Raw genomic sequence first — 72,089 nt, 5'->3', positions numbered from 1 at the left:
CAAGTTTCTATTGCCCAAGTCCCTGACCAACACAATAATTGAGAGTATGTGGGTATACCAAATATAGGAGAAGGATCAAAGCTATTTGGTTGGCACTTTACAGATGCATGACTTATGAAACGTTCTTCCTACAATCACACTGAGCAGAGCAAAAAATGCCATAAGCTGAACATCATAGAAATATAGAGCAAGTCCTTGATAAAACCATGGAGAGAAGCCAGCAAGCATCACCACACCCAGAATCATGACATTAAAATAACTCAAGCACACCCCAGAGCTTTCTGATTTATTGTTTTGTTCTTAGTATTTTCTCTCGGTTTCAAGAATTTTTTTGTTCTTCTTTTTCTTTTGATGTTTTATTTTTTCAGCTTTATTGAGGTATGATTGACAGAATTGTAAGATATTTAAAGTGTACACCATGGTGGTTTGATATATTTATACATCGTGAAAGATTTCCCACCATCTAGTTAATTAACACACCCACCACCTCACATATTTATTTTTTGTGGGAGGGGGTGAGAACATCTAAGTTCTACTCTCTTAGAAAATTTCCATTACATTATGTTATCTACATAAGTCACCACCTTTTACGTTAGTCCTTCAAATCTTATTCATCTTATAGCTCAAAGTTGTACCTTTTTACCAACTTCACCTATTTCCCTCACCACCAGGCCCTGGCAACCACATTTCTACCCTCTGCATCTATGAGTTTGACTTTTTTCTAGATTCTGCTTATAAGTGATACCATGCAGTATTTGTTTTTCGCTCTCTGGCTTATTTCGCTTAGTATAATGCCCTCAGGGTCCATCCATATTGCTGCAAATAGCAGAATTTCCTTCTTGCTGATGGCTGAAAAATGATATATATCATGTCTTTTTTATCCATTCATCTCTTGTTGGACAGTTAGGTGGTTTCCATATCTTGGCTATTGTAAAATTTAAAAAAAAAATCTTGATTTCAGTAGTTAACCAAGCCAGTAGATACATACTAACTGCTAACCTAGAAAAAATAAAGTAAATATTGTTTATACTCCAAAATGTAACACATTAGCTGCTATTTGTTGTGATAGTTGTTCCCAAACCAAAACTGCAAAATTGCCCACATCACGGTGAAACAAAATAATAGTAATTGTGTCACAGAATATCTGAATCTAGTATCTTTGGCTACCTTAGGCCACCAAGAATGTGACCTTGTACGGACTTTTGATCTCTAGGCCAATTAAGCCATAATTTCTTCATATTTTACTGAAACAAATATGTAATACAATTAGTGTTTTATCCTGGAAACAAGTATAATAAAAGATCCACGCAAATCCACTTTTTAGACACTGCTTCAGTGTTTTCCTCATGAGACTTTCTCAATCACTATAATCATGACTAATTGGCTGATTGTCACAGAATAATTAAATTCTTACCAAACATTCAGTGTAAGAATATGTTTGCATACATCTTTATTCTTGTGTACATTCAGTAGATTTTAACTTAAAATTTTAAAATGCGTGTGTGCGTGTGTGTGTGTTCAGGATTGGGTGGGAACAGCACTGTACTCCAAACAAAATGTGTAAAACTTGATACCACACATTTTAACAGACATCATCTGTCTCTTCCCTTGGCATCCTGGTTGAATTTGTCCATACAGGCTGGACTTTTTCCCAAGGTCCAAGAAACAAGCTGATGTAATGTTCATTTTCAATTCAAACTTGGCATTGGGAAGATAACAAAGTGAAAGCCAGTTTCTTCCAAAGACTAATAAAAACGTGAGTTGTGCCAAATACCCCTAAAATATACTGGGCAGCCCATGAACACTGTCACTTAGCACTGTAAACATAGGACAGATTTTCACCCCTGCTGCTCAGTAAAACTCTGTATTTACATAAAATGCATTTTACATGAAACCCACAAGTTCCGACTACATGAAGTATAGCCCACCCAAGTGATGCTAATGCCTACTTTCCTTGGTCCATAAATGAAGATGGAGACACTCTAAAGTTCAGAGTTTAAGCCATCATGGTACAGGGATGCTTTTGTAAATTAATCCAGTTCTGTATTGTTTCCTCTGATAAGTTACTGGTTATGCCCTGGGGTGTTTCCATCTCATTTACTTTCTGTGACTCTCCCACCCCCAAATATGTTTAAATAAAAACTGTTAGATGGAAACCTTGAAATGACACTTTTTGGGGGAGACATGCCTTGGAATCAAGATTTTAAGAATTTGAGGAAAATAGATTTTGGGGGAGATCTTAACCAATTCTTTGGTATTTGTACAATCAGAGATTTAGAAATAATGTTTTAGAGCTCAAAGTCACAAAAGTAAAATAATTGGCAGTTATACCATTGAAATCTATTTTGGTTTTAACAATATTGAGGAAGCTATAAATGCTCAGAAGGAGAAAGTATAGTCTACGTAAAGGAGTGTTGAACTAGCTTTGCAAACGTAGGTTTGGAGTTCAATTTTCAAAGCAAATCATGGTCATGGTTTTAGACATTGATTATAATGATCAAGTTTAAACCTATATGTAGAATTAGTAAATCACTGCCTGCATTTTCCCGTCCCCTTATAACAGTCCAAAAGTCTCCCATGCTAAAAGGAAGTGCTACTTACCTTGCCCTGGCCTGAATGAGTATTCAGGATAATTTGGAATACAAAGGCAGGCCCAGACCTAGAGCTGGACATTCCGATGGTCAGCTCTGTCAAGTATATTCCTTGTCACCATTATTTATTCCAAATTAGTGTGATGAGGAAAGTGTGCGGTGACAATATCTTATTATGTAAATGGTGAACCCAAAACTAAATGATATGTGGCAATCATCTAAGATGGCAGGTTACAGAAAGGAAGAGCAGTAATTAGTCCTCAGGAATCTTAGACAATAAGTTCATCATTTTGCACTCCATTCTTCCTCACTCTTGTACCATGAACCAGATGGTACACAAGGTCAAAGTCATGCGGACATGTAATGAATATGAGAGGATGATGAGGTTTTCATCTCCTCTACCACAGGTAGGAAAACTACTGTGGAGATTTCATAAACTGCTGTGCTTGTTTTTTGGTTTGTTTTACCTTTTTTATGTATATGTTTTTTTCCCAATCTGCAGAGTTTGTGAAAACTTTTCCATTCCATAATCTTCTGTTGTTCCATTCTAGCACCAAGAATTTAATATGACTTGTCATAAAAGTTATCTACACAGGAAGGAACTTTGAAAATGATCTGGCTATTATTATCACTGGAAGATACACCTACCGTATTGAGGGATACATTTCCTAATCTGGAGATAATGGTGTTTAATGCTTTCTAACGAGGATAGGAAGACCAAGAGGAGTGACCAAGACAATACAAATGCTTACTAAAGTTGGAGGAGAAAATAAAAATCTACAAAAGCACTGTAAAATAAGGGGGCAGACATGATACAAGAATTCTGAATCAATTTCTGCTTTTAAGTCAATGTATTGACAGCTTGCTTAATCAAAATAAAAAATTAATGAAGAAGGAATTGACTTTAAAGAACCAGCAAAACCAGAAATTGGCCTGTTAGAACTGGAAATATCAAAATTGAGGGAATTCGAAATTCATATTTTCTTAGAAATTAAATTCCATGATATATTTGAAGAATTTACCAAAATAACAAACACAACATGTTCAGAAGAGTTCATTTGTATCACCGTTATATCAATACAGAATGTATCGTGTTATAAACTTTATGGTGCTATTATTCTCTCTGAAAAGCAAATGTAATGGTTCTCCCATTTAATTCAAATTTCTGTACATGGAATTTCCCTGGCAAAGCAGGATAGGTAAACACCATACCATGAGCCACTGAGAGAGTCACAGATATTACTTTAAGTTAGTCTAAGTGCTTTCTGGCTGGTGTTTCCTATTATCTCCAGAAAAATGTTGCAAGTGAAGGAAGATATTAAGCAACTGTCACATTCTGCATCCATTAAAAAAGTTATGTTTCTGACTTTAACTTAATACTATTGCTAAATCATGTCTTTTCCACAAATATGGAAAATGGCAAATGTTGTCTTTCTTAACAGTTTATTAGACAATATTTGAGGTTGATAGATAACTTTAAAAAACGAAACCTATTGTTTTTTTTTTAAATGAACACATAAGGCATATTTAAAACAATAAATGAGAACTGAATATAAAGAACACAAACATCGAAATTTAATTGCTAGACAATAAAATATTCCTAAAAGCTGAAGTGGTAGAGTCTTAAAATCAGTTGGATGCTGGATGCAAAAATCCTAGGATATCAGCCTTCCAACAAAAATAAGAAAACCATTCCATTCTTTTAATTACTGTTTAAAAATAAGATTTCTACTGAGTCAAATTCAGGGTGATCATCTTCCCAAACATGCAGAAATTTACTGAACTGACCCCAAAACCTTGACTTATATGAAGATCTTCACAACAAACTCTCCTAACAACATTATCTTGAGGCAGTTAAACACCTTCTTTACTTCTCTATGTATGCCTTTTTCCTAGAGAAATGTGCAAGTTGGTTAACTTAAATTGTAATAATAAAACAGTATATTTCCCTGATGTATGAACACTGTTCCGGACAGAGACCTTACACACACTACCTCATTTAATCTGTAGAATGCCTTCTAAGATGGGTATTACTCATCTCTACTTTCCTGGTGAAAAAAAATAACCAAGCTTAATAGTTTTCCCAAAGGCACGGAGCTAGGAAGTAGTGGAAATAGTAATACACTGACTCAGATCCAGGTCTGTCTGATTCCAAAGCTCCGGTCTTTCCATGATGTCTTATTACCTATTAGGCAGAGTAGTAAATGAGGAAAATGCTCACGTGCTGTAATCTTCAGCCAGCCCATCCCTGATGAATTTTATCAATTTGGAGCACTGTAATTTACCAAAGCACCACTGACAAATGTTGTGTATCCAAAGAAGAATGATTGTAAGGGTTAATGAGTATCACCTGAGAATCTGTGGCTAGAATTGTAGTAAAGATGATGAAATAGTGTGAGATCACAGTGATAGCTATCATCACATATTCATATATTCATATACCTGTGATATAAAATACAGGAAAGACATTTTCTTTATGACACCAAATAGTTTAGCTAAAAATAGTTTATGACTGTAGGGAGATGGAGTTGTGTTTGAAGTCAGATTTTTTTTTCTACCTACTGTAAAAATGAAAAAATAGAATTCATTACCCTAAGGAAGTAGAGAATTACCCATCACAGAAGGTGTTAATACACAGGTTGGACAATATCTCAACAAATGGGTTAGACTATAGGAAAAGTTCAAGTGCATAGGGTTAGGAACATGGCTCTGTAGTCATTCAGCCCAAGTTCAATTCCTATCTTTGCTACTGTTTAGCTGTGTAATCTTGGGCAAGTTGCTTAACCTTTTGGAGTCTTCCTTCCTTAACGTATAATATGAAGACAATGAAAATTAACTCAGAAGAGTTTTGGGTGGGAATTAAATGAGATGACCATAGACCAGCATGAATTCTTAATAAATGTTGATTATTATAGGTAATGTAGCTAGATAAATGTTAACTCCATCCCAATCTCAAGTCCATAAATCTATGAACATGGAAAGTAAATCCATGTAGAGATTTGTGTAACCCAAGATGCCCTAGCTATATAAAAATAACACAATTTAAAAATATTTCTAGGGTGGCTCAGTTGGTTAAGTGTCTGACTCTTGATTTTGGCTCAGGTCATGATCTCAGGGTTGTGAGATCCAGCCCTGAGTTGGGCTCCATGCTGACCATGGAGCCTGCTTAAGTTTCTCTCTCTCCCTCTCCTTCTGCCCCTTCCCTCCCTCTCTAAAATAAATAAATAAATAAATAAATAAATAAATAAATAAATAAATAAATAACAAAATAAAATAAAAGAATTGATTCCTACAAGAATGCATAACTATAAATACCTGTCAGGTAAGCTTGAAAACAAAATGATGTTAAGTTTCATCAATTTTCAACTCTATAAAAATGCACTAAAATTATAGAAACCATTTGCGATAATTTATGATTTCTGAATATGCAGGAATATTTTAGGGACAATGACTTAAACCTAATGAAAGAACCTTCTGGTAGAGGTTGCTGAGTGTCTTCCATTGTCTATTCTTCCTCTTTCTTTCATGATTATAAAGACCTGATTTTTATCTGTTGCATCATCATCCAAAATATGGGAAGTAGTCTTCAAAGATAGTCCCCAACAATCCCACCCTCCATGTATATGCATATCACTCCTCTCATTGAAAGGTAGAGTCTATTTCCCACCCCCTTGAATCTGGGTTGGACTTGTGACTTACTCTGATCAAAATATATGCCAAAAGTGATGCTCTGCAGTCCTAGGTTTAGACCTTAGGAGTCCTGGCACTCCTTATGAATCCCAGCCCTTTCAGTCTCTTGGAAGTCAGCTGCCAAGCTATAAGAAGGCTGTTCTTCAGGAGAGAGAAGCCTCATGGATGAGAACTAAGGCACTGGTTAACAGCGCAAAGGCCCAGACATGTGAAAAGCTTTTTGGACCTTCTAGCAAACCCAACTGCAATCTGATAGTAACTGCAGCATTGACCAGGTTAGCATCATATGGAGCTGAAAAATGCCCAGCTGACTCATAAAAACATAAGCAGATAAATCGTTCTTATTTTAGCATATTAAGTTTTGGAGTCACTTGTTATACAGCAATGGATAAGTGAAACACGGTCTTCTTTTGGTCTTTTTTGCAGGTAAAGTTTGGCCAAAGGGATACAAATATAAATGAAGTGCTCCACCTTCTGGGGTTACCTTCCCCTTTCCATTGACTAGAATGCAGATGTTGAGATAAATTTTCTTGGACCACCCTGACAAGAGCAACTCCCTTAGGGATAACAGAGCAAAATGTTGCAGCAGCCATTTGATCCCTAGACTGTCCAGTAGTTGTCTCTTAACTAAGCTATCACTATTTTGGGTTCTGCTATAACACCCTAAATTACAACTAATGTGAATTTTGTTCCCAAAGTGAGATACTTCTGCACAGGTGAGTACTCAGGCATTGGCTTAGCAGCCAGGTAGAGGACAGAAATGACATAAGGATTGCAAGCCAGAAAGCAATTGCCTATGGAAAAACATTTGGCAAATTTTTCACTTGTGATTCCATGATGTATTTATCATATTTTAACTAGTTTTTAGGGAAAAAATTGAGAAAATTTCAACTTTCTTTCCCGATGCTAATTCTTCTCTTTTAAAGATTTTATTTATTTATTTATTTGTTTATTTATTTATTTATTTATTTTAGAGAGAGAGAAAGAGAGAGTAAACAGAGGGGAGGAGCAAAGGGAGAGGCAGAGAGAATCTCAAGCAGACTCTGCACTGAGCACAGAGTCCATCATGGGGCTCGATAAGATCATGACCTGAGCTGAAACCAAGAGTTGGATGCTTCACCAACTGAGCCACCCAGGCACCCTGAGAAAATTTCAACTTTTGATGTATACTGGTTATACCATTTTCAGCAAAGTCTTATGAGAGAGACACACTTAAGCTACACCTAGCAAATCTGTAGGCAGATTTTGCAGAGAACACAGATCTGCTAATGGAGATTCCTTTTGCTATGGCCCAAATCAGCAATCTAAGCTGAATGAGAGCTCAGGATTTGAAAACTCACCAGATTAAAAAAAAAAATCTAACTTTTCTATACATAAATGTAAGGGGATATAAGAAGGGACATTGGAAAACCAGACTTAGAAGGAGTTATTCCTAGGATGTAAAGTTTTTTTCAAGCACCTCCTGCTAAGTGTTCTCTATCACATGATGGGAACCAGCCCAGAGACCAAAATGAGATTAAGGAGGTTGCCTTCAAACTCAAGCCTATTTTTTTCTGATGACCTCAAAGTAGCCACTTAAGTGGAAAAAGAAGAGGGGTATGTGGAGCACAGAGGCAAATAAATAAAAGGCCAGTGATTTCAGGCTTAAAACACTTACCTAGAAACTCTTGTGTTTCCCTTCATATGGCATGGACCAGAAACAAAAATATAAAAGTTGGTTTGGTTTTGATGGGAGTTGCAATACCTAAAGCAACACCTAGACCTCCAACCTGTCCTAGCAGAGTGTGAGCTAGGAGAGATGCACATTTCTAAAAGCAGCATCCTCCCCATGCCCACTACTGATGTGGCCAGGAGCAGAGATGAGCAACAAGGAACTTCCCAGGGGATAAAGTCAGGGACCAGGAAGGACAATTGAAAGAGTACATCACAGACAGCAGAATCAGGGGCTGCCAGCTAGGCAAGCCAAAGAATGGAGGCTATGGCTAGAGCAGGGAGTCTTCTCAATTCCTGACCAGCAGGATTAGATACCTGCTGCAGACCAATGCTTGCTCTACATTTTTCATTTTTCCATTTTCTTATATTTATTGATTTCTTCTTAACAATGGAATATTGAGTACTTAGTGCGTGCTGAAGATAATCAGACAATTTGTCTTTTAATTTATAAGCTATTGTCTCCTGAAGTCACCCTGAACATAGTGAAAAGGATTGAGCAGCACTCAAAAATCCAGGATTCTGAAATGAATACTAAAAATGGATAGGTTTCCCTTTCTTAAAGAATAGGTATGCTCTATGTGTACAAGAAAATGATGGACATGGATATTTGTCTGACCCAAAAGGACGATCCTGCCAGAAAATGCTAGCTATCAATTTATCACAGTAATAGAATCTCTCATTTTTAGCCAAGCAGTGTCACTCAGCAAAAAAAAAGATTATGTTTCCCAGCTTCCTTTGCACCTAGGTGTGACCATGTGACTAAGTTCTGTACATTGGTTTGTAAGTGGAAGTGACATGTGTAACTTCTGGTATATTCTTTTAAAAGGAAGAAGTATGCCCTCCCTTCCCTTTCCTTCTACCCTTTGTACTACAAACAAGGTGGTAAGCCATTTTGAGCTTTACAGATAAGGTAACTGCCAAGAAACAAAGGAGCAACAAAATGTAGGAGCCTGACCTTTGACACAGGAAACTGCTGTATGAGCCCTGCGCTTCTTACAATGGGATTGTAATATGAAAGAAAAGGTAATGCCACCTGAAGTAAGCTATTATTTTGAGCCATCCTTATCAAAGTTAAATCTGCACTGTTACTAATATAGTTCCTGAGATTCATATCATCATACATTTTTTTAGGTTCATACTGGCACATTATAAAATGATCGTATTAAAAGACAGTTTTTAAAGAGTATAAAGGTTCTATGTATATTTTATAACAATGGATTGAGTAACTAATCTTGATCAATTACTTAAAGAGCTAAATGTTTCCGTTGCCCAACAACAATAAATACAAAAGCTTCTTGCAGTAATGTACAAAATAATTTAAAATAGAGTGATTGATATAACAAAACAACAATATATATCACTACTGTTTTTTAAGATTTGATTTATTTATTTGAAAGGGAGACAGAGAGAGAGCACGAGTTGGGGGAGAGGCAGAGGGACTGAGCAAGGAGCCAGATATGGGACTTGATCCCAGGATCCTGGGGTCATGACCCGAGCCAAAGGCAGATGCTTAACCAACTGAGCCACCCAGGTACCCCATATATCACTACTTTTAATAAAAATGTATACCTTACATGAGTCTATAAAACTATGAGAAGAAAATTTAAGCAGTTTAGAATGATGTATTTATAAGACATTTTTATACAATATCAAGGTGTATGAATAATCATGTATGTCACTGGCACATAGCACATTTTTATATTATAATTTAAGAACAGCCAACCTCAAATATAAGTGGAATATTTTAGCATTACTTTTAATTTTCTCTCAATTGAGATAACACAAAGTAAGTCATAATAAGGTAGAGTGGGTATACATACACACACACACACACACACACACCATAATTATTCACCTATCATAAAACAATGATTTAAAATGACACATAAAATGGGATAATTCTTCCCACTGGTATAATATTCTATAAAAAGCCCAGCTATAGACACATCCCAGGGTCGGATTTAAAGCTTACTTTCAAGTCAAATTCTGTTTCATGATGATGAGCAATTATAGCAGACAGTGGAGATACTCTTCCCACATCCTTCCAGTTCTCACCATTCTGGAGTACCCTCAGAACTTCCTAATGCAAGTGCTCGTTTCTCTCTAAGGAATTTCTCTAGTGTACATGGCCAACATTGCAGAGCAGTTCAAAAATGTTGAAGCATTGACATCTCCAGGTATAGTCTCAGTCCATGTCATGTGGGAAAAGAGACTATAACGCTTCCTCACAGGGTAGGAGGCACATGTCTGAAGTGTGCTGTATACTATCTCCCAGAGGCCCCCAATGGGAATGAGTTTCATTTGTCCATAGCAGTAATCTGCTTATTAACCTACCCTGTATTGGTCTCACTTCTCATTCTCCTATCAAAGCTTTCTGGGATCTTCTAGAAAAACTATTTCCATTAAATTCCCTTTCTAAGGATCTATTTCTGGAGAGAACCTACCTAAGAACCAGCATTTAAAAATGCTTTACATTTGACAAACCAGTTTTGCATACATTTCTAATTTGAATCTCACAAAGCCTTAGAGGAAGAAGCAGAGGGCTCCATTTCACAGATGGGTCCCAGAAAATTAAAGTGACTACAACCCTTTCTCCTAGTTTCACTGGCAAGTGCAGAATATCTCCTAAGACCAACACATTACTTTTTTGCAAATTGCTTTTATGAGGTTCTATTTGTTCCTGGCAAGAGATATCCTTGCTTGGGTCCAGTTACACCCTCCATTTCTAAAGTAATAGATTGAGCAAAGACAAAGTACGAGTCCTCCTTTCTCTGATTTTTTAAAAATCTATTTGTTTCTGCATGGGAGAGAAACCAAATGACCAACATTTGAATATCCAAAATGTAGCCTACTCACAAGTCACAAATAAAATGGGATCTTTTAGGACAAACACCTTTGAATTCATGATAAGATCACAATGGCAAGATGAAGAAGAGGTTTACCTCTTTGTTATGTTAGTCTGCTTTTGAATATCCCATTGCAATTATATAAAAGATGCTTTTGCCCCATTTCCGTGTATGCTCTCAACAAAATTTTCTGATGCTATTGCCAAATAAATCTGTATATTCCTTTAGTTACTTCATGACCATTCAAAGTCAAAAGGACTTGTAATTTGTTCTAGAACACTCTTTAAAGTAACTGCAACCCTTTATATGCCAGTTATCAGATTTTTCATGTACACAAGATTTATCCATGCTTCTCAGGGAGGATCATATTAATTCTATTGCAAATAATATCAGTATTATTAGAATACATTTTTCTATGGATATACTTTCTTTCAAAAATATCTCTTTCTTCCATTTATACCTGTTGTTTCATCTCTGGTTTGCTATCAACAAAAGTAATAGAAAAGGAAAAAGTAGGCCTTTATTGCTTAGAAATTATTCTACAATCACCATCTCATATCCTAAGAATCTCAGAATATGAAATATGCAGAAAGTTTAAGAGGAAAAAAACAAAAACAGCAGGAAACCACACTAGCATTAAATATAGTAGCCTTCTGGCAGTTCTGTCTTTTTAAATCATTTAATGTAGAGCTGAATTCATTGAATAGATCCATATAACTTTTATTCTCCTTATGAACTTACACTATGATTTTATAATATCCTTTCTTCTCTTTTCTAAACAGATAAAACACATAAAAAGATATTCATCATACACATATGCTATTGCTGCTTTTATGACAATGTAACATTTGGCATATGTAATTTCTGATTCATGAGAACGTGTTAAGGACCACCCGTGTTCAATCAAATACAATACTGCCCTTTCTGATTGGAAAACAGGAAGAAAATTTTACAGTTCCTCCACCCTGGTAATGCTCCCTGCCAAGGAAACTTTCCAATCATAGACTCATCCTAATAGGTCCTCGAAAAATCCTTATTGGAATTAATTAACTCAAAAGAGTGACTCAATTTCAATCCTCAGAACCTATTAAAAATAAGATAGAAGTTTAGTTATTGAAAGAAGAGGGTAGAGGAGATTCTACTATAAGAATTCATGAACTTTTATTGGCATTTGGCAAATATAATTTCTTTTTTTGTTATTATGTTCAGTTAGCCAGCATATAGTACATCATTAGTTCCTGATGTAGAGTTCAATGACTCATTAGTTGCATAGAACACCCGGTGGTCATCATGACATGTGCCCTCCTTAATACCCATCACCCGGTTACCCCATTCCCCCACCACCTCCCTTCTGTAACCCTCAGTTTGGTTCCCAGAGTCCAGAGTCTCTCATGATTTATCTCCCTCTCTGATTTCTTCCCATTCAGCTTCCCCTCCCTTCCCCTGTGGTCCTCTGTGCTATTCCTTAGGTTCCACATATGAGTGAAACCATATGATAATTGTCTTTCTCTGCTCGACTTATTTCACTTAACATAATCCCCTCCAGTTCCATCCATGTCAATGCAAATGGTGGGTATTCATCATTTTTGATGGCTGAGTAATATTCCATTGTATATAAGTACCACATCTTCTCTATCTATTCATCTGTTGAAGGGCATCTCAGCTCCTTCCACAGTTTGGCTATTGTGGACATTGCTGCTACAAACATTGGGTGCGTATGCCCCTTCTTTTTACTACATCTGTATCTTTGGGGTAAATATCCAGTAGTAACTGTTGGGTCATAGGTTATCTATTTTTAACTTCTTGAGGAATCTCCATACTAACAGGAGAAATCTAGCCTAGCTGATGGCCAAGGAAAGTTTCCAAGGAAGGTAAAGTATATATCTTCATATTTCAGTTTTCTGATGGACTTCCATAGTTTACCAATACACAAGGATAAATTTGTGTCAAGATGAGAAAGGGGGAAATGTCAAAAATAGGAATTGCTATGAGCCCTGGAGAGGCATATTATTGGAATAACAAAGCAGGCTATGAGTAGCATCACAATATGGGGCAGTTCAGGTCAGAGAGTTAGGCATAGTTTGCCCACATCGGAAGAAGTGGCCCAGCACTGGCAACTATCTGACCCACCCCAAACTATGTATCTGATATTATTGGCAATTTGAAATATGGCTCATAGATAGAGTTGGCAAATCTTTTAAGTGAAGAAAATGTGATTGAAAGTACTGATCACAAAGATATACTGGATCATCTCCCAAGATTTGGTATATATTCCAAAAGAAGATAAACTTCGAGGAATCCTTTAAAACATTGACAAGCCTCCATTAGTAAAAACTTTATAATAATTTCTGATCCAGGGACTGTGAGACTTAGGTAACCGAGGGGCTTTCCATGCAAAAGATGTCTACCACCCTAATATAAACACCACGCTAAATTTCATAGTGGTATTAAGTGCCTCATAATGTTAAAATATCTCACTTAGGAAAAGTATAATCTTTCTTTTGCAGCCTACTGAAAAACTATGGGAGCAATACCATGTTACATTGCATGATCTCTACATTGCCTCACATTTTATACAAACGAAGTCAGTTTATAATAAAAACCAGAGAGAAGCTTGAAGCAGAAATGAGATCACAAAAGGACTAATACAGATTTTTACCTATTCCAAGGATAAATTATGAATCTTGAAGTTTTGTTAGAAGGTGGTGGGTCCATCTTCACTTTTTTCATTGATGTCTACTGGTTGTTTCCTCTACTTCCTCCATCACACAAGCTCATTTCCTTATCCTTTCCCCTAAAGAAACTACAGAATTTTTTAATTTTCAGATCTGCATATTCTACGGAGAATTATGCAAGTTAAAGAGTTTAAATTAGGGGCACCTGGGTGGCTCAGTTGTTTACGCATCTGCCTTTGGCTCAGGCCATGATTTCAGGGGTCCTGGAATTGAGCCCTGCATCAGGCTCCCTGATCAATGGGGAGTCTGCTTCTCCCTCTGCCCCTTCCCCCAGGCCATTTTCTCTCTCTCTCTCGCTCTCTCTCTCTCTCTCTCAAATCAATAAATAAAATCTTTAAAAAAAAAAGAGTTTAAATTAAAAGTCCTTACTTAAATTGACATACTTGGAATTTCTCATTATGAGCTTGGAAGATTTAGCAACACAAGTGAGATGGAATAGTGCTGGCTACAAACTATTCCCTGAGAGAAAGAAGGCTTTCTGATAACCATTAAACTATGTGGATATGTACTGCATAGTTGTTTTTTTTACTATTGTCAAGAAAATATACAATATCATATAAAAAGTTCTGAAAAACCAGTTAATCCAAGGAGTAAATGGAAAGAGATTATAAATCCCAGAAAGTGAAGAATATATCTGTCCTGTTCTCAGAACTCAGCCCAGGCCCTTAAGTATAGCACACATGAAATACTTGGGGAAGAAATAAATGACTTTTAAATAATTGTCTTAGTCAATTCAGGTTGCTATAACAGAATACCAGAGAATGAGTGCCTTATAAACATTAGAAATTATTTATCACAGCTCTGGAGGCTGAGAAGTTTGTGGCCAAAGTGCCAACAAATCCAGTGTTTGGTGAAAGCCTGCTTCCTGGTTTATAGATGACCATCTTCTCACTTTGTCCTCACATGACAGAAAAGGAGAGAGAGAGCTCTCTGGGTCTCTTTTATAAGAACACTAAACTCATTCATGAGGACTCCACCCTCATGACCTAATCACCTTCCAAAAGCACCACCTTCTAATACTATCATATTGAGGGTTAAGATTTCAATATTTGAAGTTTGAAAGGGCACAGACATACAGTGCATAGCAATAATGTAGGATGCAGGAATAAATTTCCATATTAACCCTGAAGTAATCAGATTAATTGGCTTGAATAATAAAATAAGAAATCTGAGCTAATGTACAAATATAAGAAATCCTGCATCTTGCCCCATGCTATAGTCTGACATGGACTAAAAACGAAATAATCAAATGAATTCTTAAAAAAAAATAATATTTACTCTCAGCTGTTCATGCTTCTGGATGAAAACAGAAACTGACAGGTAGTAGGAACTGAGTAATACTTTCTTCTTTTCCAAGAACTTTTTGTACATGTAGCTCCCCCCTGCCCAACCACCCAATTCCAAAACAAAAAAAGTTTATGTGCTACCCATTTTTAGGATAAATTCTGTATACTGTATACCAGGCACTAAAGATGCTCCCAGTTTTGGTCTCTAAACTTCACACTAGCCTCTCCTAAATGAACTCTCCATTTGGTCTGCTTCCTGACTTGGGTACATCTTAAGTTTTTTCCTCCATACATAAGCTTATACCACACCCCCATGCTTTGGATGCTCTGCAATTAACTTATCAAAATTCTGATCACTTCCACGCCCTAGCTCAAATCACACATCCTCCATGAATCTATCCTGCCGTGTTGACTAGGACTGATATCTCTCTCCTTATCTAACACAGTCATTCAGCACTTAATAAATACCACCTGATGTTGCTGGTTATTTCTGATATAAGGAGAAGGAACATGTATTTAGAATCAAAGAATTTTAGGTGTGGAAATAATTTACAGATCAATTAAGTCAATTCTTTCATTATACAGGTGAATAGAGAGATGAAGCTACTGATCTAAATTAATTATTGAGAATGTAAAAATTAGACTCAGTAGTCCATCTTCAGTTCAATAAACTCAAAATACGATGCATCTTTAAAACTTAAATGAAAAATTTTAAGTATTGATTCTATTTAAATTTTTAAAAATTTACTAACATGTTATATATGTAATTGTAAAATTAATTCAAAAGTCACATTTAATTTTTTTTAATTTGTCAAAATTATATAACAGATTTAAATGTTCAACCAAGCTTTGTTTAGCCTGATGATAAAATGTGCTTTCACTTAACAAGTGAGAGCAGCAAGAAACGATGGGTCCAAGAGTGATGAGGAGGAGATCTCCTGGGAATGAAATTTTGCTGTAAATATTCTACAATCTAGAGATAATCTACACAGAGATTTGGGAATTATCCATTCTTTTAGAAGCCTAACTGTCTTCTCATCTTCTTAAAAGCAGACAATTTGGATTCACAGACAAGTGGTGCAGAATACACTGGTTTGGTTCTTGTGAGGAAGGTTTTCATCTGTTGGACTGGAATGCCCCACTATTTCTAGGAACTATGTTTGGAACAAAACACTTCCTTGTGATACATCTAAAATTAGTCATTCTTTTTAGATGAAGGGAAAATTTTGCAATGGTTTTTCCCATTCAGATGATGACTCCCCTGGCAGAGAAGGTTAAGATCCTGTGAGTGGGTTCGATTATACGCCAACTCATGGTGCCAAATCACGGGGTCTCTGCATAAAATTTATGTTTGGATGTATCCCCTGGAGCAAAATGGCTCATGGATTGAGAAAGCCAAGACATCTCTATTGAAGAACTTCCCTAGGTCTCTTTCTTTTTATTTTTTAATTTTTTGGGGGGGTTCCTTTTCCATTTGGAATCTAAAAAAAGTTCTTTCATTTTGCCTTCCTCCAGGGGAAGTTCTCTTCACTGTTGGCATCATGAAGACGTCCATCCTCAGAATATTACAAGCACCCACATGCATCTAACGCCTTTCAAGGTTAAATAGGCCTCTCTTAATCCATTGCCTTCAGCTGATTTCTTTAATACTATCACAGAGAATTGCTTGATTCTCACAAGAATTGCTGTCCATTGTATCTCTGGTGTGTTTAAGGCCAACTTCTATTTTCCGTAAGCAGCAATGTCTGCTCAACAATTTATATTGAAATTACAGACAATGCTTAATAAGCAGACAATGGCTCATACACAAAAACACTCCAGCTACATCTGGCCAGAAGTTTTGTCCAGTTAAACGACAGTTTATGAAATGTAGATGCAGTTGTGGTGGAAAAAAAAAAAACAAAAACCAAAGAATCCAAAGAGTTACATGCTATGAGGACACAAACCTATGAAACTAGTTTCAACATTCTGGCTAGAGAAAGAATATTTTGAGTGGCTAAATAAGAAAACTAATTTTGTTATTTACTCTGGGTATGTAGCTTTCATGATACCTTTCAGACTCTACCACATCAAAAATACTATCCTAACAGTTTGTACATATTTTTTTTCTGTGTTTTATTTATAAGAGTAGCTATCTCTATGTCAGCGTGGGAATCTTCTGAATACGACTTCAAGTCTAAACAGGGCAGCTGTGGCAGTTAGACTCAATGGATTTTTAAGTTCTTTGCAATCTCAAAAAACCATGGTGCCATTAAACATGTTTCACATGGCGCCCAGCAGAGTGTCTTTCACATATTTAGGTCACATGATAAGTGCTTTCAGGTAATAACAGATAGCTAAACCCAAGGGATTGTATTACATCTATAGATTGCTTTGGGCAGTATAGGCATTTTAACAATATATCTTCTTCCAATCCATGAGCATGGAATGTCTTTTCATTTCCTTGTGTCATCTTCAATTTATTTTTATTTATTTATTTGAGAGAGAGAGAGCGAGTGTGAGCAGGGGGAGCAGCAGGCAAAGGGTGAGGGAGAAGCAGACTCCCCGTTGAGCAGGGAGCCCAATGTGGGGCTCAATCCCATGACCCTAAGATCATGACCTGAGCTGAAGGCAGACGCTTAACCAACCGAGCCACCCAGTGCCCCTTCAATTTCTTTCATCAGTGCTTTATAGTTTTCAGAGTACAGGTCTTTCACCTCTTTAGTTAGGTTTATTCTTAGGTATCTTATTATTTTTGGTGCAATTGTAAATGGGATTGTTTTCCTAATTTCTCTTTTTGCTGCTTCATTATAAGTGTGTAGAAATGCGGCAGATTTCTGTGTATTGATTTTGCATCCTGCGACTTACTGTTTTACGGTGGAATCTTTTGGGTTTTCTGCATATAGTATCATGTCATCTGCAAATAGTGAAAGCTTTACTTCTTCTTTATGGATTTGGATACCTTTTACTTTTTTTCTTGTTGTCTGATTGCTGTGGCTAGGACTTCCAGTACTGTGATAAGCGAAATAAGTCAGTCAGAGAAAGACAAATACCATATGACTTCACTCATAGGTGGAACTTAAGGAACAAAACAAATGAGCAAAGGAAAAAAGAGAGAGAGAAACCAAGAAACAGACTCTTAGCTACAGAGAACAAACTGATGGTTATCAGAAGGGAGGTCAGTGAGGGGGTGGGTGAAATGGAGGGTGCGGATTAACAAGGACCTTGTCATGCTGAGTGATTTATGGAATAATTGAATCACTATATTGTATATGTGAAACTAATATAATACTGTTTGTTAACTATGCTGGAATTAAAATAAAATAAATAAATAAACAAACAAAATCCAAAAGAATGTTGACTCACAAGCTCTCTTATTCAAATACTATGAAAATTCATAGGCTTAGAGCATAGTAATTTTATAAATATTAAAACTTCACTGGTTACACTGACAAATATCATAATTAGGAAATGCAACAGTGCAATGTGATGAAAAGTTGTACAGTACTCACTTTATTATTTTCTACACAAACATTATGGAAAGGTGCACCTGACTTAAAATGGGCATGCCTCACCCGAATGTGTCCACTTCATGCACTTGCGAAACCTCCCTCTATGATTTCCTTTCTGTCTAGAACCAGAATATGCTTCTCTCTGCCAAGAAGCTTAAAAAGAAAAAAATTTAAGAGCGCTCTCCAGTCCATACAGTAAGAAATCATTTTTCAGTTTTTATATGTATAAATAGATTACTAATTGTTTTCAGGTTTTTCTTGTTTTTACAATTGCTTAAGCATGGGTTTTGCTGTCTGCACATCTTTAAGAAGTCATCTTTTATACTACACAAACAACACGGTTTTCTTTACCTGCTGTAGCTGCCAGCAAATGTAATAATGATACAGGAGGACTGAAGAACAAGGAGGCCCCTTAGTGTTCTGGTTTCAGCAAGAACCAACATGGCACGTAATCTCAAGACCTGGACTAAAATTTAGTGGGGTGGCAGCTCCAAAAATTTCTTATAGAAAGGACTTGCGGTGACAAGGTTTTTGTAAATGGAGGCTAATTGATTTGTCTTGAAGCTACATTGAAGCGTAAGCACACTTGATTTCCCTTAGATTGCTTAGATTATAAATTTATTAGGGGTGACTTGGAGGAGGTTGCTCATGGAGATTTATGATGGGGTCCAACCCCCTCTCCCCCAAGTGCTACACCTTGGCAATGCCATTGCTAAAGCTCTCAAAAGTACAGCTAGTCAAATCTGTGTTTATTTAATAAACGAGAGTCAGGTCAACTCTGTTGCCCACCCACATTGTTCTGCAATTTCATATTTCCTTATGCAATGACTTGGAGGTTTAAGCTGGATCCTGCCCTGGCTCTGATGCCAGACAATAATACTTCCTGCTCAAACCTCATACCAAGTGCACAGCAGAGCCGTTTTGCTGAACAGTTAACACATGTGATGGAGCAAGAGTGATTCTGTATTTTGTTTTGATAGACGATTGCTTTCTATTACTCTATCTCTTTGGTGAGTCATCTTTTAGAACATCATTTCCTTCTAATACAATTATTCTAATGATATCTTAGTCTTATGAATGTAAATCATATATGGTGAAATTTTTTGCTCAAACATTTATAAACCTTAGCTTGTTGCCAATTTCTGCTTGCTTCTCATGGGCCTAGTTTTCTCTGTAAATATATTTTTATTTGAACTCAATCACACTACATTCTACTTCTTCATAATGGAAAAGGGTTAGTCTGCTGTGAACTGCAACTTGTTTTGATAGCTGGTAACTTTGAACTAAAGGGACATTACCGTTATCAAAACAGCAACTAGCTTTTCTTGGAAGTAAAGACTGACATGGTCTTTTTTTCCCAGTTTTTCTGACTGAGGTCGTATCCCTTGACTACAGGCATATTCTCTGTGCTTTACTGGAGCCTTCTGTCTTTTAAATCTCACAGGCCAACTATAGAAAGATCAGAATCTCAGTCAGAGTCCTCAAAAGGGAACAGTCCAGGGCATCTGAAGTCCATAAATTCAACGATGGTAGTGGTATTTGGAAACAATCTTGATTCCTAATCTTGGAATGAAAATATCTGAATTTCAGATCCAGTACAATTTTTGAGGTTCTCTGTGTTTTAGATAGGGTAGAAACACACACACATATACTCTCAACTCAGCCATAGGGAAGAACCTTTTTTTTTTATTTTACTAGGAAAAAAAGTCTGCAAAAGTATTTTAACTGAATAAGTTACAGCAAACATAAAAAGTCAATTAAATTTTTCCTATGAAGCTTTTGGCAAGTCCATATTCTAGATTTTCCTGTAATATCCTCAAAATTAGAATTCAAAATTGGGTCAGACATTAACAGTAGTCAGTCAAGCTCTGATGCAAAAGTGACCCCATTGATCCTGACATATTCCACTTAAAAAAAAAAAAAGTATCCAGAATGGAGTTGCTATATCATCACTGATCACTGATAGTGCACTTGTTTTAGTAATGATGGAGTCCTATGCTTTAGAGCACAGTGATATTATTCACTGCCAACTCTTGACTAACTTTAACAACCTAATCATCGCGCTGTGTTTATCCTCACCTATTGAAAGAGGATGATTTGTGAGGATCACATTGTTAAATATGGTATATTGACAAGATGTATTCATCTTCTATTCCTCCTGAAGTCATTCCAAAATTGCATTAAAGAAATAAAAGTGTGTCAAGTCAAAAGGACAAAGCATATAGGAGACTTCAGTGGATGAAACATTTCAACCAAGGTTTAGATGAAAAGTACAGTAGAGGGATTGAGGGCTGATGAGGATGTTATAACCGAAAGCACAGTTATTTGCACTTTGAGTATCTGAGAGGATTAAGTTGATTCAGTCTGCAGAAATCCCAAGAAGCTTATAGGCACCAGATTTGGTAGAAGGAGAAGGGTTTGGGCCCAATGTTGAGAACAAGAGGAATAGAAGTTTATAAAACAAAACAAAACAAATATTATCCATATAGCCAGATAACTTCCATCCTCCTACAATTCCCAGGAGAATAAAACTCTGTAGATTGTTCCTGGAAAGGCTCCATGTATGCTTGGTACATCAGAGGACTTCAATGAGGTAAGAGTCACAAAACTATTGCACATCCCTGAGTCACTTCCTCAAGATGCATTGTCCCCAGGGGAGCACCAAGCATTGGCATATGTCCAATGCTCTCATTACCAAGAACTAAAGAGAGAAAATATTTATCTCTATAAAGTTTTCTTAGTGAATAAAAGGACCCTGCTTTCCACTAAGTCCCACACACTGGGGACTCCTGCAAACAAAAAAAGTTTTGATATAATAAGTAGAAAAAAAACACAACCAAATACCTATTCCTTTGGTTGCCTATTACCCATATGTTCCCTTTTTCCTATTCTTACCTTCCCCTCAAGAAGAGTTACCACTCTATTAATTCAAATACCCATTTACAATCCCAAATACATCTATTCCTCTCTAAAAGGCAACCCATAGTCTGATAAATTACTGAGTTATTCCAAGTGCAGGATTTCTAATTGTTTAAGCAGGCAGCACTTACTGGAGCTTATTATTCCATTGGAAAATCATATTCATATTCCTAAGGGAGCTGAAACCTTGGGTATCTTGAATGTATAAGGTTGTTTTAGTCCTCTATCAACTTTTACTAGAGGTGTAATAGTATGAGAAGGAGCCCCAGAGATGACATGGTTTCCATCCACACTTCTCCTTCAGGATAGCAGAAATTCTATTCACCCTTGATGAACAAATTGAATCATTCAGACCATACCCCTTCCAATTTTCCTGTTGTTCCAGTGACATGCAATCAGTGACTTTGAAAACAACTGTACAATGTAGCTAAGGTACCACTGATCCTACCTCAGAAAGGATTTGGGTGACAAATCCACTTGTTGCCAATTGCCCTACACCCTGCTCTTACCAGTGAAGTAACAGTGGTCCTCTGATAACCAAGGAATTATTATTGGCTCAGAGCCAGTGTCCAACAGGCTTGAAAACTCTGGGTATTTCCTTCTCCCTAATACATAATTATTTGGTAAATGACCACAGATTTCTTTGAGGAAGACTGGGCTGAAGATTCATAGTATGTATCCGTGGTGGTATTGATATATTCCTCCTTGAGCATACATTTATTCTAGGAACTCTGTGAATTTAGATTTGGGAATTACATTCTCAGGGCCTATCAGGTTCCCAAGCATCCCAAGGTTAAGTCACCTTCATTCCTACATACTCCCAGGCTACAACTGATGATACCTAAGGGCAAGGTCTTATCACTGCCTATCGTTGTAGCCACATCCACTTTGCCTCTGATTGTTCAATACCCCTTATATGGCTTCTGCTACACAAGGATCTTTCTACTCCATTGATATTAGGAAGCTCATTTCAGGTGCAGAACCCCCCACCAAATCTGAAATGTTACAGTACTTTCCATTGAGCTTGGCACCCGTTCATCAATATATTTATCAAGACCTTGGTGAAGAGAATATCTTCTGAACTCTTTTAGCAAATATGGTTAGGATGGGTGAATATATCACAAATAACTTAATTACAAAAAATTAAAAAAGTAAAAAATAAGTAAATAACTTAATTCCAGCAATTTCATCACTCAGAATCTTTGCAACCTTTCTCATACATTATGCCAGGGAATTTTGTACATCTCAAATTTATTGATCATAAGCCACTTTTAATCCAGGTTTTAGTCATTCAGCCAAGAAAACACCTTAATTGAATTGTTTGTTAAATTCAACCTGATCTAGTGTTTTCCTTTCTTAGTATATCAGAATATCTTTCCATATATCTTTTCCAAATTTAAAAAAAAAAAAGATTTTCCAGGTCTTCCAAATCCTTTAGGGTTGAAATCTTCTTAGTTTTACTTTGAATCTGGCCTCCATTTATATTACCTTCCCCAATTGTGGCAATAAGTTTGCAGATGTTGAGGTGTGGAGAAGTCTTTAGAAGAAATGACTTCCCTTGCAAGGAAATTTTTTCAAAAAAAAAAAAAAAAGTGACTCCACCATCTTCCATACCAAGGTGAAACAGTCTTACCAGATAGCTATAGCTGGAAGTAAGAGTTAGGGTTCAGGGTATATCAAGGCATTCAGATCCTCCCATATCATCCAATATAATCTAGTCATATTTTTTATCACTTCTCAATCTAAATTCACTTTCATAAGGAGACCCGACATTATTGTGAACTCAAATGAATGCATTTGACAATCTGCATTTTCAAATTTTGTTTTGATTTTCAACACTGCAGCTATAAAAGAAGATAAATTCTTTATGGTGATAGAAAGTTTCCAGTTTTAAGAACTTAAGAACTAAGTGTTAGTTTATAACTTGAGTCAAGAATTTTGAACTTTGACCTATTCCTTCTCTACCTTTATTCATTTCCATTAGAAGTAAACACCCTTGCCCACATCCTTGAAATTGCTTGATCTTAATTATGTTCTATTATTAAATCAAAGTGATAACCTCAGAAATTTGCCTTTAGTGGACACTGCATTAATGGTAACCACAGGTGGTAACTGGTTGTTTTGCCATTGCATGTCATAGTTTACCAGATACTGATTGGGCATTTACTGAATTTTTCATTGCCTTCAACCCCAGTTTAATCAGAGATAAGAGTCTCATTGCCCTAAGACTTTGAGGCCAATGACATACTTCCTGGAAGCAATTTCTATACAAGTTAGATCCTTGATTATAAATGCCTGAAATTAATTTTGGCTAATTGGTTACAAAATCAAACTAATTGGTAGGTTATTAGTACTTCAGAGAATCAACAGGAATGCTAGAGTATCGGGATCAGGAAACGACAGGAAGCAAGAGAAAGTTGGCAGGCAAGAAAAGAGCCAAGGTCAGAATTTAGAAACAGTCTGGTTAGGAGGCCACTGCTGGTGTCACAGCCACTGGACATCTCTTATGAAGCACTGGGTTCACTATGGTTGAGTCTAGGCTGCCTGTGAAGAAAATTCTGGAGAAGAAATATTTCTTTTTGACTCTCAAGTCCCACACAATGAGGAATTCTGTCCCAATACAAATGGTGTGTGAATCGTGGATAGCCAAAAATAATCAACGTTTACTACATTTTAATAAAAACTCTAACACTAATCATGATTATGTGTAAATGCTTTTCTTAATCCAGTCCTTTTCCTACAACTCTCTTTACTATTTCTGTTGAGTAATTGACCAACAAATTTAAAAGTTGATGATAAGTTGTATTTATACTTACAGACAGCATGTATCATTTTAAGTTTTAAATATTTTAAAAATTGAAAACACCAAAAATTCTAAATATTTGTCAATTTCTCATTTGACAAAACACCAAACTTCATTCTTCTCAGGCAACGGCTACTATTTTCACTATCCTTGATGCAATCATGTCTTGTTCTCCTGTGTAGTGGTTTTGCAATAAGTACAGATTTAGGGGAAAAGTGCCTACACACTGTATCTGTTTCTAATATTGGAGAAACAATTCACTCATATTTTGTCATATGTGTTTGTGTGTTTGTCTCTCTTCTAGTCTAGACTATAAGCTCCACCTGTGAAAGAACTATTTCACAATTATATCTATAGTTGGCATATAACAGATGATCAATGCATATTTGCTGAATCTGAGTAACTAATAACCACTTTGCTTCATAATTTAGTTGGCTAGAACACATCCCTAGAGAGAATGAATTGGATACAAATATAGCTCAGGAAAAAATTGAAGAGAAATTCAAGATTTCATCAAGGATTGTACTTAAAATACAACCATCTCAGAAAAGAGAGCCTCCTGTCACAAAGTTGGTGAACTGAAAGTGTAGATTGTCCAAAGCTGCTCAGCAGAAACTTTTAAAACTGAAAATTCAGCGTTGTTTTTGTATAATAGGGCAGTGATTTAATTTTTCTGAATTCTTTTTTCCTTATATCTGCAAGGAAGTAGGGATTGAAATCATTTGTTATATCTAGTAGCATTACAAAAATTAATTTCACCCTTTTTCAATGTGGCTATTAGGAAACTTAAAATTACATACATGGCTCTCATTATATTTCTATCAGACAGTTCTGCTCTAGAGGATCAAGCATGGTGTTTTGCATGTAGTAGAGTATTTCCAAATATAGTCCACAAATGAAAGGTTAGGCTGGATGATTATTATCTTTAGTTACATACACACTCAATGTCTGTAGCTGTATAATTTTCTGATAATCAATTTTTCCTGTTGTAGATATTTATGCATACCTATATGTATAATATACATGCACAGAGGCACATACACAACACAACATACACTCACAATTTAACCACTCCATCACCATCTATATATATTTAATAATACAATATATTGCTAAACATCAGTTGTTTAGGCTCTAAGGACATATAGATATTACCTGCCACTTAACTGATCTTTGAAAGTTATTTTATTTCTTCAAGTACACTTTAGTTCCCTCATCTGTAAGATGGGCAAAATGATTTTACTTCATCAGAGGGTTGTTAGAAGAATTAAATGAAATCATTCTCAGCACAGTAGCTTGTAAGGGAGTAGAAACTTAATGAATTTTAGCTGTCTTTGTTATAAGTAATCAAATACCAAGCATAATGTATTCTAATATTGGACTCTATTGTTCTTATTATGGGTTGTTTCAACATTGTTGCAACATTTGGAGGATAAGCATTATATAAACTAAGACATAGTATTTTACAATGTAGAAACTATTTCCACTTAATTGTGTCCTTATATGGTCCTTATATGTGAGCTGGTTGCAACAGGAAATAGTGCTATTTCAATTTTATCAAGAAAAATAAAACACAGGGACATGGAGTTGCTCATGGTTAGCTTACCATCTGTATTTCCTGTTGATACATCCTATCCTGCTCTACTACATGATCATGTCTTTTTCCTAGATAAAATGTGCTCCCTCTCAGCTTTGAAATACTTTCCCCTTTTGATATGAGGCTTTCTCATGTTTCCAAGATACATTTTAATTTTAACGTGCCATACCTTCTTTTGACCAAATCATACCCTAAGACAAGAAAATACTTTCACTCTTGATTTTCTGGACGTCTTAACATTTTTCTGGGGTCCTAAGACCTTGAATGAGTTGGCAAAGAACTTAGGGGTGTTCATTTGTAATATAGGCAGAAAGACATCTTATAAAAGCAAAGTTTCACTAAGGCAGAAATACTACCTGAACTTTAAATCCTTAGGCAGGCATGTAACAAATTAGCATTGTTTAAAGGATAGCAACTACTTGCAACTTATTTTTTTTTCTTTTTATTTGATGTGTAACTTGAAAAACAAACTCCAAGAAACTTAAAGAGGGAGAATGTTTTATGAATGACCCAGGAGAACGTAGCAAATAAATGCATAAATGTAAATGGACTTGAGTAGTTGTGTTTCAGTATATTTGATGTACAAAGTTATGCCATAGTCCCAAAAGCTGTTCCTCCCATTTCTACTTCCTCAGGGTCTTCTTCATCAATGCCATTCCCTTCATCCCTGTGACTGACTCAATTTTAAAAGCTCATCATCTCTTCCTTGAACTATTCAATTTGAAACACTTTTGTCAAATACTCAGTCTATTCATGGCTCAGGGATGGTCCCATGGGAGATACAGATAAGCATAGATGGCTACTGACCCCAAAGAATTCAGTCAATAAAGAGACATACACAGAGTCTAGTAACTAGTGACCATATAAGTCAGATTGTGTTTAGGGCTAAAATAAAGATAGAACTGAAGTGTTATGGAAGAATGGTCGAGGGAAATTGTTCTGCCTGGAGAGATTTGGGGACATTTCTCACAAGTTTAAATTAATCCTTAACTATTTTGAACTGGGGCTTAGCTATTAGAATAGTCTCCAAACTAGTTTCACTTGCCAGCGTCTATCACCTGGTCAAGTTATCCATTGAATTGCTCCCAGAAATGACTTCCTAAAACTAAGTCAATGTATGCCACCTTATCTCCTTGAAAAATTTCTAGGGCTGTCTACAGCCTGCAATGGAAAAATTAAAAGGAAACTCCTCAGCGTGGAATCGGATTTTCACTTACCATCCTAATTTCATCCGGAATTAAACTTTTGCTGACAGCATCTAGCTGAGGCCTTCACCGGGACTCATTCTTCTCTGCAGGCAACTGCCTCACCCACAGGTATACGCTTCCACGGGGTTCCCAGCTGCCAATAATTGACTGATGCCTAGATAATAAAAGCCTGGCCCAACTACCTCAATTTAGCCCAGCTCTGCGGAGTTCTTCTGGTATCAGTGCTTTCCGGAGCATTGGTCACGTCCTCCATGTAACTGCGGCACAGGTCAGTTTCTTTTTATTTTTCTTCTCTGTTTTTTTTTCAAAAGAACTACCCTGTAAATCTTTTGCATGTGACTGACTATTTCAGCACCTGTTTCTCCAGAGCTCCTTTTAAGACAAGCCGCAAGGAACTATGATATTACTGAAAGTGGGTCTTGGACTGCAGGCTCTAGAGTCAGACTGCCAATCCATGAATCCTTTCTAAATCCTTCTCTTCAGAATTACTCTCTTCTGTACACCTTGCGTGTCCTTTATTTCAGCACTATTTACACGGTTTGGAGTACCGTGTGCTGTTCATGTATTTTTCTTCCTTGTAGTCAAGCACCATTTTATATTTCTCTCTTTACCTAGTAATACTTAAGAGTATGTGGTACTTAATTTCTCAATGAAAGTTTAGGGATTCGGTGCATAAATATCAAATAAGTTTAAGCAAATCTGTGCAATGGCTGGGAGTAAGCTTTACATCGGTTTCCAGCAGTTTGCCTTAATCACTGCCTTCTGGTTCTCTCTTCCCTGAGGTATCAAATTCTTTTCCTGACTTAACACTCAACCTCAAATTTAGCCCCAGAAGACTATTCACCATGTGCTAAAAGGTCTGTACGTTTCTGTCCCACATCAATTCCTCAATCTGGCCGCCTCCTCTCCTGGAACTTGGAGTCTTTCAAGAAGAACACCACTCAAATGACAGCTCTTTCATGAAGCTATCCTTGATAACAAACAGAAATAATTTTTCTACATTCTCATTTCATCCGTAATACTCAATGTATAATAAGTCATTTACCAAGCATGTATATTAGCTGTGCTACAGAACGTCACCCATATTTATACAGCACATCATAAAACACAGAAAAGAAACTTAGGATTAGTAAATTGATGGTTGCACTTTCTCTTGGCCTCTCCTTTGTCCTTCTACACCTCTATTACTGTTCTTGTGATGCTTAGTCATTGCTTAATTTATGGTCCATCTTCTTCATTAAACTGTCAGCACCTTGGGGCAGGATCTTCTATCTCTGTTTTTAGAGTGTCTGGCCCATAGTAAAGGCTCATAATTTCTTGGTAACAATCTGCCAGCCCCACCAAATTGCGAGGCCACATTATGTGCCTGCCTTCTTCATGGCAGTATCCCCAGAATCTCACATGGTGCTCAGAACATGACAGACAAGTAAAAGGGTTTTGTCTAATAAACGAATAAATCCTAGCTCTTGTCAGATAGTACCTGTGTTTTAGGTATCATTTGTATTCAATCCTTTGCTAGATGGTAAAGCTACCTAAATGCAAGAATTGATTCCTCTTTCCTTAAATTTCCTACCCTGAATACCATTATGGGCTTTTAATGCAGAAGTGTTCATTTAAAGTTAGTTTTCTATATGAAATGTACAAAAATTATGAAGTCCTAAATAGAGCTAAATTCTGGTAATAGATTTTCAGACTTAGCAAACTAATAGTTTTGGGCAGAGAAAAAGCTCTTAAATAATATCACTTAGCCCTACATGAAACATTTGTTGGGTAACCAAAATGACCTTCTGAAATGGATTACAATGATTATTAATAGAGTTTCACAATCATACCAAACTGAACTAGCAGGGAGGGAAAAATAGAGGAGAATCACACAGCTCATGGCATAATGAAAATCATATTTTTTCCTCTAATTACTTGGTGGTTGTTTATGACTTAACTGATTTCTCATCAAACTGTGAATAAAGAAGACTTCCCATTCTAGTGGTCTTCCCCCCTCCCCCACACTTGTCACAAACCCTCTTCCTATTGAGACATCCCAAGAGCACATACTCATCACCATTTTCAGACTATGAACCATAAATATCTGTGGTTGTGTCTACACAGCATCAAAAGAACAAAACAAGCTAAAAAATGTGTTAATTTAAGAAAAAATAAATCTTTATCTTCTACAAAGTAGAGATAACCCATTGACCATAAATTCTTCTATTCAGATGCTCTTTTTTTGATCATGTGAGGAACCAATTCTTATTGGCCGCCTCATTTTGAAAGACCAGATCTAAACCTGTGTGTTTAGCTGTGCTGTAGAATGTTCTCAATATTCATGTAGCATCTAAACAAAAAGGAAAATTCAGTGACCATAAAACACTTCAAAGAATGAATATTCTCTTGACCTCTCCTAAGTTCTTTAACATCCCGTGTACCTCTGCTACTGTTACAATGCTTAGTAAATGTTTATTTCTGGTCTTTTCCATTAGATCAGTTTCTTGAAGACATGCATGGTTTTCTACATGTGTATCTGTATTTTCTGTAACTGCATCTTGAGTGCCTAGTCTGTGGCAATAACTTTGTCAATTTAATCAATGAATAAAATGATTTGGTATATAGTACTATAGATGTGACACATTTGGATCATGAGGACAGATCTTGATTAACTCAAACCATTTTAATTCTGCTGAAGCACACACAGCTGAATACTCCTAGGTCATCACTATTAAAATAGTATCTCCTTATATTCTGCGATTGCATAAACAAAAGGCAAAGAATTGTCAATAGGGTGAGGACTAGTCATGTGAAGACCCACTTATGCAGCTTTTAGCCCAAAGTGTCCTCTAAGCTCCATAAACAGCCATTTAAAAGCATCCACATTATGAAGTGAAGCAAAATTTTAAGGCCATATAAGTCTATAATATTTTTAGCTCTGATAGAGAATGTGTTATGAGTGATCCCTTGAAAGTCAGAACAATAATCTGCTTCTGACCTTCAAAGTCCATCAGATTCTGCAAACAAGAACCAGATTTTTGTGAACCTATCTTTTAATAAGGTTTGCAGTGCCTATGATCACTTTTTCATATAAACTGCTTTTTTTATCAGAATGGGTGGTCAGTCTGATGGAGGCCAAGGACCAAGACAGGAGTGGTGACCAGACAAGCCCGACGCCACTGTATTAGCATCACTTACAGAATAATCTATGGGTTCTCTATGCAATATACATGTATGCAATATTTAATCAAAACAACTCTGACATAGGGCGCTATTACTCCTATTTTGCAGATGAGAAAACTGAAGGACAAAGTTCAAGAGACACAGCCAAGGTGAGATAACTGGCCATGTAGCAGTAGCCTGGATGCAAGTGGTGACAGGCTGGAATTGCTAGTTTTCTGGGATTTTTTGTTTTTTTCTTTTCTGTATTCTGGGGAATAACAATTTCTAGCACAGAGCTGCCACTCCATGGTTGAAAGAAAGGAAGGGTAGATAGTGTTGTAGCTAGAAAGTCCTAGTCATGCTATCAGTCAATCGACAAAATAAATAGGACTTTGGACTCACAAAATATTTGGACTCACAAAATTATAAGCAGGTATTGTTTTTCTTAGCAGGGAAGGGGTCAGTGTCAAGGGGAGTAAGACCAGAGGATCAGAGTTAGAACTAGTAGATTCTAGAAATAAAAACCAAACAAAGGGCCATATGAGGAGATAAAAGTTAAAGTTCAGCTTTGAAAAAGTTGTCATCAACACAGAGGCAAAGAACCAGGTGAAAGTTCCAATAAAGACAGGGGAGGTTGATTTTTTTAAAATTTTTTTAAGCCAACAAAAAAAAATTTTTTTTTTTGAATATATCTTCTTACTAGAATCACTTTTCCTAAAGTATAGACAGGGAAGCTTTCTTGAATACAATAAAGGACCGATAGGACAAGGATATAAATGTCCACTCATATCACCTAGATTTTTAAAAGCTAGTTTTTAAGGTCCTTAAAACAAGCTTTTGAAGATTTAAAAATTGGTAAGGTTCAGGTGGACATTTGGACTGGTATGTTTTTCTATGTATGAGCTGTATATTTTATGCTTAAAAGTGGTTACAAAATTCATTTGACTTTTATTATATCCTATATGTTCAGACTTGGTCATTTACATAAAACAATCTTTTATAAAAGTTCTTGGTTTCCTTATTCATGAGAGATCTGATTGTATGAATTCTTCCAATCCATTGGGTAATTACTATGCTTGAAGTCTTGCTGTGTAGACACATCATGGTATATGGGCTTTTCACACTGGAAGGAAATTATACAAGGGGAAGACTGTGACCAAGAATTGAAAAGTTATGTGACCCAAACCAAATTCTAGAGAGCTGTATAAATTTCCAGAGTGGAAGCAGAAGATAAATGCCAGATTCCAACCACACATGGTTGTGAAAATTTTCAAAGGAAAATTCCAAGAAGCCAAAATTCTACTGTTTCCTTTGTAGTTGTTTGAAAATAAAGCAACCAGCTGGGATCCCTTTATTTGCACATCTGAAAGTATGCAGCAGTGTGGCAAATGGTTTTCTAAAATGAATAAATAATGTGCTTTTTGGAATCATTGAATCATAGATTTTGAAGAGTTCCTAGGAGGATATCCTCCTATTTTCAAGTGAAATTGCACCTTAGCCATCTTAAAGAAATTGTTTTTAAAAAACACAGTAAAGTCTAAAATACTCAGAGTATATTATTATGAATGCCTCCAGAATTACAGTGCAACTTCTTGAGTGCCAATATCAGATACTAAGCATTTAACTGTTTGAAGATCCTCACAACAATATCTCAGCAATGGTATTATCTCCATTTTATAGAATAGGACATGAGTTTCAGAGAACCTAAGCAATTTGCAGCTCAAACCTGGCAGTCACTAGGGCCCAAAATTCAGAATCTCTGGTTCTACCAAGTTGGAGCTCTTCTCACCACATTCCCACTAACCTTCATTAGATAGACCCCAAATCCATCATGTTGCATTTTAGGTAGTCAATATACCATCAGAATGGCAGGAGAATATATTTTGTCCATTTGTCAGTCTACATTATCTGCTGACATAATCTCCTTTGAGCACACATTCCCTCTAAAGTGTATGTAAATTTAGGGTATCCTTTGATTTCTATATGGTTTGTAACTCAAAATGTGAAGTGAGGTTGAAAGTTGTAACTCTGCTTTGAAAAAGATCTAACTCTTCTGTATTTTAAGATTTTTAACCTATTAAGTGTTAAATTCCAGCTAAACATAGAGGTGATATTGGTTTCAGGTGTACAGTAAAGGGACTTAACACTTCCATACATTGCCCAGTGCTCAACACAAGTGCTCTCCTTAATACCCATGACCTATTTAACCCGTCCCCTGACCCACCTCCCCTCTGGTAACTATCAGTTCTCAGTTAAAAAGGCAGACCAAGACTCTTATTTTGATTTTTGTATCATACAGTGAGTGTTTTGGTGAACTGGATTATTTCTTCACTTGCTCATGTGATCTTGCAATAGATTATAGGAAGTGAATGTCCTCCATTTCCCCCACCCCGCCCTGGCCACACACATATTAATCTTGGGCTTTGCTATATGACTTGTTTTAGCCCGTGCAGTATAAGTGGCTATGACCAAAGGCCATAAATGTGTTTGCTTTGGCTCCTTGCACTCCTATCCTCTGCTATGGAAAGAATATACCTGAGGTACTCTCCAATCCACGAAGAACATGGAGGCATGTAAAGATCCACAGCCTAAAGCAGACAAATGAGTAAGAAAATTCAATACTTGTTGTAAGCCACGGAGTTTGCAGGCTTTCATACAGTGTTATTGTAGCAATGGCTAACTAATGCAATAATGGTGTGGTCTAACTAGTTACGTAGCTCAAGGACTCTGGCACTTCTGAAGAACCCAACAGGAATCCAATTTGTGTAAAAACCCATAGACACAATTTTTTTAAAAGGTTTTATTTTAGAGAGCATGAGAGTGTGAGCATGAGTGAGTGAGTGGTGGGGGGCAGGGGAAGAGGGGGAGGGGGAAGAGGGAAAGAACCCCAAGCATACTCTGCACTGAGCACAGAGCTAGATGTGGGGCTCCATCCCTCAACCTTGAGATCACACCCCAGCCGAAACCAAGAGTCTGATGCTAAAACGACCGAGCCCCCAGTGTCCCTTGGAATACAATTTTTTAAGGATTTGGGAATAGCTGGCTTTGACTCCAGGCCACTAGGGAAATGAAAGTTTACATTGAGCTGGCAGGTGCTGGTTCAGAAGGCACCTAGAAAGCCTGGACCTCTTGAGGTAGGAATAAGTTGTCAAGGGAAAGTGGTCACAGTAGAATCCTTGAAATTAGGCAAGAGCCAGCTAGGATCCGTATAAAAAAAAAAAAAAAAAAAAGCTGGAACCACACAAGTTATAATAGGGTAGGGCACTACAAGCTACAGCTGCACTCCCTTAACCTAAAGGTTAAATTATCACTCTTTGATAATAGCGCAGCCTTTAGGTATTTTCTCTGGTTGCTGTGGCCCAGAGAAAGAAATATAAATAGAATAGAAAAAGACCTATTAAAATACAGAGAATGGTACCAGTTTTATTTTTAAATCTGAAGGAACACTAGAGATCCATATTCTAATTTCATAGTCGGTAAACAAATCCAAAGAAGGTAGAAATGTTGCCAAATGTGCACAGAATCCTAACAGTGAAGGTAAATTGAGAGCCTATTCAGCTAATCATTCCATTGAGTTTTCCTGTTGGTACTCACAAGTAACAGGTGATACTATATTTCAACCTCAAAATTATTTGTATTAAGTAACTTTGTGTTTTTGTTTAGTTAGGGATCGTGTTAGTGAATTCAATTTCTAACTGATATTAATGAAATTCAGGAAGACTGAGTGATAGTCATCTTCAAAATCATTAAATATTTTACCAACTTAATTCTTTTTTTAAGACTTGTTCTGAATAACATATTTTAGATGAGTTTAGATAACTTTATTTTGTAACATTTGATATATATGTAAGAATGTATATAACATTCATATTGTGAAGCATAATAGTAAAATACCTAAGGACTCCTTCCCAACACATCCATGTAACTACTATTCTGAATTTTGTTTAACATGCATTATTTCTTATGCTTTTATTATATGTGCATATGTATATATGAACCTATACTTAATATTGCTTGGCTTTGAACTTTATAAAAGCGATATCATATATTTATATTTTTAAATATTTATAAATTCTGTGACTACACCATAATTTCTCCTGTCCATAGATAGTTGCATTGTTTCCCTTTGTTATTACAATTTTTTTCTATAAAAAATTCTTGTATACTTGGTGAACGTAAATGAGTTTCTCAGGTTTGTATACCCAGAAGTGGATTTGGCTGGTTGCATGTGCAAAAATGTATGTCTCAAGTGGTTGTGCCAATATGCTATTCCATAGCACTATGTGAGAATTCAGAACATCTGGCATCTCCCGGCTTAAATTTTTGGCAATGTGGTTGTTAAGTTGTATCTCATGTATATTTTATTTACATTTTCCTGATCTCTAATGATGAACATCTTTTCATAAGTTTTTCTATTTTAAAATTTTCCTTTAAGATTTCCATTTAAAATATCTGTTCATATTGTTTATCACTATTGGAAATCTTGCTAACTTTTAGTAACCTATAACGTTTCTTTATAAACTTGATGCAAATTCATTTTTAGTTATTTCTTGAAGATATATTCTTCAGGTTTTGACTTGTTTTCATTCTTTATAATGTCCTTTGATGAAAAGAAATTTAAAGGATCGAAATTTATCAATCTTATGTTTAGTGATTTATGTCTTAGCTTAAAAAACCTTTCATATTCTGAACTCCTAAAGATAGTCACCCTTAGATTATCCTCTGAACATTTTAAAATTTTCCTTTTGCATTTAAAATTTTTAATCAACTTGAAAATGGTTTTGTGTGTATCATGTAATCAGTCCCCCTAAAAAGATAAATGTCTCCATACCATTGATTTGAATAGTCCTACATTTCTGTAGTGATCTATAAAGGCATTTCTATCAGATATCAAGTTATCATAAACTTATGAATCTGTGATCTCTCTGTACTATTCCATTGCTCAATGTTCCTATCCCTGTATTCACACCAGACTTTTCATATTAAAAAATCATTGCTTTCTAGTGAGTAAACCTATTTTATTGCATTTCATTAGAGACAGTTTGCCTAACTTTTGACCCTGCTCTTCCATATGTATTTTCGAGTATGTCAAGCTTTGAAAAATATTTCAAAAATTCCAAAACTGCATTGTACTTAAATTTTCAGAAAATCGACACCTTGTTGGCATTGGATCTTTCCATCCAGAAGCATGGTTTTCTCCTTTGGTTTGGACATTTTCAATTTTATAGCTATCTCTGCAAAAACCTGAAATACCAATATTTAGGTTTGTTCTTGGATACATATTTAGTTCTATAATGATATACTTTCATAAATTGTTTTCTGTTAGAAATGAACCTTTGTATATCTTACTATACGCAGTCAGGACTTCAATATTCCATTACAAATTCTAATAGATTGTCAACTTGGAAAACCCAAATGAATCTGAAGACAATAATGACCTGGGAATAAAGGTAGCTTTGTTTCCTTCTAATACCCATATTTTAAATCTATTATCTTAGTGTGCTTGCTAGGACCTTCATTAAAACACTAAAACAGGTCATGATGGATACTCTTGTCTTGCTCCTGATTTCAGTGGGAATACTAACATTTAACCATTAAGAAAACTATTCGATGTAAGTTTTGGTAAAGATGTTCTCTATTACAACTTTGATAAGAATTTTTATCATTATTGAATGCTGAATTTCATGGAATACTTACCAACGTTGAAAGGATCCTGTGGCTTTCCTCTTTAATCTGATAAATGGCTAATGAAATCTATAGGTTTATTTTTAAAGCATTTATTTTTTTCCTGGGATAAACCTAACTTCATCATAGGTTATCTTTTTTATACACACCTGGTCAGACTCACTGTTATGAGACTGGAGTATATTCTCCTTTCTCATACTGTGTTTTTCTACCGCTTTTTGGTACCAAGGTTATACTGACCCCATTAAATGACTTTGGATTTTCTTTTCTAGTCTCTGGAAAAGATTCTGGGAATTATCTCTTCATTGTAACCTTGGTAAACTGGTCTATAAAACCATTTCAATCCAGGCTTTTTCTTTGTAGGAAGATTTATAACTATAGATTCAATTAGTTACTGACTAGAGGACAATTCAAGCTTTATATATCCCTTTCACTCTGTTTTGGGATGGCTTTTCTAGGAATTCATCTAGTTTTGTTAGTTCTATCAAACATTTTCTATTAACTTGCCTGTGGAAATTTATTTTAAATTTTTACTTCAGTTAATGAGCTTTTTAAATCCAAAACATGTAACTTTTTTTTTTCCTCTTCAGAGTTTTGTTCCATTAGTCTTTAATAAGAAATCACTTTTGCCTTTGGTAATTCCTCCAGTTTTCTTTACTATAGCCATCATTCTATCCTAGGGTTTATCTTTGGGTTTATTCTATTTTTTTCTTAATTTATATATCTAATTCATTCAATGATAGCCTTTTTTCCAAGTATTACTATATTTATACTATATGCTGCTCCCAATATACTCCTTTGCCTGCATATTACAGATATTGATTGTGGTAACCTAGTCCCCATCCAGTTGTCCATATTATATTTTATTATTTTCTTAATCTATGAATTAGAAGTATGACTTAATTTCCAATTTTTGATAATTTTTAACCTAGTTGGACTAAGTATGGACTGTGTGACAATTGTATGCTATCAGGTTTTTGAGGTTTGAGACTATGTAAGCTTAATAAGTATTTTTTATTGACAGCGTTTAGTGTTGAAAGCTAGAAAACTTATTTTTTATTATAATGCTTTATTTTTTAACTTATTTTTATTTTTAATTGAAGTATAGATTATGTATGCCAGTTTCAGGTATACAACATAGTGACTTAACATTACAAAATGCTCACCATTAAGTGTAGTTATCATCTCACCATACAACTTTATTACAGTCTTACTGACTTTATTCCCTTGTATTTCTCATCAGCATGTCTTATTTTATAACTCGAAGTTTGTACGTCCTAATCCCTTTCATTTATTTCACATATGGGTCCCCCCCTCCCCCCCGGCAACCACCAGTTCTCTGTATTTGAGTGTGTTTCTGGTTTTGGTTAGTTTGTTTCTTAGATTCCACATATAAGTGACATTATATGGCATTTGTCTTTCTTTGACTTCACTTAGCATAATACTCTCTAGGTACATCTATACTGTTGAAAATGGTAAGATCTCTTTCTTTTTTATGGCTAAGTAATATTTCTCTCTCTCTCTCTCTCTCTGTGTGTGTGTGTGTGTGTGTGTGTGTACACTACGTCTTCTTTATCCATTCATCTATTGGACACTTGGATTGCTTCCATATCTTGGCTATTGTAAATACTGCTGAAATAAACATAGGGGCAAATATAACTTTCTGAATCAGTGTTTTCACTTATTTGGGGTGGGGGGTAAATACCCAGAAGTAAAATTACTGGGTTTGGTGTTATTTCTATTTTTAATTCTTTAAGGAACCTCCATACTGTTTTCCATAGCAGCTGTACCAATTTACATTCCCACCAACAGTGCATGAGGGGTCCCTTTCTCCACGCTTGCCAGAACTTATTTCTTTTCATCTTTTTGGTACTAGCCATTTTGGTGTGAATGATATCTCCTTGTGGTTTTAATCTGCATTTCCCTGATTAGTAATAGAGAGCATATTTCAGTTGGTCATTTGCATGTCTTTTTAGAAAAATGTCTATTCAAGTTATCTGCCCATTTTTAAATTAGATCATCTCTTTGGGCAAATCCTACTCTGTGCAGTTGATGGGTTGTATGGTAGTTCTATTTTTAACTTTTTTGAGGAATCTCCATACTTTTGTCCAGAGTGGCTGCACCAGTTTGCACTCCCACCAACAGTATAAGAGGGTTCCCCTTTCTCCACATCCTCACCAACCTTTGCTTCTTGTGTTCATTTTAGCCATTATGATAAGTGTGAGGTGATATCTCATTGTAGTGTAGATTTATATTTCCCTGATCAGTGATGTTAACCATCTTTTCATGTGTCTTTTGGCCATCTGCATGTCTTATTTGGAAAAATGTCTATTCATGTCTTATGCCCACTTTTAAATTATTCATTTTTGGGTGTGTCGAATTTTTTAAGTTCTACATATATTTTGGGTACTAACCCTTTATCAGATAATGTCATTTGCATGATGAGAATTAAGGAGGACACTTGTGATGAGCATCAGCTGGATTCTAGGGAAGTGTTGAATCACTATATTGTTTATATGAAACTAATATTATGTTGTATATTAACGGAATTTACATGAAAACTTAAAATCCCTTTGTTAGGTTTTTCTCGTCGCCAATGAAATCAAGACCACAAGGCAAACATGGTTTGAGGGATGAACTTTATTGCAAGCACCCTCGGGCGAGGTTCCATGACTCAGGAAAGAGCGGTGAGTCGGGGAAGTCGCTCCCACGGCAAGGCAGCGAGGGTTTTTATTGGGTACTGCTGGGGGTGGGGAAAGTCTGTCTTGGAGAGTCGCGGCAGGTTTTTATTGGGTACTGCTGGGGGGTGAGGAAAGTCGGTAGGATGGGTTTCGGTTTCCTGCCTAGGTTTTGGTTTAAATCTTGGCAGGAGAGTCGGTTATCTTGGCGGGAGAGTCGGCCATCTTGGGTGTCTTGGCCCCTTTTTCTTGGCCAGCCCAACATTCCGACCTTTTGTTTTATATAACGGTATCAGGGGCGTCGACTCCATTCTGGCTATTTCCTGCTGACGGTCGGGTGTCGTCATAGGGGTAGTCAGAAGTGGGCAGGAGAGAATGGGGCTGTAGGAGCAGTTGGTTGACTGACACCCAAATTACTTCCTGCAAGCGTTCCTGTATGTACCAAATAAGGCAGGGGGCAACCGAGATTAGCAGGAGGATTAAGCAGAGGGGTCCCGCTAAAAGGAGAAGCCATGTTACCCATGTATGGGGGTCTAGGCCCCATATGGAGGTGTCTTGGAGCCTTGCTCGGATCCGGTCCTTGAGTTCCCGGATCTTGGAGGTGACTATACCCGACTGGTTAACAAAATAACAGCACTCCTCATTTAGGTAGAGGCAGATTCCTCCCTTTTTGGCGGTCAGGAGGTCCAAGGCACATCGGTTTTGTAGGGCAATGGCAGCCAAACTGGTGACCTGGGTCTGTAAGGCAGTAAGGGAGTCAGTGATCCATTCCATGTCATCGTTGAGTGTTTGGGAGAGTTTATAGTAGAAATTTATTGACGTCCCAAGCCCAGCCGCTCCGGTCGCCACCCCGGTGGTTAAGCCCACCCCTATCAGCAGGGGAAGGAATACAGCCCTTTTTTCTCAGCGCTGGGGGAATAGTATGGACAGGAGTTGGGAATGGGAGTAGATGTTGGTAGATGGGGATAGTAGGATAAATATACAGTCTAGGGAGTCATTAGTAGTCAGGCAGCGATAGATTCCCTTGGGGCACGAGAGGAACACCTCCGAGGGAGTGCAGTAAGGAAGGGAGGAGGTGATGTTGGCGGTGCGAGGGGTGAAGGTGTCGATGGTGGAGGAAAGATTAAGGATTGGTATGGTCCCTCCAATGGGTCTGATGTGGACTGTCTTATTGTTGATGGTGGAATTGGGGAGGGGCCACCGGGTTGGAATGGGTATCCCCACAACATTACAGAGAGTAGAGAAGGGGAAACAGATCCAGCAGTCGCGGTCCTGAGAGATGTTCCGCCACAGGTTATAGCTGGAGTTTAAAAGGGCCACTGTCAGTTGCTCAGTGGTGGGAACCTTCTGGATGCTGTCGAGATTGATTCCCTTGTAGGTGGGATAGGCCTGGGCTTGTAGCTGCTCATGTAACCTCCTATTTGCTGGGTTTGGTTACGGCCGGCCTGGTCCTGGACCCCTCCTCCGTTGGAGAGTCCTATCTGGGCCAGATATGTCCAGCAGACCTTCCCCGTCTTGGGGTAAGTGTCGCAAGGGTGACTGTACCTTTCAGGTACCCAGGTTCTTCCTGGGGCGTGGACAGATGTACAAATATATGGGGACTTTCCTGCATAGCATTTACTAGGCATATAGGTGAATGACTGGAAGTACCTTGTGTGTCCGCTGCCACGCATGCATTCACGTTCTGTCGCTTGGGTCAGGGGGCTCAGGAGAACCAGAGGGAGGAGCCCGTACCAAGCGAAGTTTGGTTATCATCTGAGAGGTCCAGTCATTACCTGTAGGTGTCCGTTCGAGGTTGTTGATGTGTACCCACACCTGGTGCCCCAGCAGTTTTGCCGCAGTTGGGGTGGTAAGGATGACAGTATGAGGCCCTGTCCATCGCGTCTGCAAGGAGCCTGGGTGCAGATTTCTGAGGAGGACCTGGTCCCCTGGGAATAGCCCTTGAGGGGGGGCTTTCTTATGGTCATGTTCGTTCGGGGCAGGGATGACAGCATCAGCATGGGCCCTCAGGAGAGCCCACAGGAGGGTAAGGTAAGGCAGGTAGGACAGGAGAGGTGGGGGAATGGCTGGGAGGTTATGGCTTATAAGGAAGGGTCGGCCGTACAGCAGCTCAAATGGGCTCAACCCCGAGGGTCCGCGAGGGGTTGCCCTAAGCCTGGTGAGGGCCAGGGGCAAGAGTGTGGGCCACGAAAGACAGGTTTCCAAGGTCAGTTTAGTGAGCTGTGCCTTGAGGAACCCGTTGGCTTTTTCTACCTTACCCGATGATTGAGGGTGGTAGGGGATGTGGAGTTTCCAGGTGATGTTGAGACTCTCTTCCACCTGTTGGGTTATACTGGAGATGAAAGCAAGTTGGTTGTCTGACTGCAGAGTTGGGGTAGTCCAAATCTTGGAATGATGTGCTCAATGAGAATTGTGGCTACTGTATCCGCTGTCTCTCGGGCCGTGGGATATGCCTCGATCCAGCCTGTGAACGTATCGACCAGAGTTAACAGGTATCGGAAGGTTTTGTGGCGGGGCATATGAGTGAAGTCCAGTTGCCAGTCTTCTCCTGGCTGATGGCCACGGAGTTGATGGTTGGGCCCTGGTCTGTGGATTCCTCCCTATGCATTTACGGCTCTATGAATTGTCTCAATTACCCAAGATAGGGAAGGGTGGTGAAAAAGAGGTTGCAGGAACTGGTGGAGGGCCTTTGGGCCAATGTGGAGAGACTGGTGAATGTCTGTGATTAGGGTGTGAGCCATGTTTTCCGGCAGGGCAATTTTATTCTGGATGTAGATCCATCCCTTGTCTCCGGGTTTTCCCCCTAGGCCTTGGAGGGTTTGCACCTCCTTTTCAGAGTAAGAAGGCCGGTGGGGGTGTTGAGGAAGAGGATTGGAGCCAAAGAGGTGTTCAGGGCCATTTGCCTGGCCACTAAGTCCACCCTGTTATTGCCTTGGGAGACCGGGTCCTTGGAGGTCTGGTGGCCGTGGCAGTGGACTACTGCTACCTCGGTGGGCAAGCTAAGGGCCTCGAGTAATTTGGCAATGAGAGGCCCGTTAACTATAGGAGTGCCCTCGGTGGTCAGGAACCCCCGCTCCTGCCAAAGGACGGAGTGGGTGTGAGTTATGAGATAGGCGTACTTGGAGTCTGTATAAATAGTGACTCGCTGTCCCTTAGACAGGTGTAGCGCCCGGGTGAGAGCTATAAGCTCAGCCTTCTGGGAGGTGGTCCCGATAGGAAGGGGAGCTGTTTCTATTACCGCCTCCGAGGTGACTACAGCATAGGCGGCACGTCTTTGGCTGTCCGAGGCCAGGAGGGAGCTGCCGTCCACGAAGGGCACGCAGTCAGGGTTAGGCAACGGCTGATCAGAGAGCCCTGGGTGAGAGGGAGTGAGGTCCTCCAGGAGTTGCAGGCAGGAATGAGTGGGTTCAGGGGTGAGCGAGGGTGCAGGCAACAAAGTAGCAGGGTTTAAGCGAGGGGAGGCAGAGAGGGAAATTTGCGGATTTTCGACGAATAGCAGATGGTACAGTTGCAGGCGGGAGGGGGTTAACTGGGCCAGGGATCGGTGGCTGAGGAGATCCATGAGTCAGTGGGGAGAGTAGACTATGAGGGGCTGTCCCAGAGTAAGTTTGAGGGCCTCCTTGGTCAGAGAGGTGGCGGCTGCCAGTGCTCAGAGGCAGGGCTGCCATCCTCGGGTGGTGGTGTCTAACTGTTTAGATAGGTAGACCACGGCCCTGTATGTGGGCCCCACTGGTTGGGCTAGGAGGCCAGTGGCTGAGCCGAAGCGCTCATCGGTGAACAGGTGGAAGGGTTTAGAGTGGTCAGGTAGCGCCAGGACTGGTCCGGCGGTGAGGTAGTCCCGCAGCTTGGAGAACAAGTGCCGGACTGAAGTGGGGTCAGTGAGAGGACCCTGGGGGGGTCTCCTTGGCCGCCTGGTATAAAGGTCGGGCCAGGATTGAGAAATTTGGAATCCAATGTCTGAAAAAGCCTATAAGCCCAAGAAAGGAGAGAATTTCCTCCGCGGTTTGAGGAGGCTGGAGTTCCCGGAGGAGGTGGATGCGGTCCCCAGTAAGGGACTTAGAGGTGGGAGTCAGGAAGATACCTAGGTACGTGACTGAGGGGGTGCACAGTTGGGCCTTTGAAGGGGTGACCCAGTACCCTTTGTCCCCCAGGAAATTGAGTAGGGTAGAGGTGTCTTCCTGGGATAAGGAGAGAGAGGGGCTGCAGAGGGGGAGATCGTCCACATATTGTAGCAGGGTACTGGCCTTAAGGGCGCAATGCTGCAGGTCAGTGGCCAACGCCTGACCAAAAATATGGGGACTGTCTCGGAATCCCTGAGGCAGGACTGTCCAGGTCAGCTGCCCGGAGACATGTGTGTCCGGGTCCTCCCAGGTAAAGGCAAAGAGGAAGTAGGAGTCAGGGTGCAGGAGAATAGTAAAGAAGGCATCCTTTAAGTCTAATACAGTAAAGTGAGAAGTGTTAGACGGGACATGAGACAATAGGGTATACGGGTTGGGGACGACCGGATGAAGCAGGACTACAGCCTCATTAATGAGCTGCAGGTCCTGCACCAGTTGGTAGGCCCCCGAGGGTTTACGGACTGGCAGGATAGAGGTGTTACAGGGGGAGCTGATAGGGATCAGGAGCCCCTGCCGTCTCAGCCGGTCTATGATAGGCTTGAGACCCTGACAGTGAGTCAGGGAAATGGGAAACTGTGCTTGGGAGGGGAACTTGGAGTTATCTTTTAGCTGTATTTTAAGAGGGGTATGGTGGGATGCACTGATGGGTTTAGAGGTGTCCCAGACCTGGTGATCCACTGCAGGAAGGTTATCTGGGGTGGGGGTCGGATGGGCAGGAAGGAGGGGTAAGACGAGGCATTCTGAGTTTGAGGGGGAGGGAGAGAGATGAATGATGGCCTGCAGTTTTTGGAGGATATCCCTTCCCAGTAGAGGGACCGGACAAGAGGGAATTACGAGGAACGAGTGGGAGAAGGGGAAACCATCCAGGCTGCAAGTAAGGGGAAGGGTCACCCTGGGGGAGGAGGAGGTCCCATCGATCCCCGTGACAGTGACCGGTGAAGTTCACGTAGGTCCCAAGTAGGATGGCAGAACTGAGTAGGTAGCCCCCGTGTCCAGCAGAAAGGAGATGGACTTACCCGCTACCTGGAGCGTGACCCTGGGCTCGGCCTGGGTGAGAGGGGTGTCTGAATCTGGGCTCCGTCAGTCGTCCTCCAACCCGAGTAGCTGGAAGGCTGGACTTACCGCCTCGGGGTTGCCCCCGCATAGAGGCGCCAAGGATCCCCGGAGGTTAGGGCAGTCCGATTTCCAATGCCCCATCATGTGGCATTGAGGACACGGTCAGGTGGGCGCCTTTGGGTTGGGACATTGACGAGCCCAGTGTCCCTCGGCTCCACATTTGAAGCATGCCCCCGGTGGGGTACGGTTGGCTGCCCCCCTCTGCTGGCTCCTGGAGCCGGCCAGCCGCAGGGCCGCTACCAAGGCCTGGGTCTGTAGCTGAACCTTCTGCTGGAGCCTGGCCTGCCGTTCAAGCTCAGCCGCCTCCTCTCGGGAATTAAAGACCTTAAATGCCATTTTCACCAGGTCGGAAATGGGGGTCTGGGGGCCCTCCTCGGCCTTTTTAAAATTTTTCCAAATATCCGGTGCCGACTGGGAGATAAAGTGAGTGGCTAGGACCGTGGCCCCCACCAGAGAGGCCGGATCTAGACATGTGAATTGGGTCAAGGCCTCGGTTAGCCGGTTAAGGAATACAGCGGGGTTCTCGTCAGGGGTCTGAATGATTTCCCTGATCTTATCATAATTTACAGCTTTATTGGAGGCCGCCCTCCTCCCGGCGATGAGGCACTGGATCACGCGGTCGCGGCGTCGGCGGCCATCTTGTCCGTTCTGATAGTCCCAGCCTGGTTCTACAGCTGGGACCGCCTGAGCGCCGACCGGCATGGTGGCGTCAGCAAGATGAACCTGGTCGGCATGCTCTCGGGCGGCAGCCTGGATATGTTCCCTCTCCTCAGTGGTGAGGGTGGTGGTCTGGACAACATGTAAGTCGTGCCGGGTAAGGTCGTAGGCCTGGGCCAAATATTGGAATTCTTTGATGAAATTATCTGGGTTGGCCGAGAAAGAGCCCGGGCGCTTTTCGATTTGGGAGAGGTCCTGCAGGGAGAAGGGCTCATGGACTCGGACAACACCCTCGGCCCCGGCGACCTCCCTCAGGGGACAAACCAGGTCGGGGGAAGGATTCCGGGACCGGGTACGAGTGGAGATGGGAGGGGAAGAGAGAGAGCCGGGAGTGAGCGGGGCTCGGTGGCGGTCCCGAGGGGTGGAACTTCAGGAGCCGTTGGAGTAGCCGGAGCTGGGGACGGCTCTGGGGTCTGCGGGGAATTAGGGGATACAGGCGGCTGAGGAACGGGATGGTAAGGGGGGGTGGAGGTACGAGGGGGGTCCTTACGGGGGGCCCCGAGAGGTTCTCAGGAGGTTCAGAGAGAGGAGAGAGGGTGGATCAGGGTCCTTGGGAGCAGTAGGCGGAAGGGTTGGAGGGGGAGAGCGGGCGAGGAGCACCTGAGAGGCCGAGCAGCGGGAGCATAGTGAAGGCTGAGAGCGTAAGGCCCAGAAAGCCTGGACGTAGGGGACCTCGGACCATTTGCCTTGGCGTCTACAGAGGTTGTCAAGATCCATGAGCACCTGATAATCGAAGGTGCCTTCGGGGGGGCCATTGTGATTGGTTGTCCAATTGATATTGGGGCCAAGCGACAGTACAGTAATGTATGAGTCGTCGCCTTCGTAGGTCCTGATCCAATTTTAGGGTTCGAAGATTGGCCAGGAGATAGCCCAGGGGCATTTTGGGGTCGAATTTGGACTGGGAGGTTCCCATGGCCCCTTCGCCTATCAACCCAGGGCAAGGAGAAAGGCGTCCCTTTGTCTGTGTGCTGAGTCGCGGTTCGGAGGGGAGGGTAGTAGCTGCGGAATGGGGACGTCTCCTGATTCCTCGGAACTACGCGGGGGCCACCAGGTGGCCGGAGGGGGGCTCGCCCTGACGCCGCCGCGATTAGGACAGGGCATCCCGGAGGAGGATCAGGGACCAGGGAACACTCACCACAGCAAGTTCCGAGAGATGTTTGGAGAGGGAGAGAGGGGTCCCAGTCCGCTTGAGAGGAGGAGAGAGCCTCCGTGCCAAAGCAGGGACTCGATCTCCTCCCGGGTTTCGGCACCAAATGTTAGGTTTTTCTCGTCGCCAATGAAATCAAGACCGCAAGGCAAACATGGTTCAAGGGATGAACTTTATTGCAAGCACCCTCGGGCGAGGTTCCACGACTCAGGAAAGAGTGGTGAGTCGGGGAAGTTGCGCCCAGGGCAAGGCAGCGAGGGTTTTTATTGGGTACTGCTGGGGGGTGAGGAAAGTCGGTAGGATGGGTTTCGGTTTCTCGCCTAGGTTTCGGTTTAAACCTTAGTGGGAGAGTCAGTTATCTTGGGTGTCTTGGCCCCTTTTTCTTGGCCAGCCCAACACCCTTTTTTGGTGTTGTAAAAGTACTTTATATACTTTACATGTTGCTATCTTATTAGAGTAGTCATTTGTAAATATCTTCAGTCCGTCTGCTGCTTTTAGTTTATTGATGTTTTCCTTCACTGTGCAAAAGCTTTTTGGTTTTAATGCAGTCCCAATAGCTTATTTTTGCTTCTGTTTCCCTTGCCTGAGGAGACCAAACCTGAAAAATATTGCTAAGACTGATGTTCAAGGGTTGACAACTTGTCCAAGAGTTTACTGCTTATGTTTTCTTCTAGAAGTTATATGGTTTAAGGTCTTACATTTAGGTCTCTAATACATTTTGAGTTTATTCTTCTGTATGGTGAGAAAGTAGTCCAGCTTTATTCTTTTGCATGTAGCTGTCCAGTTTTTCAACACTTTTTATTAAAGATGGTCTTTCCCCATTGTATATTCTTGATTTCTTTGTCATAGATTAATTGACCATAATTGCAAGTGTCCATTTCTGGACTCTATTCTGTTCCATTGATCTATGGATCTATTTTTGTGCCAGAACAATATTGTTTTGATTACCATAGCTTTGTAGTAAAGCTTGAAATCTGGGATTGCAATACCTCCAGCTTTGTCATTCTTAAGATTGCTTTGGCTATTTGGGTCCTTTGTGGTTCCATACAAATTTTAGGATTATGCTTTAGTTTTGTGAAAAATAGTATTGGTATTTTGATAGTAACTGCATTGAATCTGTAGATTGCTTTGAGTAGTATAGACATTCTAACAATATTCTTCCAAACTGTGAGCATGGTATAGCTTTCCATTTTTCGTGTCCTCTTCAGTTTCTTTAATGAATAGCTTATTTTTAGAGTACAGATTTTCAACCTCCTATAGTTTACCTATATATTCTTTTCAGTGCAACTGTAAATGGAATGAATTTCCCTTTCTGTGAGCTTATTATTAGTATATATATGAACAAATTTCTGCGTATTTTTGTATCCTGCAACTTTATGGAATTAGCTCATTAGTTCTAATAATTTTCTTGTGGCATCTCCAGGTTCTCTTTTATATAGTTTCACGTCATATGAAAATAGTGACAGTTTTACTTCCTTACTGATTTGGATGCCCTTGCCTTTTAATTTTTGTTGGATTTCTATGGCTTGGACTTCCAGTACTATGTTGAATAAAAGTGTTAAGTGAATATCCTGGTCTTGTTCCTAATCCTAGAAGAAAAGCTTTCAGCTTTTCATCATTGTGTATGATGATAGCTGTGGGTTTGTTATAAATGACTTTATCATGTTGAGGTATGTTCTTTTCTATACTTACTTTAAGTTGCATTTTGTCACTTTTTTTTCCTGCATATATTGAGATATGTGATTTTTATCCTACATTTTTTTAAAAAGATTTTATTTATTTATTTGACAGAGATAGAGACAGCCAGGGAGAGAGGGAACACAAGCAGGGGGAGTGGGAGAGGAAGAAGCAGGCTCACAGCAGAGGAGCCTGATGTGGGGCTCGATCCCATAACGCCAGGATCACGCCCTGAGCCAAAGGCAGACGCTTAACCACTGTGCCACCCAGGCGCCCCTTATCCTACATTTTGTTAAAGTGTTGCATCACATTGACTTTGTAGATATCGAACTATCTTTGCATCCTCAGAATAAATTCCACTTGATTGTGGTGAATGATCATAACATTATTGAATTCAGTTTGCTAATATCTTAAGAATTTTTGTATCTATGTCCATCATGGATATTGGTCTGTAGATTTTTTTGGTATTGTCTGTCTGGTTTTTAGATAGATAACGTCTTCAACTTCTCTTTAGGACACTTTTTATCTTTCAATTCTGAATGGTAACCTTCCTTGGTAAAGTATTCTTGGTTCTAGGTTTTATCCTTTCAGCACTTTGAATATATCATGGCACTCTCTTCTGGCCTGCAAAATTTCTGCTGAAAAATCAGCTGACTGCTTTATAGGGTTTTCTTTGTGTGTAACTGATTGCTTTTCTCTTGCCCCTTTTAAAATTATTTCTTTATCTTTAATTTTTTGCCATTTTAATTATTTCATATTTTGGTGTAGAACTTTGGGTCATCTTATTTGGGGCTCTGTGTTTTCTTCCCCAGGTTAGGGAAGATTTTAGCTATTTCTTGATGTCTTCTGCCCCTTTCTCTCCTTCTGGGACCCCTATATAATACAAATGTTACCATGCTTGATGCTTTTGCACAGGTTCCTTAACCTATCTTCCTTTTTTTTTTTTTTTTTCATTCTATTCAGTTAGGTTGCTTTCTCCTACCCTGCTTTCAGATCACTGGTTCATTTTTCTGCATCTTCTATCTAATGTTGATTTCCTCCAGTGTATTTATTTCAATTGTTCAACTCTGATGTGTTACCTTTGTTGAAGTTCTCACTGAGTTCATCCATTCTTAAAATCTAGTGAGTATCTTCATGACCATTACTTTGAACACTTTATCAGGTCTCCATTTTATTTAGCTCTTTTTCTGTGGTTTTTGTCTTGATCTTTTGTTTGGATCATATTCCTATCTCCATGTTTCGTCTGTGTTACTATGTATTAGGTAGGTCAGCTATGTTTTCTGGTATTGAAAGTAGTGGCCTTATGTAGAAGATGTCCTGTGGTGCCCAATAGAGCAATTGTCCCTGTGCACTAGAGCCAGGTTCTGCGGGGTTGTCTCCTGTGTGCTTTCTTGTTTTGGCTAGACCAGAACTGCTGTGGGCATGCTGGTGGGCAGGGCTGACCCTCAGCCCAGCTATTTACAATGATTGGATGTGATGGTTACATGTGCAGTGGCAGACAGGGCTTCTTCCTTGTGTGGTGAGTGAGAGGCCCAGCTATAACTACTGTCAGCATGCTGGTGAGTGGGATTATCTCCCCTCTCACAGTCCCCCAGGAATAGCTGGGGAGAGGGAAATGCTGGTCCTGAATGAGGCTACTTACCAAGTAAGGCATGGAAGGAGCTGTTCTGAGATGGGTACCTGCCAGGGTAGGTGCTTTATGTGGGGCAAGTCTTCAGGAGAATGGTGAGGCAGGCAAGTGGTGCTAGCAAGGTAGATAGTGTCAGAACTGGCTCCTAGAAGTGTCCAGCCACTTAGGCTGAAAAAGAGCAAGAAAAATGGTATCCATCAGCATTCCCATTCCTAGAGAAAGTTTCTATAGATTTCTGTCCCTCTGGTACATGTCCTAAAATTAGTTAACAAATATCCTTCACATAGGTCCCAGGTGCTTTTAAACAGCTGTTTCTGAGCTGGATCTCAGGCCAAGTGATAAAGTATGTTAGCTCGTCGAGAGCACAGACTCCGTTTCCTACAGGTCTTTGGCTCTCCTAGAGCTAAGCCCTACTGATTTTCAAATCTTGTGTAGCTGAACCCTAAAGATTTTTTCAAATACAGACAAATGAGGTAGGGGGTTCATCTTCCTAGTTCAGGACGCCAGGATCAGGAGTGTCCAATATGGTGCTTTATCTCCTTGCTTCTCATCTGTGATACACCTCCCACTTGTGGGTAGTGACACTGGGGGTTTGATTCCTGACCTCCTCTCTATCCTTCTATCCTTATCAGTGTGTCTTATTTATGTCTCTGGCTGTGGGAGAGGTATTCTGATAGTATCAGGTTATTTTCAGAGTGAGTTATGTTACATGTAGTTGTTGCCTGAGTATGTCCATGGGAGAAGGTAAGCTCAAGATCCTCTTACTCCACCATCTTTCTCTTGCTTTCTCTCCTGACTTTCTAAATGCTTTATGTGCTTGAATATATGTTCTCTATTAACAAGTAAATGATTTCATACATATGATTTAAGTTCATCAGGTTGTTCACCTCATATTTTGTTTGACTTTGACGGAGTATTGAAGTTCTTCATAATGGTGATGTGCTTATTAATTTATCCTCCATAAAGTTCTAGCAAATATACTGATTTTTAAATTAGTTACATATAAGTTTAGAATTCTATTTTCCTGGTGAATTAAACTTTTTTAATGTTCTGTAATCACTTTTTCTATCACTACTGATGCTTTTGGTTTTTCAGTATATTTTGTCTTAATATAGTTAGATTGTCTTAAATTTTCTTCAGTTTATTTTTTTAAGTTTATTTATTTTAGTCATCTCTACACCCAACCTGAGGCTCAAACTCATGACCCTGAGATCAAGAGTCACATGCTCTTCCAACTGAGCCAGCCAGGTGCCCCTTCAGTTTATTTCTGCATTTTTGACTTGTAAACCTAATGAACTCTATTGTGTTTATTGATATGTTTGAATTGGTTTTTCACCATCTTTGTGTACTGTCACATTTTTTCCTATGCTTTTTCTTCTCTCACCTTTCTTGGACTTTTTTTTTTCTTATTTCATGTTACCTTCTACTGTTTGGAAATTGTATCATCTAATTCTATTTTTTTATGGCTACCTTTTGAAATATTACCATCAAAAGTTTAATACTGCAATCTACCACATGAACAATACAAGAACCATATAACATTTTTAACTATAGTGAAACTAATGGCAACCAACAGGTTAATGTTGCCTAGTATTTAAGTACTTTTCATTTTTAATCTGAAAGAATTAGACATTGTCATTTCATACAATGCTTGATTAATTTCTTTGCCATTCTTTTTGCATCTACATCTTTTAAAAATCATTTTCTTTTCTGAAGTATGCTTTAGATGTTCACTTAATAAAAATCTGTTGGCAGTCAGTTCTCTGCCTTAGTTTTTATGAAAAAACATTGTTGGTAGACATTTCTCTGGCTTCACCATTCTACATTGGAGCTGATTTTTCAGCACATTGAAGATCTATTCCAGTCTGACTCTTTATTGCTCTATAAGTTTCATGTCTGAATAATGGTTCCTTTGCAGGTTTTTCTCCCTCTCTGCCTGCTAAACCTAGCTTCTGTAGTTGAAGGTGTATCTCAATTAAAAGTTATATTATAAAATTTGAGATTTATCAAAGAGATACTAATTACACTTAAGAAGCATTTATCACTGAGGCCTGACTGTACAATATTGGAGGAGACTTAGATGGTGTGATTTCAAAGTCATCAACACTGTTTCTATCTTTCATATATGCTTTCCTATCTATTTGTGCCCAAAAGTCTACACCTAGGTTTAAGCTCTCTTTTCCATGAAATTTGGGTATCTTTATTTTCTTTCAGATAGTTTGCCTTTCTTCAAAAAGACCTTTCCTAACCACCACCACCCCGGTAATTGTTCATTATTTTATTTTTATTTAGTTGATTATTCATCACCATATCATCTTAATTCTCTGCACAGTACTTCCTGCTATTCAGTATCTTCTGTTTGCTGTCTTTTTTTTAAAAAAAAGACTTTATTTATTTTAGAGAGAGTGCGTGTGCATGGGGGAGGGGCAGAGGCAGAGGGATAAGCAGGCTCTCAGCTGGCAAGGAGCCCAATGCAGGGCTTCCTCCCAAGGATCTCAGGAGCTGAAGGCAAATGCTTAATCGACTGAGCCACTCAGGTGCTCCTGTTTGCTGTTTTTTCACATGAAAACATAAGATCCACAAGGCAAATACTCACACTATAATTCCACAGTTCAGAAAAACACCCGGCATACAAGAAGTTTTCGATGAATTTATCAAATTACTGAACAAAATATAAAATCTATATGTTTGTAAAGGTATATACTTATCTACTTGTCATGTTTTCATGGAAAAAGAGGATATATTGACTATAACTACAAGCCCGAAATAAACACAAAAATTTAAGGAAAACAAATACCCCTTAACCTATCATACGTTGTATTAGATGAAAAACAAGCCATCCTGAGTAAAGACTATGGGCTTTTCAAACTTATTTTAAGGGCACCTATTAGAGTTATAAAACTTCTTCCTCAAGACTAAAAGTTGAAGAACAAAAAAATTTCGAAGTGATCTAGAAACAACTGAAGAAATTTATATAAACCTGCCCTGTTTTGAATACCTAGAAATTGCAACATAAACTAAAAGTATACTTACCTCCACTTCAGTGCATCTACTCCTGTAGTACAATAAATAAAAGGAGGTCGCTGAATTGACCAGTGACCTATGAAGCCAACATCAATAGCCCACTAGGACCATCAGCATTGGGAGTGGGGAGAATATCAGTGCAGCAAATCATATCTAGCTGATCAATGTTAGAATCAGCTGAGCTGGTGATCACTAAATGTAGGAAGAAAAAGGTAGTTGTTTTCTAGACTCTCAAGACTTACCAGGAATTCATAAAACCAGCAGAGAGGGTTTTGAAAGCCATGGGATTCCACAGATTCTGTTTCCTTATGGTTATCATGACCCTATTTTCCCTTCAGGCTGGGAGGCCTCGGCAAACATCTGTTACATTCATCTTTTAAGAAAGTCTACCCTTTTTAATAATACATAACGATCCAAACAGCTGGGGTTCCTTCCTCAATAAAAGCCACAATTGTGCTGTTGTCTCTTCTTCCTTTACTAATTGCCTCATTATTGATGAGAAATGTCACCAGTAGATTGGATAAAGGCATCATCCGTCTTGCAGCTGTGTGCATGATCTCTGTTCTCATTGATGGTAGTTGACCAAGGAGCATATCACCCAAGAAGGTCGGCCAACAGAGCATGGAACTTATCCCTCTAAACTGAATAATTCAATTCATATTTTTGGAAAAGGCAGTATTTTGTTAATGCAATAGGCCTACAATTACACTTTTTTCCAGTTTTACGGAGATAGAATTGACCTATAGCACTACAGAAATTTAAGGTGTGTAGCATAATTTGCTTTATACATGTTATGAAATATCACAATAAATTAACATCCATCTCAGATATAAAAGCATTTTCCTTGTGAGAAATGAGAGCTCTTAATTTAACAACTCTTAAAAAACCATATAGCAGTGTTAACTATGGTTATCATGTTGCATGTTACTTTCCTACTACTTAATAACTGAAATTTTATCTTTTGAACACCTTCATCCAATTTCCCCTTTCTTCTTTTTCTGTAAGTGTGGATTTTTTTTAGATTCTACATATAAGTGAGTTCGTTATAGTATTTGTTTTTCTTGAACTTATTTTACTTAGCATAATGTCCTCCAGGTCCATTCATGTTGTCACAAATGACAGGATTTTCTTCTTTTATAGCTGAATAATATTCCCTCACCTATATGCTGCAGCTGGTTTATCCATTTACCTGTCAGTGGACACTTAGGTTGTTTCCATGTCTTGGATATTTTAAGAGAGCTATGAACATGGGGGTGCAGATATCTTTGAAATAGTTCTTATGTCCTTCCTTTGAATGTATTCTCAGAAGTAGAATTGCTGGGTCATATGGTAGTTATTTTTAATTGCTTGAGGAATTACCATACAGTTTTCCGTAATGGCTGCACCAATTTATAGTCCCACCGACAGTGCACTTGTGTTCCCTTTTCTTCACATTCTCACCAGTATTTGTTTCTTGTCTTTTTTGATGACATCCATTTCAACAGGCCTGAGGTGATATTTTGTCGTGGTTTTGATCTGCATTTCCCTTATGATTAGTAATGTTGAGCACCTTTTCATGTGTGTGTTGGCCATCTGTACACCTTCTTAGAGAAAATGTTCAGGTTCTTTTTTAATTCTTCTTCTTCTTCTTTTCTTTTTTTTCTTTGCTATTGAGTTGTAGGAGTTTTTTTAATATATTATGGCTATTAACGCCCTTCTCTGATACATGGTTTGCAAAACTTTTTTTCCATTATGTAGGTTGTCTTTATCATTTTGTTGATCCTTTCTTTGGCTGTGTGCACATCTTTTAGTTTGATTTGTTTAGCTCCACTTGTTTACTTTTGATTCTGTTACTTGTACTTCTGGTGTTCTACCCAAAAAATCATTGCTAAGACCTCTGTTGGGGGGGCTTTCTCACTGTTTTATAAAAATTTTATGGTTTTTAACCACTTAAATCTTTATCCATTTTGAGGTGTGTGTGTGTGTGTGTGTATTTGTATTATAAGATAGGGGTCTGGTTTCTTTCAGTCATGCTTTAAAGTGATACTAATCAGGATATGAGCAAAATTCAACCTATACTAAAACCATAAAACATTGTGTCTAATAGGACCTTCTGTGATATTAAAATGTTTGAATTTGAAAATTATGGAACAACATTTATAAACTGCTGACATGGTTCTCTTCCCATCTTCTCTGGATGTTCACTGGACACAGCACCTGAGTTTTCATTTTCCCTTACTGCAGGCCAATTTCAGATCTCAGGAGCTGTAAGCAGCAGAGGTCCTTGTAAACCCTTTTCACTATTAAGATGAGTAGTCAAATTCACAACCTAACTACCTTTCACCTCTAAAATAGCCTAAGAGTTCTGGTTGTCACCATTACTGATATCCTATTGCTCCCATTCACTTCTACATCAACCTAATATACTGATTCACCAAGCCAACAAACAGCTTATACAGCATACTGCATTCCCGTGCCTCAGATTTTTAAGTGTGAATGTACTATACAAAGTTCAGTATATGCTAGATTTGCAAAACCCAGATAAGAACACTTAGGTAACATTTGTGACACTTCCTTTTTTTCCTCACATCTGAGGGAAAATGTGATGCACAGAAGGGCAAGCACTATAAGAAAGGGAATTACAAAAATAATATTGTATATTGTGTGGATAAAGTGGTAATCTTAGCTATGTAGTCACACACTGCCAATGCAATTTAGCGTTTAAAATTAGCAGGGATTATAAAGACTGATAGTGCTATTGACTTAAAATTCTTCTATAAAAAGATATCCTGCTTAGTGCTATTCTTTGTTTGTGCAGTAATAAGCATCTTGAAATAGATCCCCTTTCTTCTCCTGAGTTGACCTGAAAATGTTTGGTTTGGTAGGCCACTAAAGCCATAAATGCCCTCCTCTTAGTGGGTTTCTGTTAATGGGGATTGAATCTTTAAGGAAAAAAAAATGATAAAATTCGACCTTAGTGAGCAGATCAGAAAATACAAAGAGTTGATATTGTGCAGAGCAGTACCAAAACTTTGTTATCTTTGATCATGAAAGACCATGATTAAGTAAACCTCAACCACCACGAAGTGCACTACTTGAATAGTTCTCTCATTTGCAGTCTACTCACTGTTACCAACAAATTCCTCTTCAAACAGCCCCATGTTCTAACTTTGGGTTTTGAGACCAGTTGGATCTTAACAGCATTTTTCTATCTCAAGATGAGAAAGAACATAAATTCTACTTTTAGTTCTTCAGCTTTTAAAATGAGAGTAAAAGTACCTAAAGTAGTTGTTTTGTTGAACTCAAATCTACCACTTCACTGAACAGAAACCTATCTATTAAAACCAGAATTAGACTTGTAAGAACTACAAAGCAAAAGAAGCTATACTTAGAACTTGTATAAAGACACCTCAAATAACAGAATCAGTTTGGGTCAACCAGAAATGACAGGGTTCTTTAAGTGATAGCAAAAATTCAGTCTACTTAAATCATAAACAAAGTGCATAGGAGTTTCTTATAGATATCCTATAAATAACAGTCAACAAAAGGAAATTATAAACTTTAAAACTGTCAGAGCCCTAAAGATCTTCCTCCTCCTCCTCACCATTTCCCTTCCCTGCATACTGTCCTCCACTACCTGTGGCCCCTAGACATATGAGTCACTTTCACACCAGTGCACACCTGACTTGTCAAGAGGGTGAAGGAAGGAAGAGAGTGAAGAAGGATAGATCTTTTAAGGCCACAGCCCTTTGGGTTATGATCCTACTCTTATGACCTCAGTTAACCTTAATTATCTCCTAAAGACCCTATCTCCAGACATAATCACATTGGGGATTTAGGGCTTCAATATATGAATTTATAGGAATGTGATCTAGTCCATAGAAGCAAATTTCAGGACTGAGTGCTGTAAAGAGGATAAAATAAAATGACGAAAGAGCCTGGGAGTTGCCTTAGCTAGGCAGTTATGATGACCTCTCTGAAGAGGCAACATTTGAGATCCAAGGGACGAGAAGGTAGAAAGGATAGCCAGGAAAGACCTTGGAGCATAGCCTTCCAAGCAGCAGAAATTGCAAATGCTTTGGTACAAAAAAAGGATGTGTACAACAGAGTGAAAGCCAACATGGCTGGGAAATAGTGAACCATTAGTAGATTGAAATGATGTCAGTAGGGACTAATGTGGGGCTTTGGTGAGAAGTCTGGAATTGACTCTTAGAGTGGAAAACCATTGAAGTTAGGAGAATGACAATATATAACTTATTAGATGGCTCTAGTGGAAGACCTATGCAGAGGGGAGACAGACATAGTTAAGAGACTATGGGCATGTGTCAGGTGAGAACTGATGGCAGCACAGATATGGCTATGGCAATAGAAATGGTGAGAGGTATTTGGATTTGGGATGAGTTGAGGAGGTAGGGCTCACAAGATGTTCATTAATAGGATGTGGGTTTTGAGGAAGAGACCAGAATCAAGGATAATGGTTAGGTCTGGAGCAGAAGTATCTAGGTGGCTCGCAATGATCTTCACTGAGCAGGGCAATTTTGATAGGAGGAGTAGCATTCAGGATTCAGTTCTGAACATGTAAAGTTTGAGATGACTTTCACAAATACAAGCAGAAATGATTAAACAGTTTGTTTTATGGATCTGAGGCTCAAGAAAAGATCAGAGGTGTGAATTTAAGAGTATTACTGGTTAGCTTCTCCAGAAAGCAGATTCTGAGACAGATTTAGTGTGTACAGAGTTGAGTGCTTTCCAATCAACTGTGAAAGAGAAGAGAAGAAAAATCTTAGGCAGAAGGAGAGGTTTAACTAGAACTTAAGATCAACAGAGTTATTCTGAAGATTAAGTGAGCCTCCAGAACATTTCTGAGTTGAGTGGAAAGTGCAGGCCTACAAAGCCCATCACCTGAGTTAGTCATTGATTGCCAGAAGGGGTGCCTCACAGAAGGGGTGTGACTTCAAACAAGGTGGTTCCTGCAGATGTGAGGCAATCTTTGAAGGTAGCTGACAACCTAAGGCTACTTTGGAGGCAGACCTGCCAGCAGCTGATATAATAACTTTTTCATCCCTGAAGGGGGATCTGAGCAGCATGTCACAACATTCTGCCCACCCACCCAGAGAGTTTTCAACTTCAACTGATACTTAGAAATAGGAACCTAAGTAAAAAATAATCCTGGAAAGTATGACTAGAGGGCAGAACTGAGGACAAAAGACACAGGTAATATCCTACAACCATGTGACATGCAGGAACAACTGCTCTAGTTCAGGCCTGCATTCTATAATCAAAGAATAAAAGTAGTGGCCAGGTGCTGGTAGGTCTTCAGATTTTCTAAATTCATAGCAAACAAACAATCTTGTATTCTTTTCTTGCTTCTAGTAGAGACATTTTAAAGAACAATATATCTTCTTGATCTTGGCATGTGAAGTTTGAAGAAATTAAAATTTCAAAAGTTGGCCTATTTGTATATATCTTGTACATTAGAAATGGGTATCATTTTTGAAGAAACTGTAAGCAAAAAAAATTGACAAAAGCAATGTATTCATATCCTACAACACTCAACTCTACATCAGCAATGCTTTTTTCCTTCCTTTATACCTGGTAGGAAAGACTTCATTTACAACCACAGCAGCCCCCATCTCAGACCATGCAACTACTACAAAGGGTGTCACTGAGAGGTGTGTGTGTGTGTGTGTGTGTGTGTGTGTGTGTGTTTTCCATTTTAATCTTCACCCTTTTCACACCTACATCTCCTTTTTATCCTTTTCCAGATTTGCGGGTCTTCATGCCTGACAACATCTGGATTTGTTGCCCCAATAATGTGTCTTACCAATCACAAAATAAACCAAACCCAATATTATGTGGAACCCTTAATGCTACCATCACTCCCCCTTCGGAGGTCAGATTGTCAATTACAGGCCTCTCCTGGAGGGTTTCAAACCACAATCATGGGATGGTTCTCCTGAGCATTCCATGTCCACAATTAATGGAGTGCTGCAGTGGTTAAGCTATGGCTTGGGTGCTCAGTAATAAGCACAGGAGGGAAAATTATCTGTTGGGGATTTCAGTGTTATTCTACAAGTTTTAAAAGGAGTACTTCAGAAAAACCAATGTCAAAAACAGACCACGAGGAAGATTCCATCCATGTTTGTGGATTCCTACAGTGGCATGCATGAGATGGAAGATACTTTCAAAATGGAATTTAATATATCTAATTAAAAGAAAACTCTAAAATGATAGGATTTAGGTCTATTAAATTCTTTAAAATGATGTTATTTAAAGGGAATGTAAATGAATGAGACAAGCAGAACTCCTAGATTTTAGGAACCAGCTGAGTTTTAAGAAATATATTTTCATATTCATTTTTCTTTTTGTCTCTTGCCACCTTCCTATCCTTTCCTGTGCTTAATCCCGCTATTTTACTTGTACCTACCTGTGGTAGCTATGATCCAAAGATGGCCTCAAATACACCCTTCCATCTATGTTCTTGCCATTCCTCCCTTGAATGTGGACTGAACTTCTGACTGCTTTGACCAAGAGCAAGTAGAGGCAGTGACGACATAGGAGTTCTGATCGTGGGTATTAAGAATGCCCAGGGAATAAGAATGCTCCCTCATGTAGGAGTTTTTTTGGGTCCTCAGCATTCATGGAGGAAGTCCAGCTATCCTGCTGGAGAGATCACATGGAAAGGAAAGGCCCTGAGATCACCTGGAGCTCAAGAAGAGTAGCCCAGCTTTCCCAGATGCCAGCTGAGCCTCCAGAGGACTCAGGATCTGATTATAACCTCCTGAGAAAGTCTAAGACTAGCAGAAGAACTGCCCAATTCAGTCCAGTGGGCACACAGCCAGGAAAAATAACACAAAAGTTCTTATAGTTGATTATATCCAGTGTGAGCAAAAATGTGGATTAGTAGTCTCTTCTGTGCCATTTTTATGGATGATAATTTAATACTATCGGTTAGATTTTTTGAATTAATACGAAGCAGTCACAAAATGTAAAAATTTACTCAAAAGATGGGTTCTTTTTTGTGTGTGTGTGGTGAGAACACTTACTGTGAAATCTACTCTCAACAAATTTAAAGTGTATAATATGGTATTAAGTACAGGTACAATGCTATACAGCAGATCTCTAGAACTTACTCATCCTGCTTAACTAAAACTTTCTGTCCATTATAAGCAACTCCCCATTACCCCTTCCTCCCAGTTCTTGGCAACTACCATTTCACTCTTTCATTATCTGAATTTGTCTACTTTAGATATCTTGTAAACAGAATAGTGCAGTAGTTGTCCTTCAGTGACTGGTTTCACTTAGAATGTCCTCAAAGTTCGTCTATGTTGTCACATATCACAGAATTTCCTTTTAAAAGGCCAAATAATATTCAGTTATATGTATATGCCAGGTTTTCTTTACCCATCCATCCATTTGTGGACACTTTGGTTATTTCTACATCTTCGGTATTTTAAATGGTACTGCAGTGAACATGGAAGTGCTAATGTCTCTGAGACCCTGATTCCAATTCTTTTGGATAAATACTCATAAGTGGGATTGCTGGACCATAATAGGGTGGCCCTATTTATTTTTGGAGGAAACTCTCTACTGTCATATATAGTGGCTGTACTCTCAAGTTCTGCAATATTCATTCAATCAATGAATTTTGAGGTTATCGTGTACTAGGTACTGTTCCAGTACCTTTTTTTTTTTTTTTAAACCTGATCTCAGGGAGGATATATCCTAGAGAGGAAAGACATACTACAAATAAACAAAGATGATACTGAAACCAATAACCAGAAAAAAATTAGGACAAATACTTTCCTAAAAACACAGGAGAAGAATAGGTTGTTTACTTTAGCTGGATAGTCAGGAAAGGGCTCTTTGAAGAAGTGAAACTTAATCTGCTACATGACAAGAAGCCATCCATGCCTCCTGAGCAAAAGGAATAGTTGGTTTAAAGTCCAAGAGAAGGCTTAAAATGTTAGATTCTGAAGTTGCTGAAGCTTATAGGTAAGGGGAGAGAGAGAACAGGAAAAATTTGACAGGAAAGCAGAGGTCATATGACATAAGGCTTGGAAGTCCATATAAAAAGCTTTTATTTTCATTTGAGGTGTTGTATAAAGCCATTAGAGAGTTTTAAATAAGACCGATATCATTTGATCTCTTCTAAAAGAGGTTTCCAGATGATATATAAGGAATGGATTATGGGAGAGAGAAAAATTAGGAATAGTGGTCAGAAGGCTAGATTAAGAGTTCAAGTGTAAAATAATGAGGGCTTCTAATAAGGTTATGGTGGGAGAGGTAGAGGGACAATTGCATGAATTTAGAGGTTACTGTGATAGTAAGCTGTACATCATGGCAATATGGCCTGAAACACACTAGAAGTAAGAATAGAAAACTAGAAATGTAATCAAAATAAAATGGAGAAGTAAACAGAAAAGGACACTGAAAAGATGTAGAGAAAATGAGGATGAGAGTGGTTAGAAAAACCAGACAAGTGAATAGCAATAAAGAAAACAATGTCTAACATTATACAACACAGCAGACTGAAAGGATACTGATTTGCATAATTAGGTGCCATTAGTGACCTTCAAAAAAAAGAAAAACCTTCATAGAATTGCAAGAAAGTGATTTGTGAAGGGCTAAAGACTAACCTGGGAATGAACACAAAGAACCAGCAAGGTTAGAGTACTCAGAGTTTCAACTGATAAAGGGAAGAAAAAAAGGGGTCATCTACTTGCAGGACAAGTTTATCAATGAAAATTTTGTGGTAGTTGATGTTGCTGTTACTTTCATGTTTAAGGATGTGGGAGGGTAACCTATTAGCAAATTAGAAGACCAGGGAAGCAGATTGAAAACCTAGTAGTTGGTAAGAAGTTGTATCAAGATTGAAAGCACAGTAGGAAGAGTAAACAGGAAAAGCAGAGTCCCTGAGTGTTCAAAAATATGTTGTAATAGAAGTAAAACAATTCAAAGACCAGGAAATCCACCAGGGATGAGGGTTTTGAGAAAAATGAGAAGTTTTTGAGGAGGTCACCCTGATTCTGGTTACTAGGAATCTACCAGAAATCTTCAACAAAGCCTCATGGTGGATCTGTATCAAAATACAGATGCAAAATCTATAAGGCTGTGGGGAGGTGGAGGGAAGGAAAGTTGATAAGGTGCAGGATGGAAAGGACAAACTTAAGGAACAGAAAAATTAAGCTTCTTGGATATCTTTTAAAATGTGTATAATTGAATCAGTAATGGGAATGGGAGCCTTACTATGCTGAGTAAAACATTTTAATCATTACACCAGTTCCGCGTTAAGCTGCCACCACAATCCCTTGTATTGGAGGATTGTTTCTTTCCCATCACCAATACAGTTAGCCAGGCGTTCATGGTGGACTATGGAAAAAGAAATAATTTCTGTCTTTAGTGTTTCAGAACTCCCTGCAATGTTCAGTGTTTGGTTTAATCACCATTAACATAGCTCACCAGTGCACTACGCTTTGAGTTCTGGCTCAGGCACATGCAGTGCAGTGAGGGCATCCAAACTTGCAAAATTGCAAAATCTCCAATACTAATACTCAGAGGTAAATACCAAAAAATTTCATGTACTTCCCAAATTCCCAAAGAACAATGAATAAAGATGATTTATTTGAGATCAAGCTTACTGAATTCTTTGCCCCCTGAGATTCTACAACTTCTGTAAAACTGAAATGATTTACTTCATAAAGGCAAGGAAAGCCCCATTGTTTGTAAATAGGCAGTGTGGGATTTACTTTTGACAAATACTTGTTCTAGACAGAAAAATCTTAGACCTAGATGTGGCTCCTCTTTCACTTAGTATCGAAGCTATCTCAAGCACATCCAAACTATCATTCTGGCTCAACAAATATTTTCCTACGAGAAACTATGAATTCCATGTTAGTTTTAGTATCAGTAGGTTTTACAAATTTGGATAGGTAAAACTACAGCAAACCATTCAAAACATGGTGTTCTCAAACAAGTTACAGACTCCTGTTTAATCTTCTTGGCATGTACGTCAAAGATCAAAATTATTTTGCCATTGTAAACCCGGTAAACTTTGTCATTACTCTAGCTGTGTCATTACTCTAGCTTTTTTCCTGGGCAAAATAAGTTGCTGTCATCTGCATCTTCTGTTTACTTTCACTTCCACTAAGTATGTATTTATCATATTGGTACTTCCATTTTACCAAAATTTATTATGGAAAATAATGATAAAGAATACCTGTATTTTATGGTCACAGTTAGATGGTCTTATTTTATAGTTCATTAAGATTAAAATAGGATGAAATCTTGTGTTACTTTATAATCTTGGTTATCACATTGGAGACTAGCATAATAAAAGCACATGGGACTACCATGATACTTGTTTAGGAACAAGTATCTATTTTTCCAAAATACAAATAACATACAAAATCATGAAATTATATCTGATAAAGACAAAAAAATTACCTCTAGGGAAAAACTTATTTTCACCCCTTCCTCATTTTTACACCTCCTGATAAGAGGCTGAAAGTGCTAGGATTACTCTAAGCCCCTCCTATCATGAAGGAAATCATTGTATTCTCATTCTTACTAAGATGTTAAGGTGTTTTCTATCCTGTATCTGTTCTTAAAAAAGAAGGCCAAAGAGGAAAATTCTTAGCCTAAATAACAATGATCTTGAGACATGGAAAATAGTTTGGCCTTTCTTAGGCCCTCAAATTATACTTTGCAAAGCACCACCTCTTACAGACAAGGCTAGTTCTGTTGGTTCTACTTCTTCCAGAGATTGAGATTTTATAATGTCCTTGGAATATCTAAATAGACAAATAGTCAATGGATATATTTACAGAAGTGAACTGATGCCTGTGGTTGACATTATTGTGGGAGAGAAAATGACTACTCAAGTCAACTACTGAGAAGTTGAAAAAGGCTCTAATATAATCTGGATTCTGAGAGCCAGAAAGAAATGCCGACATTAGCGATTGCTTTCAGGGAGTTCCTGTTTCAGAACTGTGGTACTGTCTCATAATGCTTGATTTGCCATGAGGGAACAGCCTGTGTTTCTTGGAATGGGTTAGAGCAATCATGCCCAAAAGTAGGGGAAAGTTTTCAATCTATATTTTTTAGTGTTTATATCTATTTAGTGCCAAGATAAACCTTTGTTTTTGTCCCTGGCAGTAAATTGCCCCTCCCCCCCCTTTTTACTTGTAATTAGTCTCAAGCCTAGGTATGTTAGTTCTCTAAGAATTAACTGGCTATAGTGAGTTTCCGTTTCTTCTTGGATAATAGTTGTTATTCAACATAGGGATGCTTTTAGTTCTGCTTTTTTTTTTTTTTAAAAGCAGGCTTGAAAAACATACCTACCTCTGTTTCTCAATTGCAAGCTCACATTTCCATCAGAATCTGCTTTGAGCCTATTTTTGTGTGTGGTGTGAGAAAGTGGTTCAGTTTCATTCTTTTGCAGGTAGTTGTCCAGTTTTCCCAATAATATTTATTGAAAAGACTGTTTTCCTCCATTGTATGCCTGCTTCCTTTGTCATAGATGAACTGATAGGTGTTGGATGTATTTCTGGGCTCTCTATCCTAATGCATTGATCTATGTGTCCTTTTTGTGCCAGTACCGTAGTGTTGTGATTATTTCAGCTTTGTAGTATATTTTGAGATCTGGGATTGTAATACCTCCAGGTTTGTTCTTAAGATTGCTTATGCTATTAAAGTTCTATAGTTTTATAAAAGCTTTAGACATCTTCTAGTTCTATGAAAAATGCTATTGGTATTTTGACAAGGATTGCATTGAATCTGTAGATTTCTTTGGGTAGCATGGACATTTTAAATAATACTAACTTTTCCAGTCCATGAGCATGGAATATCTTTCCATTTGTGTCATCCTCAATTTCATGCGTCTGTAGATTTCAGAGTACAGGTCTTTCACCTCCTTGGTTAAACTTGTTCCCAGGTATTTTATTCTTTTTGGTGCAATTATAAATGGAATTGTTACTCTTTCTGCTACTTTGTTATTAGTATATAGAAATGCAACAGATTTGTTTATTTTGTGTCTTGCAATTTGACCAATATCATTTATCAGTTCTAATAGTTCTGATGGCATCTTAGGGTTTTCTATATATAGTATCCTGTCATCTGCAAACAGTGACAATTTTATTACTTTCCTATCAATTTGGATGCCTTTTATTTCTTGTCTGATTGCTGTGGCTAGGACTTCAGTACTATGTTGAATAGAAGTGGTGAGAATGGACATCCTTGTCTTGTTTATCACGATTGAGTATATTGTTAGCTACAAGTTTTTTATATGTGGGCTTTATTATGATGTATGTTCCCTCTAAACTCACTTTGTTGAGAGTTCTTATGGATGTTACATCTTGTCAAATGCATTTTTTGGTATCTGTTGAAATGATAATGTGGTTTTTATCTCTTGTTAATGTGATGTATCATGTTATTCTTAGATTCCTTATCTTTATTTTTTGTGTAGCCTAGGTTTTTAATTTGTGGTTATTATATATATAATAACATATATATTATACAACATCTTATGCATATAGAAGTCTATATTAAATTGATGGTCACCTAAATTCAAATACATCCTAAAGCACTAAATTTTTACACCTCCCTCCATGTTTTATGTAGGTCATATTTTATGTCATTTTGTGTTCTCTTGACTAATCTTTGTAGATAAAATTGAATTTACTTTGTTTTAAACTCCATAACGGCTTGATAAGTGGTTAATCTACCCTCACTGTATTTGCTTTTGTGAACAAAAAAGTGAAATCTCATAATTTTCTATTTATAGCCTTTACTTTCCATTTAAAGAAGTCCTATAACATTTCTTGTAAGGCTGGTTTAGTGGTGGTGAACTCCTTAACTTGGGAAACTTTTATCTCTTTCTATTCTGAATGATAACCTTGGTGGGTTGAGTATTCTTGGTTGTGGGGTTGTTGTTTTTTTTTTCCTTTTAGCACCATGAATATATCATGCCACTCTCTTCTGGCCTGAAAGTTTCTGCTGAAAAATCAGCTGATAGCCTTATGGGGTTTCCCTTGTATGTAACTATTTTTCCTTCCTCTTGCTTTTAAAATTCTTTTATCACTACTTTTTGCCACTTTACATATGATGTGTCTTGGTGTGAACATCCTGGGTTTATCTCATTAGGGGCCTGCTGTACTTCTTGGATCTGGATATGTTTCCTACCCCAAATTAGGGAAATTTTCACTTATTTCTTCAAATAAGTTTTCGGCTCCTTCTCTTGCTTTTGTCCATTTAGTTCCCTATAATGCAAAGGTTATTACAATTGGTGATGTTGCTGAGTTCTCTTAACCTATTCTCACTTTTTGTTTTTTGCTGTTCATCTTGGGTGCTTTGCATTTTCCTGTCTTTCAGTTTGCTGATCTGTTCTTCATTCTCTGATCTGCTAGATGCCCTGTACTGTTGTTGTTGTTGTTGTTGTTGTTGTTTTTAATTTGGTTATTTAGTCAGAGTCTTCAGCTCTGACTGGTTCTTTTTTTCTTAATATATTTTCTATCACCTTGTTGGAAGTTCTCACTGGCAGTATTCATTCTTAAATTCAGTAAATATCTTTATGACCATTACTTTGAATTCTTTGTCAGTTATACTGTTGATCTGTTTCATTTAGCTCTTTTTTTACTGTGACTTTGTATGTTGCATTTGGGACATTTCCTCTGTCTTCTCATTTTGTCTATTTATTTCTATGTATCAGGTAGTTCTGCTATATCTGCAGGTCTCGAAAGTAGTGTCCTTGTGCATAAGAGGTCCTGTGGTACCATCTAGCACAAGCCCCACTGGTCTCCAGAATCATTCACTCCAGGGGCATCCTCTTCATGGGCTGCATATAACCTCCTGTTATGGATGAGCCACTATTGCCTTCAGCCCAGCTGGCTACAATGATCTGTTTTGCCTGCTGTGGGCACACTGGTCAGGGTTTGGTCCTAGCACTATTAAGAGGCCTGTGTGAGGCTTGTTGGTCATTGGGAGCAGCAGTCAGCCTAGCTGTCTGTAATTAGCATCTCTGCACAGTTGTGGGGGCACCAAAGGGCTGAGCTTACTCCCCACACTACTGAGTGGCCAGGTTGCCAGAACTTCAGGCACTGAAATGTGGAGTTATCTTCCCTCTTCTACCTCCAAGGGCAGGAGTCCCGTGGAGTGGTATGGATCCCTGCAAGGGCTGCCTGCAGGATATGGTGGGGCAGGAGCCACATTGGCAGGACAACCTGCTGAGGTAGGCAGGTTGGATGGGGCAGGCACACAGAATACAGGGGTAGGGACTCAGTGCTATCTAGGCAGATGAAGAGTATTAAAATTGGCTTTTGCAAGCTTCCACCTACCTAGGCTGGGGGAGAACAGAAATGGCACCCCTTGGCATTTTTGTTCCTGGCAAAATCTCCTAAAGATCCCTGCCCCTCCAGCACACAATTGAAGATTAGTCCATAAACCTTTTTAACCTATACTCCTAGGTTCTTTTCAAACTGCTTCTTCTGTGCTAGTCTCTAGGCAAGTTATTATGTTGGCTTTCTAAGCATTAGGACTCAGATCATACTCTGGATCTCCTAGTATTAAGTTTGCTGATTTTTAGTTGCTGAAGTTAAGCCCTGCTGGTTTGTTAAAGCTCTTGAAATTAAGCCCCAGGGTTCCAAAGCCAGATGTTAGAGGACTTGTCTTCCCTGTGCAGGTCCCCAATACCTGGGATGCTTGGTATGAGGTCTGATCCTCTCACTTTTCTGTGCTTGTCATGCCCCTCTCATTTGTGGTTAGCCCCATTAGGGGTTTGGTTGACAACTATGTCTTTGCCCCTCCTACCCCTATCAATGTGGCCTCCAGCCTACCATTAACTGTGGAAGGTCTGTTCTGCCAGTATTCAGGTTGTTTGCAGAGTTAGCTATAAAAATGTAGTTATTCAGTGTGTCTATGCGGGAGATGATCTTGGGATCTTTCTATTCCACCATCTTCCTTGAGCTCTTGCCAAGAATTCTTATTCTTCATAAATTTCCTGATAAAGGCATTTACTTGGTGGAACACTAGGGTAAGAATCCTTAGAGTGTCACTTCTTAGAAATGTGCAATAAACCACTTATACAGCCATGTCCAGTGGCCCTGGAGATCCCTCATTTAGACTTGTCTTTAGTGTTGGGAAGGACTCAAGTTGGCATGCAGTCCAAGCTTTTTCTTGTTACCAAGGAAACGAGATAGCCCAACTTGTAACTGGCAAAGCCAAGACCAGAACTCAGATCTGCCTGTTGGTTTCATTTGGTGTGCTTTCCCATCCTGGATATTGGCTTTTTTTTTTCTTACGGGTTTCCTGAACTTTCTAACAGGGCAGATTATTGTCTAATTTCTGCATCAGAATTGTATTTAAAATTATTTATCTCCTTTGATTTTGTGGGCAGAATAGAAACTATTCCAATTGTTACCAGGTTTTTGTTAGATCTTCTATGGGTCGTCTTGTTCTTCTTCTTCTCCTCCTCCTCCTCCTCCTCCTCCTCCTCCTTCTTCTTCTTCTTCTTCTTCCTCCTCCCCCTCCTCCCTCCTTCCTCCTCCCTCCTCCCTCTTCCCTCCTCCCCCTCCTCCCTCCTCCCCCTCCTCCCTCTTCCCCCTCCTCCTTCCTCCCTCTCTTCCCTCCTCCCTCCCTCCTTCCTCCTCCTCCTGTAAGCCTGTTATGAAATTAGCATGTATCAAATAAGATTACTTTTTCAAGGAATAATTCAAGGATCTTAGGAAAGTAAATTATTTAAAACAGTACAATTAATAATCTCCAAAGACAGGTCTCCTAAATAGTCATATAATTGATGTTGTTTCTCGAAGTCCAGAGAGATTAGATAAAATTCCATACTTGGAAAGCCATCCATACCCTTTCCAATTTTTGTGTTCTAAATATCAAATCTAAAACATCTCTTTTCTTGAAAAGAGAAATACATAATTTATTTCCCAAAGAACATATTTGACAAATATTTTGCTGACAATTCTGGCTGTTGAATCCTGGAGTTTGTATTTAGTACACTTAAACCTGAGCCACCAATCTTGATGCCTGTCCATACACTTCCCTCTTGTACAGGGAACCTGGCTCTTTCAATCACAGATGATTGTACCAGATAGCCTACTCATAGAATTGAGTAATCAGCAACCTGGATTAAAAATTGAGCTGGACCAGAATGCTTTTCCAAGAATTTGAAACTATAGAGTCTAAGGCAGACAGCTGTGGCAGCTGAGATTAAAAATTATAAAGAAAACTCAGGAGTTACTATGAGTCATTTAAAGTTGAAGCTGATTTATGAGGTCAGTAATAAGCAGTGAGAAAAAATGGTTCAGATGAGCAGAGAGAAGCCATAGCAAACCTTTGAGAAAATCAGCGTTAGCCATTTACAATGATGTCTCAGTTCCATTTGCCTTGATGCTTTACCTTAGAGATGCTCACGTATATAGCCATGACCAAGTATGTGAATTTCTTCATGTCACTATCTTTGTAGAATGCCTGTTTCTTAAAGTCTATGTATGTCTCTGTTCCTTGTAACCAAAAGAACACTAAACAAAACACTAAAAACAAATCCTTTGTCATCCCTTATATTAAAATAGAAGAAAAAAATAAAATAAAATAGAAGAAAATATAAATAATTTTAGAGTATCTTGATTACATTAATAAAATGTTTACCTTGGTTTGAAATTAAGAGATTAAAGCAACTTGATTACCCTGAAAAGGTTAGTAAGAAAGTTTATAAATAGGAAACATCTCACATCAAAACACATGAAAAACATGAACTTTGAGTCAAAGCACAGTAGAAACTAGAAAAGTTTCAAACTAAACAAGTTTTTCTATATTGAAGAACACAAAACACAAATATTTCACTTGTTTTTCAAATGTGTGAGTCTCAATAGCTATGTAATCCATCTGTTTCTGATTTACTTACACTTAACTCATCGAAATGCTGTTTTATAAAAATTGTTGTCCAAGAAGTACTTTGAATCTCTTTTATGAGCATATTTAGCCTTTCTTAGAAACAGGTCTGTTTGCCAACAGCAAGTGAGTTTGTACAACAAAACATTCAAATTTGGATGAAAACAAAATAAAAGATCAGGTTAGTTTCTTGGGGAAAAAGGCAGTACACATAACTTTCAGACGCTAGGCTTGATATGCTTGTTAGGAATTTCTTTATCTCCTTAGCCACTCAGGAGAGAAGTTCATTTGGGTAAGTATGAAATAATTTATTGTTTTAAATCTTCCTTCATTGAAATTGTGAGGATGAGTGAAAGTTCATTCACCAGTTAGAGTAATTTGCATATTTTGTTCAGTGGCCTTACTGGCAAAAACATAAATGCCAATAAAATAATGTGCTTTACAGAGATTTTTGTCTGCCTTTAATCATATGCAGGATTTAGAGAAATTGGTAATTAAAAAAAAAAAACTTGAACAGTTCACTCAACACATCACCTAAACACATTTATTAAGCACCTATTATGCGGCAGGCATTATTCTATAAGGAAATAGCAGTCAACAAAACAGTCCCTGCTTTGGGGGATTATAGTCTCAGAAGACAGACAATAAACATAATGGGTGAATTCTACCATACGTTAAGGTGTTAAATATTAAGGGGAAAAATCAGAATAAAGGAAGCTAGGAGTATGACATAATAGAGGTGCAATTTTAAATACAGGCCACATTATGCATTGTCCTCAAAGAGGAATAAAAGCCTAGGATAAAAGTGAATGTATAAACATTTGGGAAAAGGCATTCCATAGTCCATGCTAAAGCTCTGAAGGAAGAATGGGCCTGGTGTGTTCAGGAACCATGGTAACTGGGGTGGAAAAATTGAGAGTATTGGTAGGTGAGCTAAGAAGATAACTGGGATAGGGGTTTATAGGTCAGTGCTTCTCAAACTTTAATGCACATGTGAATAACCTGGGCTCTTGTTAAAGTGAAGATTCTGATTTAGTACGTCTGAGGTGAGGCTTGAGATAGCTCCCAGGTTATACCAATCCTGACAGTCCATGGACCATCCTTTAAGAGGCAGGGTTGTAGGCCATTGAAAAGGATGTTGGCTATAATTGTGAGAATGAAAAGTCACGGAAGAGTTGTCAGAGGAATGATGAGAACCAATGTAGTGCAACAGGTAAAATTCTAAACTTTGTTTACAGGTTAATTTCTTACCTCATAAGCCTGGTATTTCTTCAGTGGGAAGCTTGCAGTTGGGAAAGGGATATGGTTGGCTCCCTTACTCTTTATTCTGATAGCCCCTCCCTGTCCACCATTTCCCTAAGGAAGACAAGGTTAAAAGCTGCAGTATTGAAAAGGCAAACTGCATCTGCACAATTGGCATTCTCTCTATATGCTATCGTTGTTGTATTAGAAATTGCAGGGGCGCCTGGGTGGCACAGTGGTTAAGCGTCTGCCTTCAGCTCAGGGCGTGATCCCGGCATTACGGGATCAAGCCCCACATCAGGCTCCTCTGCTGTGAGCCTGCTTCTTCCTCTCCCACTCCTCCTGCTTGTGTTCCCTCTCTCACTGGCTGTCTCTATCTCTGTCAAATAAATAAATAAAATCTTAAAAAAAAAAAAAAAAAGAAATTGCAGAGACATGTTCTTGTTGTACTCCATAAGCACCAAAGCACATGTGCCCCTCTCCCCTACTTTTTCTACTCTCTCTCTAGGTAGAGATGAAGGAAAGGTTTTACTTTATTGGTATTGTCTTCAGTTGACCTTGGTGTACTCTAGGATTATCAGATGTTCAGAATTGATTATCTTTGGGTTTGATGGATTGAATAGATTGGAGTCTTTAAAGGTCCCTTCCCAGGCACTGGAGATCTTCCGAATACGGTTTCCTTGACTTGGGTTAATATACCTATCATTTGCCTATATCTTTCCTCTCAGCCCAGGAGCAAGCAGTCTTCTCTGGTAGAGTCACCTTGCCTCTCTAGAATATCCTCTTAAGCAGGATCAAGGAGGATCCCTCGGTTTAACTCTACCACATGGCCCTTATCTGGTCAGTGAAAACACTCATGCATCCTTTGTCCTGGTGTAAAGGGGGCAACCTAGCTTCCTTCCTCCACAATCTAAGCAGCCAGCCAGCCAGCCATGGTCTCCCCTAGAGATTTTTCATGAGACCAGAGTGATATTGTCCCACTGAAAGCACTAAACTGATGCACATGCACAAAGTTCTCTGAACTCTTCATTGAAATCCTTTCACTGGACTTAAAAGCCTATCTATGCTATTCCTCTGTAGACCCGACAATAACTGTCTCAATAGAAATATTTTCTGTACCCCCTTAGCCTACTGGTGGATGTGGGGACCAACTACAGTTTACAAAAACTAGTTCTGAGGTACCTTTTTTGTATTTGTAAGACTACATTATTTATGGCTTTGTTTAGTAGTTCAGGAAAATCAGAACTCAAATATAACTCCTAATCTTCCAAGAAAACTATCCTCAATAATCCATTTTAATTGAGCATTTCTTTTTTATTGAGGCATAATTCAAACACAACATGAGTTCTAGGTATAAAACATAATGATTCAATTTTTGTATATATTGAAAAATAACTGCAGTAAGTCTGGCTAACCTGCATCATCAACATAGTTAGATATTTTTTATTTCTGATGAGAATTTTTAAAATCTACTCTCAGTAACTTTTAAATATGTGATACAGTATTAACTCCAGTTACCAAGCTGTACATTACATCCTGACTTATTTATGTAATTTATATCTTTTAACTGTCATGATGGTGGTCCTTTTTTTATTGGAGTATAATTTAGTGTTATATTAGTTCCAAGTGTGCAATATGATTCAATAATTCTATACATTACTCCTCATGTACCCATCATGATAAGTGTACTCTTAATCCCCTTTATCCAGTTCACTTACCTCTCCTTACCCACCTCCCCTCTGGAAACCACCAGTTATGTTTAAGAGTGGGGTTTTGTCCTTTTTGTGTGTTCGGTTTCTCAAATTCCATATATAAGAGATCATGATATTTATCTTTAACTTATTTCACTTAGTGTTATATCTTCTAGGTCCATCTGAGTTGTTGCAAATGGCAAGATCTCATTTTTTATGGCTGAGTAATATCCCATTGTCTTTCCCCATTTGTCTATGATCTTAGAAGAGAATCTGCTTTTCACCACTGAGTATAATAGCTATGGGTTTTTCCATATATGGCCTTTATTATGTTAGGTATATTCCTTCTAAACTCACTTTGTTGGGAGCTTTTATTATGAATGGATGTTGTACTTTATCAAAGGCTTTTTCTGCATCTATTCAGATGATTATATGGTTTTATTATTAATGTTATGTATCACATTGATTT

Source organism: Ursus arctos, unplaced genomic scaffold (assembly GCF_023065955.2).
Source record: "Ursus arctos isolate Adak ecotype North America unplaced genomic scaffold, UrsArc2.0 scaffold_6, whole genome shotgun sequence".
NCBI classification, from domain to species: Eukaryota; Metazoa; Chordata; class Mammalia; order Carnivora; family Ursidae; genus Ursus; species Ursus arctos.
The sequence above is the reverse complement of the archived record's forward strand: the minus strand, read 5'-3'. Positions refer to the sequence as shown.